The 71,940-nt window shown below is 46.0% G+C and overlaps 1 protein-coding gene across 1 annotated transcript; it reads right to left on the bottom strand.

Annotated features, from left to right (window-relative positions):
- Positions 1 to 1,857: 1,857 nt before the first annotated feature.
- On the bottom strand, positions 1,858 to 45,966 carry ADRA1D (adrenoceptor alpha 1D). Its single transcript, XM_058803644.1, has 2 exons — positions 45,000 to 45,966; positions 1,858 to 6,073 (listed from the first exon to the last, which is right to left on the bottom strand). Exons 1-2 carry the CDS (start codon positions 45,964 to 45,966, stop codon positions 5,505 to 5,507), a joined length of 1,536 nt encoding a protein of 511 aa, XP_058659627.1. The 3' UTR covers positions 1,858 to 5,504.
- Between the last annotated feature and the right edge of the window lie 25,974 nt (positions 45,967 to 71,940).

A 71,940-nucleotide genomic window follows, 5' to 3' on the forward strand; every position in this document is an offset into this window, starting at 1 on the left:
GCCCAATCAATACCAAGCTGTGTCAGGACTCTGGAAAGAGTCAGTTTTCATTATTATCTTTTTAGCCTTCTGTCTGTATCCTTTTTGTATTCTTTAGTATGGTTTAGTGTAGTATTCTTTTATATAATATAGTATCATAAAATAATAAATTAGCCTTCTAAGAACATGGAGTCAGATTCATCATTACTTCCACCGATGGGGGTCCCAGAAAATTGAATAAACCTTTGCCCAGGATGGCTGAAGTTTCTTGGGGAACCTCTGGGGCATCTCCCAGTCCCAGCTATAATCCCTGTCCTGCAAAAAGATTGCAAAACTCTGTTTATTGAGGGACTGGTTTTCAATTACTGAGTGGTAAAAGAAATTTCCCAGCAGGGACTGGCACACAGGGATGGCAAAATCTTTTGATCTTGGTGATGTGATGGGGACTAAACTTTGGGTTTTCCATTTTTTTTGGGACTAAACTTGAGGTTTCCATTTTTTGGGACTAAACTTGAGTTTTCAATATTTTCCCCTCATTTTTGCCTCTGGGCAGGGAAATGCAGGGTGGAATTTTGGCATGGGTGGGCTGCCAGTGTGCAGAGGGAAGGGACACAGAGAGGGCTGGACCTTCCCAGAGCTTGGCTCATTCTGAGTCCCCTCTCTGAATTCTGAAATTCAGAAGGGATAGAGGAAAAAAAAAAAAAGCCAGCAGTGAAATATCCCTTGAAATATCCTCCCAGCTGACAGCAATTGCTGCCTCAGGGATTTCTCAGCTCAGAGATTATATAAAAGGCAGTTTCCAACTGCCCTTGATGGGTTTATCTGTCACCAAGGCACATAATTGCTGCTCTAACCCCTACAGACAGATGCAATATCTCATGGTGATGAGTCCCCCCTTTCAAAAACGAGCCATGAGAAGAATTACCTGGCTCACTGGGTTCATTTTGATAATTGGGTTTGATGTCACTTAGTTCTTGTACCAGGAGAGGCAGTGAACACTCACTCACTGCTTGTCTTCTCCCCAGCACTGCTGGTTTTACAGACCTGGATGATTCTCAGTCATCAGAGTGCCATTTGATTTAAATGTTCCTTGGGTGGAAACTGTCCTGTAGCTTTGGTCCATTCTAAATCCATTCTACCCTTTTTGAACTAAATAATCCCAAAAGCAAACAGGAGTCAAATTAGACATATTCAGAGGTGCAAAGATATTTTCAATGTTATTTTCAATCTCTTCCAGTCTCCATTTCTTCCCCCAAATAATTTTCACCTCTGGCTGCTATCAAATATTGATCCAGTGTTTTCATGCTAGATCTCCTTTTGATTTTACCTTTTGCCTTTCCCTTTCCAATCTAGATATACATCATATAAATAAGAATCCCAGAATGATTTGGGTGAGAAGGGACCTTAAAGCTCATCTCATTCCACCCCTGCCATGGGCAGGGACACCTTCTACTGTCCCACGTTGCTCCAAGCCCCATCCAGTCTGGCCTTGGGCACTTTCAAGGATCCAGGGGCAGCCACAGCTGCTCTGGGCACCCCGTGCCAGGGCCTTACCAGAATAGCTGGGAAGAATTTTTTCCTAATATCTAATCCAAACCTGCTCTCTAGATGTGGCTGGTGCAATCCCTTCATGCCTGTGTGTCAAGAAACTGAGAGTGTCCTCTCCTGACTTGCTTTTATCATTAATTCTTCCAAGTGGGAAAGATTATCCCTGTGAAATTGCAAAAAAAAAATGTCTTAGAGAAATAAGCAAGAGTGGATAATTTTCAGGCTTTTCTTCCTCCCTCCTTTGTCTCCTATAACCCTTGTTTTAAAAATCAGACACAGCAACAATTTACAGCAACGTTTTAGACAGGTTTGTGCATGTATTTGGTACAAACAAACAAAAATATGTGCATTCTGTTTCATACAGCTTACATCAATCTGGCAGAAACCTGAAACACAAAACAGAATTACTCCAGCTAATAAATACATCTGGGGATGAAAAATAAAAATCTATACATAAAAAATTCCAACGTTCTGCTAAAGAAAATGTACACTTATATACACACTGTAAACAATAGTAATGCAACCCAGCTGCAGCCCAGCTCAGGCTGACAGGGACCTTCCTTCCCTCGTGGACCTGGGAGAGTCCAGTGACACAAAATCTCATTTTCCCCCCCAACCCTTGATTCCTTGGAGCAGCAAGGTCTGGGAATGCAACTGTGACACAGAGCCAGTGCAATGAGGTGGGATCTGATGGATAACTGAGGTGCAGGTGCTTTGGGAAATGGCCTGCCTGGAGAACCTGCTGGAACAGGGCCATTCCCTCAGCTGGTCACACCCTTGTGGATCCAGGGAAATCTGTGGGATTGGACTGAATTTACTTCCTGAAAGTCTGAGCCCCTTTTTCCAAACTTGGGAGAGCTTGGAAATCAGGGGATTCGAGGAGGAATGCTCAATTCCAGACATTCAGGTCATATTTCATACAAGATTTTCCTTCCTCCCTGCCAGCAAAGACAGCCCTGTCTCCTCCAAAGGAAGCTCTGCATGAGCAGCCTCAGAGTCCAGTCCTGGCACAGCTTCTGATGCAAGATGCCAAATGAAAGCAGGGTGAAAACCAAGAATTTTGCCTGAATGCAGCACAGCAGAGCTCAAGGCTTTCCTACAGCTCCTTCCAGGGCATGTCTTGGGGCCAGATCAAATACAGTGAGTAACTGAGCCAGATTTTGGGCATTCACGTGTGTGTGTGTGCCATGTGTGTGCTTAAACTGACTTTATTTTCTCCCTTGTAGGTCTGTAAAGACTTGGGATGGACAGGCAGGAAACCTCCAGACTAATCCTTTTTTCCTTCTCAAAAAGCTTTCAAGGAACTGGAGGCTGTAAATATAAATATTTCAATACTGGGAAAAAAAAAAAAAAAAGAAAAAATATATTGAAAAGATCAGGGAGAAGTGTAAGCAGTAATACCAGCTCATTTATGGGAATGCACTGCTTGCCAGCATTTGCTAAATATTCATTTATAGAGGGATGTTTGCCCATTTGTAGGGGAATGCCTGGTATTTTGGGAATGACACATTTATATAAACACAGCGAAGTGTGTCTGTCTGCCTGTCTGTCTGTCTGGTCAAGGGTATCCTCTCCCTGCTCCCTTCTCTGCCACCTCCCCAGTGCTTCCCATCAGGATCCCCAAAACACCCAGGAAAACAGTGGCAGTTGCAGTCCTCACACTAAAAAATGACTTTTTGTGCCACCTCATCATCACTGTAAAGTCTCAATTCCCTTCAAAGCCAAATAAATAGGGGAAAAAATTATTTCCCCAAAGAAGCTCCCATTTTTTCCCATTTTATTTCCCCACAGAGCTGGCAACCCCAGGCTGGTTTTGCAGAGCTGGGGAACATGCAGGTGGTTGTGAGTCTGAGTTCAGTGTAAGTGCTGGGATTTGCTGCTGGGAGGAAAATATCTGGACAAAATCTGCTGGTATTTGTGCAATAATTGGTTCAGTTTCTCCTGCATCAAGTAAAGGGTGTTGAGACAGGGCCAAGTCCTGATATCTTGTCCCAATATGCACTGCACAAAAGAGTTAAAAAACAAAACAAAATTCCAACTTCCCTCCTGTTCTGTTTTCATTTAATGCAAATCAGAACATCAGAAAGAAAGGTGACATTCTCCTTGCTGTGCCTGGCAGCCTTTAATCTTCCCACCCTTGGTGGGATGAGCTGGATGTGCTGCAGGCACTTCCATGAAAGGGTTTGAGGGGCAGTGCTGGTGTGGAGCAGTTTCCACCCAGCACACGTTCAGTGCCATGTTTCCTACCCTCAGAACTTCCCATTCCTGTTTAGTTCCCTGGCCTGAGGCACTTCCCCTCAGATCCCTCCTCTGCCTCCATCACCCACGTGTCTCCTGCTCATGGCTTAACCTGATGGTGGCTCCCTGGGGCTCGTTATCTGGAGTTTGATTAAACTACTCCGAATTTTGGAACCAGTGCCTGCAATCCACGGCCAAGCAGAGTTTGGGTGACCATGTCCTGAGCTTCCTGGTCAAGGTGGGCTTGCCATGGCTTCAGCTCCTGGAGTTTCCTGGAGGAGGCCGTGGTGCCCTCCTGAGGAGTGTTCACACAGGGAAAAACCCACTTTAATTGTCATTACTTAAACACAACCAAGGCAATTGTTGGCAGCTACCAAAAGTTGGATGTATCAAGCATGTGGGAATTCCCTTGGGAGAAGGATCATGAGTGTGACCCTGACTGGGGAGAGGATCCCTCTCCTTTAGGGAGCTCCAGCTGCACCTCAGCTCCACTTCAGCTCGGACTCTATGGGCAGAGGAAATGCAAATTTCCCAACTCAGCCATCCCACCTTTCCTGAGCCACAGCACGGGCTGGCTGAGGACCCTCGTTACAGAATCACAGAATCATTATGGTTGGAAAAGACCTCTTGGAATCCAACCATCAACCCAGCATCATCCATTCACCATCAAACCACCTCCTCCAGGGCCATATTTGCAGTCTTTTGAACGCTTCCAGGGATGGTGACTCCACCACTGCCCTGGGAAGCCTGGTCCAGTGTCTGGCCACCCTTCATAATATCCTGCCTATATCTTCCCTGGCACAACTTGAGGCTGTTTTCTGTTGTCCTGAGTGAAGCCTCTGGGATGCATTTTTTTATCCTGCTTTTTTTGAGAAAAACAACGAGAGCAAAGAAGGGGACAGGGGGAGGTTTGGGGGTGACTGACACCAAAAGGAGCTGGTTTCTCTGTGTGTCACAGATGGATGTCCACTAAAGCAAGGTGGGTTGCAAGTGTGAAATGCAAAATGCTTCACAGGATGGAATTAGAGGAGAGAGACCTGCACACCCCCTGGCAACAGTGCACACATCTGGAATACTCCTCTGGCCTAAAACCAGGTGATGTGGGAGGGCCAAAGCTGTGGCCACTGCAGAGATGATGACTGAGAGCTGGGATCCCTTCACCTTGCTTGGGAATACCCCAGTCTGCTCTCCCTCCAAAGCCAAGGCCTCATGTGGATGTCCCATTCAGGACCTCCAGGATCCCAACCCACCCACATAAAGGATCAGCTGCCAGCTCCTGCTTGGCAGGGCCCTTCCTGGCTGCTGCCTCTGGATGGAGACATGACCACATGTACTAAGGCAGGGTTGGCAACTTTTGGGATTCAACCTTTCCATTAGGTTTCACTGTGGTGTTTTTAAGGCAAAGGAGACATCCTGGTTTCCCTTAATTGCACAGCTTCTTCCAAAGCCAAAGACAGCCATCCACCAGAGGAGACAGCTCTTGCCCTAAGGTCATATCCACACCTTCTCCTCCTGCTGTGGCTTGTTAGAATGGGATATGCCATTGGCTCTAATTTGAGGAAACCACAACCCCACAGAAGGGGCTGAGCTCCATGTGGGGGACGCTTGGACAACCTTTGGGCAACTGCATTTAATACCTGATTGCTGCTTCCAGCCTGCCTGACAGACCCACAGGTGGTATCCCTCCATGTTTCTTCTGGATACCTCTAAAGAAACCATTGACAGCTGCCCCAGAGGCCTCAAATATCTGTTTCTCTCAGCCCACAGCAGTCTGTTAAGTCATGGGTTTGGTAGTCGATGGTTTCTGTGAAATCATGAGGGATCCCAATTGAGACAGACTCCACCTCTGTCTTGTAGGTGGCTGTGGCCACCCCTTTGCTGGATCCCCCCCGGATTTTGTTGGAAAGGCTGTTCATCTTCTCCTTCAGCTGGGTGGACGCCGGCTTCTGGAAAGGCGTCAGCATCTTCCAGCCCTTGAAGCTGAGCGTTCGCCTCTTACTGCCCCTCTCCTGGAAGGAGGAGTTAAATATGAAGGAGCTGTTCAGGGTGTTAATCCTGGGCCGTAGGTCAGTCTCTGAGTCCTGCACTGAGCTGTTGATGGAGGCCCCTCTCCAGTGGTGGTCGTAGACCCTCCAGATGGGCCGGCGCCGCCGGCGGCACTGGCACTTGAGCAGCCGGATGAACGCGCGCTTGAACTCCTTGCTGGAGCACGGGTAGATGATGGGGTTCACGCAGCTGTTGAAGTATCCCAGCCAGAAGATGATCTTGAAGACGATTTCCGAGGGCTTCAGGGACGGGAAGAAAGACCCTTGGGAGAGATTGAAAAGAACATGGTTAGAGAGAGTGGAAGGGTGTGGCGGAGTAACGCGATGAGGTGTCATGGGTTGACAAGGAGGTGAGTTTTCTTGGGAAGTTATAGCCAGGCTTTTCTGGGACCAGTTCTCTGAGCTTCCTGGAGGATGGTTTTCCTCCAGAAGAAAAAGCCTTGGGAGAGATTGAAAGGAACATGGTTAGAGGGAGTGGAAGGTTGCGGTGGAGTAAGGTGATAAAGTGTCGTGGGTTGACAAGGAAGTTACAAGGAATTTTCTTGGGAAGTTATAGCCAGGCTTTGGCTGGAACCTGTCACAGACATCTTTTATGAAAAATCCTTTCCTTAGGATTTTTCCTCCTGAGAAGCTGGGAGGCCTCAGGAACAAAATGTAAACAATGGTTATCTGCTGCTGTGAGATGCAACAGGTGCATCTGTGATTGGCCCATGTGGGATGTTTGTCACAGTCCAGCTGGCTCGGACAGAGAGTCCGAGCCACAAGCCTTTGTTATCATTCTTTCTTTTTCTATTCTTAGCCAGCCTTCTGATGAAATCCTTTCTTCTATTCTTTTACTATAGTTTTAATATAATATATATCATAAAATAATAAATCAGACCTTCTGAAACATGGAGTCAGATCCTCATCTTTTTCCTCATCCTAAGACTCCTGTGAACATGGTCACAGAAACCAGTTCTCTGAGCTTCCTGGAGGATGGTTTTCCTCCAGCAAACAGCCCAGGGAGCCTTTATGTAGTGTCAGTCACAAAGCCGGTGGTTAATCCAGTCTGGAAGAGGGGAGATGTGTAGAAAAGGCTGATGGTGTGGTGGTGGTGAGACCCTGGAACATGTTTTCCAGAGAAATTGTGTCTCCTCACCCTTAGAACAGTCCAAGGCCAGGTTGGATTGGGTTTGGAGCAACCTGGCCTAGTGGAATGTGACTTCCAGGTAATTTACTGCCTCCAGACATGGACTTCAGCATAAAAGTACGGCCACAGGCCTGTCACTGGCACTGAGAGAAATGCAACACCCCTTCACCTCCTCCTCTTGTGTATTTTGGGTCATCAGTGTCACACACCCTCTGTTCAGATTCTGTGGTGATGCTAAGGGAGGCTGTTAAATTGGCTCAGACAATATCCACTGCCCCAAAGCTTGTCCTTGATACCTTAAAACACTTCTGTCCACCCAGTCCCTCCTTATGTTTTTGCAGATTTTCCCGGTGTTTTTCTCGGTGAAAAAGCTGGAGATAAATTTTTTTTGAGCCAGAAGATGTCAGTGTTGCTCCCACATGGCCTCAGAACAGCATTCCCCACTTGGATCTGAAATAACTTTCTGACTCAGCCTTAATTTCTTTTAATTTTAGCTCCAGATGACAAATCATGCCACCATGTGACTGAGCGTTAATTTGTATTTCAGTAAATAACATTAACTCCAGATATCATTATTATTTTCCCCGGCGCTCCTAAGCCTGGTGTCAAAACAGTAAAACAGGTGCCAGGAGCCAGAAATTCATGACTGACACTACATAAAATCTCCCCAGGCTGTTTGCTGGAAGAAAACCATCCTCCAGGAAGCTCAGAGAACTGGTTCCAGCAAAGCTTTTGTACACCCATCCCTAAAAAGTGGAGAAATTTCAGCCAGACTCAACATTAGGTACGTGGGCAGCTCCACCACGGCTATGTGGGAGAACACAGACACATCCCAGCATTTTGGGCAGGCAGAGCAGATTAAATATCTGCTGAAGGCCCACCCAAGGCAGGCAGGAGCTCAGGCTGGCTGTCAGTGTGTGCTGAAGGGGGCATGGAATGAGGACAGTGAGCAGGACTGACATCTCTGTGCTGGGAAGACTCAGGGCCTTCCTGGAAATGGAGGCATTTGCAGCTGAATGAGCACCTGCTGCTGGTGGTGGCTTTGAATGGAGCAATGGGTTGGGTTGGAAGGGATCTGAAAGATCATCTTGTCCCAAACCCCCTGCCATGGGCAGGGACACCTTCCACTATCCCAGGGTGCTCCAAGCCCCATCCAGCCTGGCCTTGGGCACTGCCAGGGATCCAGGGGCAGCCACAGCTGCTCTGGGCACCCTGTGCCAGGGCTCAGCACCCTCACAGGGAACAATTCCTTACCAATATCCCATCCAGCTCTGTTCTCTGGCAGTCTGAAGCCATCCCCCCATAAACAGTCTCTCTCCACCTTCCCTGTCATCTCCCTTAACACAGGGCACAGTTCTGTAGAACTGCTCTGTGGACAATGACCCCACCTTTGTTGCTCCAGATAAAAGGAGTTTATTCTCCTGGGGACAGTGCTGAGATTTCCAGGTGGGCTGTTAGAATCACCAGTTTTCATTTTAACCCCACCAGAAACTCCCTGAGTGGCAGCCAGGAGCTCTGAACCACCCCAGTGCTGCTGGGGCCATCCCCCTTTGCCTTCCACACATCTCCAGTCTTCACCCCACCATGGCTTTGACAATCCCCCTTTTTCACTGTGCCCCCCTCCCACCCCTCTGGACCTACAGGAACCATGGATGTGCCAGGAAATGGGACCTGGGAAGATGAAGGACTTCACTGAACATGCAATCCTGCTTATTCCCTTGTCAGGGAGAGGTTTCCTGCCTCAGTTTCCCCACAGAGAAAGGGTTAATGACCAGGAACTCCCCACAGTGTTGCTGTGAACCCTGTTTGCAATGTGCTCTGGGTTCTCAGAGGAGCTGCAGCTCTGTGGAGCATTTTGTTTTTAGCTTCAAGAGAGAGGAAAAGAAAACAAAAAACTATGGTAACAAAGCAAATAAAAGAAGGGTCTCTTTTTAAATTCAGCTGGCAATTACTGCTTGAGCCAGGCTACTTAAGAGATTGGTGCTTGCCTAAACAGCCTGATGGTTGCTAAAATAATAATTTCTATCTGGTGTTTAGCACTTCAGGGCACAATGCAGTTTCTGTACTATGTGCTTTGTCTTTTGCATCTAGATAGAAAACACAAATTGAAAAGGAAAAGAAGCTATGAATTCTCTGAATTTCAACTCTGGCTGGTTTTCACCCAGCGAGAACCCTGTGTACATATGAAGACAAGGGGCTCATTAGCATCCTCATTACCATGCAAATTAGCGTGCCCCTCAAAGGGACGTGTCCTGAGTGTAGCCACAGTTTCCTCATTTCCTCACCCTGGGATGAACAGAAACAGGCAGGGAATCCCCAGAACAGCTTCTCTGCACATGCTGGAGGATCAGAATCTTCTGATGGGCGCTGGGAGGCTGAACATATGAGGATTTGAGAGTTTTTTTTTAAGGAATGAGTAAAATTCTAATAAATCAGCTCTTGCTTTAATGTACTCAAATATGCAACAACACTTTGAGGGGTTTTGGGCTGGGCTTTGTGGCATTTTCTATATAAATAAGTGAAAGTCAGTACTGAGTGATGGACACTTGAAGAGCTCAGGAAACACAGAGGGATGTGTCCAAGGTCCAAAAATATGAGTAAAAGATGAATAATAGCGACACAGAGTGAAGCACCAGCACTTCAGTCTGTTATCTTGGTGTAAGAGCAATTTTTGGTGATCTGGCCCCAAAAGCATCAAGGCCAGTACAGGGCAGCATCAAAGAACAGGAAATATGATTTCTGTAGGATCTGTGTCACAATCCAATAGGAAACCTGGTCTTGTTTAAAGAGGAACTTTTGCTGAGCACTCAAAATGAGTCCTCTGGGCATCCAGCTCAACACCTCATGGGGTGAGGTAGGAGGGGTTGGTGACATCCACCTTAGGGACAACCATCAGGATTTATCATAAAAAATAATGCTAGGGTCTTAACAGCCCATTTGGGGACTTTATTTCTTCCATCATTTTATAAAAAGATCATCCCACATCTTGCAAGATCTGAATCTGACAGAGCTGGGTCAGGGCAAGGGCAGTATGTCCTGTTGTAACCCTAAATAATTCCTGTTGTAACCCTAAATAATTGTCTTCGGGACCATTCAGAAATTAAGAAGGCTGCAGGTGAGCTCAGAAAAAGCCTGTTTGCAGCTTGCAAAGTGACTGAAGTTACAGACTAAGCATGATCTGAAGATGGAACTTCAGTTTTCTGGTGATGCAGAGGTCGAGCCAATAAACTATGTCTTCATACCAATTTTTAAATATTTTTTATTGTTACTTGTTAATTTTTTTTTATTGTTACTTGTTAATGCTCATATATGGGGAAAACCAGGCAGGTAAAAATCTCTGGAACCATGGGCATAATTCCCAAAACTGTGATGCTCTGTGGTGGGTGGCAGTGGACACAATCTGCCCTCCATGTATCCAAACACATATCCCATTTTTTTTTAGGTTGTTTGAGCTGACACAATCTCATGATCTCTCCTCCCCTGCCCTTCTCCACCCTGCCCTCCCCATGACTCACTGGAAGGTGATATCACTCGGATTGTTCAGGGCTGCTGGTCCCAGTGTTCAGAGCTCAAAAAAATAAAGCAAAACAAGGAAAAAAAAAAACAAAAAGCAAACCAATGCACCAATGCAAATGGAGCCAGTCCAACCTAAATTCTGGCCCTGGCTCCCAGTGTACAGCCAGAATTCATGAGCAGGCTTAGCTGGCAAGGGCATCTTTGCAGCATGTCCTGAATAGTCCACGGAGCAGGAATGCTGCAGACATGGGAGAAGTGGGAAGAACAAAGGGACAAAGTCCCAGTGCTGCCCCAGCTTGGAAATGCAAGGACCAGCAGGACTGCTCAACACTGATAAAGGTGTTGCTGTTGCTTGGTGTGGGCTTTGTATCAGGAATGAGCTTGCACAAAAATGGCTTTTGCAGAGCTGGGCCTTACAGTTGCCATCACAGGAGAGGAGAGGTGAAACCTCCCACAGAAGAGATGGATTTTACAGGTGACATCACAGGAGAGGAGAGGTGAAACCTCCCACAGGAGGTGGCAGGTGAGCAGCTAAGAAGGGGACATGGCTCATCTCACAGCAGGTTGCTCAGCTGTGGATGTCCCTGCAAGCAGGAGGTAAAAATTGATTGGCCAAACTCGTGGAAAATTAAAAAAAAAAAATTACCAATGTGCGAACCACTGTTTCTGAGCTAGGAAGCTCCAGAAATCCATCTGTAGGATCAGGACAGTGGTGGGGACAGGTGTGCCATCACCTCAGCTTCTCCTGGACATGCCTCAAAGGTTCAGGAGGGGATTGAGAATTGCCTTTGGAGGTACCAGAGCAGCAAGAAAAAAAATTGCAGCTGGTAGAGAAAAAGCCCTGACATAGGAGGTACCACAGCTGCTCACTGTGGGTCCTCCTGGCCAAAGGAAGCCAGAGAATCATGGAATGGTTTGGGTTGGGAGGGATCATAAAGCCCATTTCATTCCACATCTTCCACCATCCCAGGTGGCTCCCAGCCCTGTCCAAGCTGGCCTTGGGCACTTCCAGGGATCCAGGGGCAGCCACAGCTTCTCTGGGCACCAGGGCCTGCCCACTCTCATACTCAAAAACCTTTCATTGTATCCAACCTAAATTCACCCTCACTCTCTTCCTTCTTTTTTTTCCTGACTCTCACAAAGTAAATTATAAGAACCATGAGCTGCCTCTTTCTGCTCAATCCCCAGCTTGCATCTCTCCTTTCCAGCTCCTTCCTGGGCCCCCAGGATGGACAACCTCCCTGGAGCAGCTGCCAGGCTGTGGGAGAAGGGTCTGGATTTTGGCAAGGACTTCTCCCAGTGGTGGGACTCAGATTCTGACTGCTCCTTCCTGACCTTCTCCTCTGTTCTCTATCAGCCACCTCCACTGGGTATTCGTAGGCATACCAGGGCCCCTAGAGGGTTAACACCTCCTTGGTGTGCCTTGGAGTGCTCAGGGAGTTCACTGCCCTGCTAGGATGGATCCAAGAGCTGCTTGGCCTGGGGAGGAGGACAGCGTGTTCACAGCCACTCCAGCATTTTCCCTGGGGGACGATGGCATTGGGATATCGGGTGGAATTCCTCAGGCCTGTCAGCCCTCCAGCCAACCCCATAAACAATGTCACAGAGAAGCAGCAGCTTCCCCATGAAAGCCCCAGTGAGCTGCCTGCTTGTCTCCCTGCTGCCTGTGAGTCCAGTTTCTGCATCCTGGTCTGGCCCAAAGAGAAGCAGGGAGAAGTCACCACTCCCCTGACCACTGCTGACCTTCCAGGCAGTGTTTTGTCCCAGGTCATGGTTGGAGAGGAGCTCCAGGGGAGCTTCTGGCCATGCCAAACCTGGTGTGTGGGGAGGGAGGGAAGCTTTAGGTGTGATGGAGATCAGGGAAACCTTTGTCTGGCAGATTGCAAAAGGGAGGAGAAACCAATCAAGGGCTCTGAAAAACACCAACACTCTCAAGCAGGATCTCAAATTTGAGGCCTGAGTGTGGCTTTTTGTCGCCACATTTCTCTTCCCAGAGAAAAGCAAGGCACAATTCTTCCCAAGAATATTTCTGAGATTCACATTCTCTGAACCTCAGAGGAAGGAAAAACAATTCTTATCATTTGCTGTGCCTGTGTTTGTGCAAAATATGAAGATCATTTACCCAAAGTGATGGTGTTTTGTTTCCTTGGCCTACCAGGGCCTATCTCGGCTGACAGTCACCAAAGTCAGAGCAGTCGTGTGCAGAGTTAAGTACTCAGCAAATCCAGTTTTGATATAATGTAACATAATGTAATATAGTATAAAATAATAGAGTATAATAAAGTAATTAATTAACCTTCTAATAAGATGGAGTCAAATGCATCCTTCTCTCCCCTCGTCGGGGATCCCTGCAAATACTATAGTTTGTGTGTCAGCAAGAGGAGGATAAGGAATCAGAGCCTTGCTCTGGTCATTCTCTGTTAAATTCAGGGCTCCCAAACCTGTCTCCCAACATTTAGGAGTATGGTCCTAGTGATGTCCCCAAAACTTTTCTCTAAGGTGCTGCACATCAGTAGGACTTTTACCAAAATTGCTTTTTATTCCCCTCAAATATTGGAGATGATCTCAGAGTAATCCTGGGAATTTGGACCACTGGTGGGAGTAATTGATGTGAGGGTGTTTATGAGGCATCAAATTTCCTGAAAATGGTGGCTTTTGTGTGAATCACCTGCCTGAGTTGAGGCACATGAGCAGGTCCTGGGGCTCCTCTTACAGTCACTGTCTTAGAGGGCAAATTTTGTGATGAGAGTGGGGTGATCTATCTCATCCTCAGTATAAGCCACAGGGCAGATGGATCACAGCAGTTTCAGATGACTGGTCTCAGACTCCTGGCTCATCACAGGCATCCAAGTTTACTCCTGATGGATTCCACCCTCAATGTCATGATCATCTGGTGGTCTGATGCTCTCTGAGAAGGTGTCAAAGCTTCCCATGCACCCGTTTCTCCCCTGTGTGGGACAGGACTTTGATCACAGGGAGAATTTCACCAGTGGAAGGTGAAGTGAAAAGCCACACAGGTTTCTCTACACTGAAGCCACACAGGTTTCTCTACACTGAAGCCACACAGGTTCCTCTACACTGTTCCCTGACAGAAACTTCACAACTAATTTCAAGAATTGTGAATACTGTTAATTTGCTTAGCGTGGTCCAGCCAGACCCCTTCAGATAAATTTGGTCCAGGAAAAAATTTACTCCAGAGCCCATCCTCAAAAAAAATAAAAGGAATTGGCTTTGCAGCCCCCCAACATTGCCCCAGCAGACTGTGCTCCCTTAACCACCTCCAGATGCCCTGGTGCCACATCACAGGGCAGGGAATGAAAAGCTTCTGCTCCACCCTGCAGATCCAGGCTGGTGGGATGCCACACAGACCCCCTGCTTTGCCAGAGATCCTGAACTTCACAAGGCAGGAATTACACTGTAGGACCATGGGGGCACTGCGTGGGGCACAGGACAGGCTTTGGGCAAGATCCTGTGAAGTATTTACTCTGCTCTGCTCTGCTCTGCTCTACAAATCTTTCTCCAGGGCTTGAGATCATAAACTGGCTTTTTTTCCTTTTTCTTTTTCTTTTTCTTTTTCTTTTTCTTTTTCTTTTTCTTTTTCTTTTTCTTTTTCTTTTTCTTTTTCTTTTTCTTTTTCTTTTTCTTTTTCTTTTTCTTTTTCTTTTTCTTTTTCTTTTTCTTTTTCTTTTTCTTTTTTTTTTGACATATAGCTGGTCTTAGTTTGATTCCTGAGCAAGTTAACTTTGTAATTTGCTGAATATTATTGGGAATGCGATTTTTTGATACGAGGTGAGGGGGACTTAGAGTTTTAAAATATCATAATGTTGCGGTGTGCTGTAATGTCCTGTTTTAGACTTCCAGGTCACCTCCCAGGTGTGCCTGTACCTCTTCCCCCTCGCCCCCTTGCTGAGTGAGTCCTGTCAATCAGGCTTAACATTCCCGCAAGGCGTGGTGTGGTTGGTCAAGTTCAAAGGATGCCCCTCAGGCCTGGGGGTCATTGGCCTGTCTGGGTGTCCCTCGTCCCTTGAGACCCTGCCCCTCTCACCTGGTTGGTGGCTCACCTGTCCCTCCCCTCCCCCTGTCCCTGAGCTTAAAAGGTGAATCAAGCCATGCGGTCGGCATTCTGTTGGAGCTGTTACTACGATTCAGGTCTCTGTAACCATGGAATAAACCTCTGGATATTAAACCCTCCAGCAGAATCCATCTCCTTTCTCTTCACCATCGCCTGAAGCCTTCTTCCTGAGGTAAACGGGGTTCCTAACAAGCCTGGACTTGTTCAGTGCCCAGCTGCAAACACCAGCAAGCCAAGGTATCTCTGGGGTGATACACCGCAGTTGCTGCCTTTGGCCCAGCAGCAAGGGTCAGACTGGCCCAGGCACAATCTAACTGGTAATATTGGGATTCCTATTCCAATATCATAATATATATGAAACAAAATAGAGGTTTTAGAGCAGAAACCACTTCTTCTTTACTTTATTCCTTCTTCTTCATAAATTTAAGTAATAATTTAAAGTAATATTTAAAGTAATATTTAAGTAATATTTAAAGTAATATTTTGTAATTAGACAAAAAAGTCCACATTTCAGACTTCAAGTAATTGGTTATTAAGTTAAAAGTAAAAATAATTTATGTGTCATTTCTCAATTAAATAGTTTAACCTTAAATGACTTTATAAGAAAAAATAGTTAACCATTTTGTACCTTGTTAATAAAAGACTAGAGAACTCACTGCTGTGAAAATATAACGTAGATAAGAAATAATAAACACCTAAGTTTAAACACAAACGATCATCTCAAGTACCTTCAATCCCAGCCTTAACAAAAGTAAAAAAAAGAAACGCTGTTTAACATCTCCTAAGTGAGCTGGATGATGGGATCAGTTGTATCCTGGTGAATTTTCCTGATGATACTGATGCCTTGTGAAGGCTGACCTACAACAAGAGACTAGACAGAGCTAAAGAATAAACTAGGGATTTATTAGGAGGCCTCAATGGATTCACCTTGGGCAGTGAAAGAGCCCAGCCAGGGCTGCACCCAAGATGAACCAAAATGGTCACAAAATGGACACCTGGTCATTGGGTCTCTCACTTTTATCTGTTTTGGTCCATTTGCACCTTGCAGTTCATTGTCCAGTTGCAGCTTTAGCCCATTCAGTCCCATCCTTCTTGTTTTTCTCTCTCCAGCCCACGTTGTTTGTGCTCTTGGGCCTGAGATTTGGATCATTTGTCCTTGGTCCCCAGCTGGAGCAGGAATTGTTTTGTCTCCCTGCTCTGTGCACAGAGCTCACCATCCCCTCATATGAAACCCAGACCCACACACTAAAGCAGCACAGAATGTGAAAAATAGAAAAGCCAAAACCTGAGGCATCAATACCAAACAGAATGAGGAAGTTGACACTTCAGGAGTGGGGGCCACCCGGCAGGAAGACCTGCATCAACATGAGCATCACCAGCAGAGATGAAGAAGGAATTGTGCCACTCAGTGTGTTCAGCTTTGGTTCCCACCAGGCAAAAGAAATGTTGACAAGCTGGAGAGGGTCCAGGGAGTGGCCAGGAAGATGATCCAAGCACTGGGAAGCTGCCATGGGAGGAAAAGCTGAGAGAACTGAGCTTGCTAAGTTCTTGAGAAAAGAAGGCTGAGGGGGAGATTTTATCACAAAGAAATTGTGGCTCCCTTTTTACAAGGAGTCACCTGGAAAAGATGAGGGGTCATGGGTACAAATTATTCCTGGGGATATTTCTATTACACACAATTTTTCACCGTGACAATCATTAGCCATCAGAATAATTTACCCAGGGAAGTGGTGGATTCCACTTTTAGGATTCAGCTGGACATGATGCTGGACCATCTTGTGCAGATCGTGCTTTTGCCAAGAAAAGTTGGACCAGATGGTCCTTCAGGTCCCTTCTAATCTGATATTCTGTGATTTCCATGAGTTTTCCCTGCGTCTTGATTTTTAACAGGAGCTCTGTGGACTCTACCCAGGCAGAACTAAGTAGAGGGAAGGGAAAGAATTTCTCACAACAGACCTGGGCTTGCAAACCAAACTCTGTAATAAATATTTTTAATGGTTAAGGCAATGCTTTAATGACAGAATCATAGAATGGTTTGGGTTGGAAGGGACCTTGAGGACCATCTAATTCCAGCCCATACCTCCAAATCATTCTGCTCCATCCTACTCACTTCAACACTGCCCTGGAATTGCCTTTTTGGCTGCTTGTTTCATCCTCCAAGAAGAAGGCCCAAGAAGAGCAGCAGATTCAGGACACAGATAGTGCTGAATAAAGCATGGTCAACAGGAAGATGGACTTTGAAGTTAATCATAAAATTAAAAGGAAGATGAAGATGTAGGTGTTTGACATCTGACTTTTAGTACAGACTCCCTTAAAGGTAATATTTTTGCAGTGTTCCTTATGCTTGGGAAAGATATATGTGTGTCCAACTCCTTGCTTCTTGATTCACAAATAATTGCCTGACTCCAGCCCCAGAGGGGAGCTTAAAACAAATCTTAGAATTATGAGACTCAGCAAAAGGACATAAATAAAATTAATGAAAAAAAAAAAATAAAGACAAGACTGACCAGTCTGGCAAATCCAAAGGGAGATATCAGGAAGGTCCTTATTTACCAGATGCAAATGAAGAAAAAAAAAAAGTCTCCTGAGAGAAGGAAAATGTCAGGGCAACCGAGCTGCATGTCAAGAGCTCTTGTCCTGCTGTCTGGGCAGGAAGGAGAGTGGGATCCATGTGCTGATGTTGGATTGAGCACGGCTGAGATCCGTGCTGGGATGGCTCACCAGAGGAAACACGCTCAGGGCAGCCTTTAAAAAGAAAATTTCCATCTGGCTGGGGATCTGAACGAACACAATGGCCTTGTGGGGTTGCTAAGCTCCCTCCAGGGCAGAGCAGAGCTTGCCCAGAGAGGAGCATTCCTGGGCCTCTCTGTGCTCCAAACTGGAGCATCCTGAGCTCGTGCTGTGCCCGAGCCTGGGAATCTCTTCCCTGAGCACACCGTGGGGAAGCACAGCCAGGATCACCAGCTTGGGGAAAGGAAACATTTACAGGCAAGCTGACTTGCTACCATCTCAGCAGGAATAAGCCAGAGGTAGAATGTCTCATGGGCAAAAATCCAACAACAGGCATTGATTTTACAGGGGCAGTGATAAGATGAGGGGAGATGTTCTTGAACTGAAAGAAGAGGGATTTAGATGAGTTATCAGGAAGAAATTCTTTGCTCAGGAGGTGGGGAGGCTCTGGAACCACTTGCTCAGAAAAGCTGTGGATGCTCCTTCCCTGGAAGTGTCCAAGGCCAGGTTGAACAGGGCTTGGAGCAATCGGGGATAGTGGAAGGTGCCCCTGCCCATGGCCAGGACTAGAATGAGATCTTTAAGGCCCCTTCCAACCCAATCCATTCCATGATTCCATGACAAACTATTAATCCTCAAATTTTCTTGCTGGCTGGCTCCCTTATACTCTAGTTTTCCATGAACCATTTACCAGGCCTTCATGGACTGTCAAGATCTGGAGAGCACAGTTTGGGAATTACAGTTCCAGACTACTCCTTGCATTTATTGATGGTGATGCTTTGTGGTGAGCCCTCCAGTTGCCTTCTGCTGTTCAACTCCTTTGAACACCTTCCTTAAACCTCCCTTTGCAAGGAACTGTTGTTCTTTGGTAGCTTCTGCAAACACAAGTCTGGCTTCCACTCACCTCCAAGATAAAATGTCCCCCTTCTATCAAGCTGCCTCCTCCACTCTGCTCAGAAACACTGTGAATGCATAATTTTTTTTTCCCAAATGAAAAGGTAAGCTTGGGAAATCCTGTGGAAAAGGAATGGAGGGGAATGATTCTCAAGCAAGCCATCCAAGTCTTGGAAAAGTCACTGTGTTTGCTGGGTTGGGCCCAAGACTACTCTTTGTTTTTCCAACTCAGAAGTTCTTTTCTCTGCACTTGGTTTTCTAAGAATGTGAACTCACCCGCCCTGTCCTGTTTACAAGCTCGTAAATATGTAGATCAGATTTGGCTGCAGGGTAGGCCTTGGAAAGGCTGAATCCTGTTGGGAACACATGGCATTTTATGTTCAGCGAGGCCAGATCTGCGCTGCACAGAGGAAAAAGCCAATTTTTCATTGGGACCAACCCAGCTCAGGGGAAAAAAATTGAACCCAGCGCAAAACGCGCAAATCCCAACTTCAATTTGAAGCTTCACTTTGAAGCTCGGGGTGAGCAGAACTCACTGGGGTGGCTGAGTGTGGCCAGCACCCAACAGAGGTGACCCCAATGGTCTGGAAGGACCCTACAGTGAGCCAGTGTGGTGTCTGATGGCTGGGAATGCTGGGGAGAAGGTTGGGATGTCAGTGTTGGGAAACCGCGATATCGAGAGGAAGTGTGGGAGCTTCCTCGGCACATTTCCACCGTGCCAGCCCCCAGGGCTTTTCTGTTTGTACCAGAACCGGGCAGACAGGACGTCACTGGAGCCTGGCACTGCAGCCTGCGTCCCCTCCCAGCACTGCCAGCTCTGATGGATGCTGGACAGCATCCTCCAGAGAGCCGCGCCGTGGCGTCACGGAGGAAAGGGTGGGGGGAAACAAAAATGGATGGGGGAGGTGGGTATTTTCAGCTCTGATGAAAAATTGTGGCTGGTTCCGCAGGCTCAGGAGGGGTTATTCAAGATCAGCCAGCCAGCTTCTTATTTCTTTTCAGGCTTGGAGGGGAAAATCCTCCAACGCCTGCCCTGTTTCCGCACTCGGCTCCAAGGCACAGCCCTTTTGGCTTTACTTTGCATGGAAAAATCCACGGTTTCTCATCGCTCACTTTCTCTTTCTTGGTGTTTTTTCCTGTGATAAGAAGGGAAACTTAAACCCCCAAACCATATTTCCGTCTTTTGCCCCAACCTGGAAATATTCAGGGGAGATAGCAAACAGTTGCTCTGTCTCTCCCCAGCTCTGGAAGACATTTTTCAGCTGATATGAAGCTCTGAACACATTGCACTTCAAAAAGAGACATTTTCCCCCTCTCTCTCAGAAAACAATGGGTCAGTGGAACTGAGCTCCAAAAATATGTCAGGAGTGGTGAGATAACAACATCCTCATCACTCCCAACAGTTCCTGAAGCCCTTGACTTGGAGGGATAAATTCTCCTGTAAAATGATGCACTGATTGCCTGTGAAGGACCCCTCTTACATCTGTCTGATGTGACCACAGAATTGTGGAATGGTTTGGGTTTGAAGGGACCTTAAAGATCATCTCATTCCAACCCCCTGCCATGGGCAGGGATGTCACCATTAGAGCAGGTTGCTCTTCTCTGATTGTTTAGCACTGATGCACTTAAGCCACATATTTTGACACAAGAGGCAAAAACTGGCTGCCTGGTTGTCTTTTCCAAAGAGCTGAGCCTGGGACAAGCAGAGAGACAATGCTGGGAAGGACCAAGAAAGGTGGGAACAGATGAACCCACCTTTGGTTTGTGAACCCACCTCAATGGTTTTGTGCAAGCTTTATAGCCACAGGGGTTTTAAGTAGGTATTTCAGGAGAGGGAATGCAAAAACCATGGTGCATTTGCCTGGTTTAAATGCCTGCACAGGGCAATGGGATCTCTGCTGAGGAGAGAAGAGTGTCTCAAAGTGTCTCATTATGATAATGAGCCTCTCTCTCCACTGACATGCTTCCTGCTCCATCTCAGCCTATTCCCATTTATTTTTTTAATTTCTGAACCTGAAGGGAAAGGATGAAGATTTGCATTCCATTTTTGTGGCACTTTGAGTACTGCCCATGAGATTCTGTCTGCCTCTCTTCCACCTTTTCCTTGGATAAACTGAAGTCTCTTTGCTCCCATGCTCAGAAATATGAGACATGGCACATGGGGTACTCTCCCTGCCTTGATGTCTAATTAGCTCTTGGATATTCAAATTTTCATGTTTACTTCTCATTCTAGGCAAGTGACTCTAGGTAGGCTTTCAAAGTCTCCTTTGAGAAAGTGCTGCTTTTGTGGACAGCCCTTATCAAGAAAGGAATCACCCCAGGAAATTATTATCTTCTCTTTTTTCCATCATCACCAAGTAGTTCCTGACTTGCCACCTCCCTCTTTGACATGTTCTTATTTCAAGGGAACAAAAACCCCATGCCATATATGACTGGCTCTGCTTGTGCACTTCCTCCAGCAGTGCTGTCTAAAATCTGGGGGGACACTGGGGGGGTCCCAGTTGGACCCCAGGGTGTCTTGGTCACAAAATCTTCAAGCAGAGCTGTTGAGCCCCCTCTCTGTGTGATGAATTTAAGGCTGGGTTGGGAGACTCTGCTCTTGCTGTGAGGCAGGACTGAGCTTGCCTCCAATGCAGATCCCTTACAAATTTCCTCCAGATATCCAAAAAGAGCAAATTCCCTGGCAGCTGAAGCCATCTGGCTCAGACAACACCACTGACCTGCTTCTTTGATATTATCAACCTGTTCATAATTAAATATTCTGTACTACTGTGTGAAGCTGAGCCATGTGATGATCCCTGACGTAAAGGTTGTGGCACAGATTTTAGAGGTTGTTACACACTGCACTCTGACTAAAATCATGAGCATTAAACATCAAAATATCTTCTGGACATGAGAGTTCCCAGCATCAACCCCAGTACTGAATCTATTAGCAATAATGTCAGTTCTGGGTCAGTATCTGTGCTCACCCTGAGCAGCAGCACGTGCGAATATTTTGGTTAAATGATTCATTGGAGGAATGTTTTTTCCTTCCAGGAACAAATGGATGACTTGCTCTTACAGTCCCCTCCCTCACAGAATGGCTGTCAGGGCTGCTGGCAAAAAGACAGGTGTGATTCACCTAGGAGCAATATGTCACAGAGAATTTACAAAAATAACTCTTGCTCAGATCATAAAATGCCAAGAACAGGAGCAGGTGAATGAGAACAAGAAAGTGTGAAAGATGGAGGTTACTCATATGGAAAATCACATCCTATTTCTGTGCCCACAGAGCAGAAAGGAGACTGAAAATGCTCTGAGGAGCTCTACAAGGCAACACAAAGGTCTGGAAAACTCAACTGAGATTAAAGAGCTTTGATGTATTTGCATTACCCAGGAGAAACTGAAGTGATTTGCTCACACTTCATGGTGAAATACAGGAGAAGCTGTTCCTGACAGCAAACATATCTTTAATTTAGCCAAGAGTGGTAGAAAAATTTAAAGGCTTGAAGTTCTAGCTAGATAAATTTACTCTGGGAAGAAAGCAGCCATTTGTAATAGCAGGGATATAAAACAATTGGGAAAAACATAATTGGAGGCAGGGATTCTCCATTATTTGCAGTCCTGAGTTAATGCTGAGTGTCTCTTCAGGGAGAAAACTTGTCTTTGAGTTATGGGGGAGCTGAAAAAATTATTGAATGAGGTGCTGAGGGCTGCAGGTTTCTGTGAATCACTGCAGACAGTCAGAGCAATCCCTCCAAACTTTGGAACTCCATCCCAAAACGTGGTGGGTCTTGAATATAAAAGGGCTGTAAAAATTATCCTGACACAGAGAACTTCAGACATGACAAGGGCAAGAACTATTTAAGAAACTGCTTGTCTGCTCCAGAAACTGCTTTAATTAGGAATAGCAGTGACGTTTATTCCCTGTTGTAAGATCTTTCCCTGTGTTCCACACGTATGCTGTGATGTCTGCATTTCTGTGCATTCCATTGCACTGGGAGGCACTGACAGTGAGTCAAACATCTCTGTCAGGGGGTTTAATTTGAGCATAATGAAGGTTTTGCTTGTTGGGGGATCATGTCAGCATTTAATTAATTACAATTAACTACACTGTTGATATTTGAGAGCTGCGCTCTCACGTCCAGGCCTAATATCCTTTGGTGCACCAATAATTACCCAGAGCAAACAAAGCTGGGAAGAAACGAGCACTGCAGAGGCTTTTCTAGGCCCTTCCTCACAAAGCAAGCTGCTGCCACAGGTGTCAAGGTCTGCAAGGACCTTGTGAATGCCATGAGCAGGGCCCTGAGCCAGCTGTGAGCAGTCATTCGGGTCCCAGCAACATTAAAACTCCATTTATTTTTTGGTGCTGCTGAGAAAATTAACGTGTGAGATTCAGAGCACTGGCTATCTGGAAGAAATTCCTCTCTTTTTTGGTGGTGAGGCCCTGGCACAGGGTTGGGAAGGATGAAAGTTTGACAAGAAAGTCTCACAGATGTGTATGGTTAGCAGAAAGATTTTTGAATGTAGAGTCTGATGAAGGAATAGAGATGGAAGCAAGTTTTGATACAGAAGAAAAGAATTGCTGAGCCAGTCTTACTGGATAACCAAGGAGGCAAAGGGTGTGTTAGTTAGAAGGGGTTTTATGGCTTAGAGCAAAGGATAAACCCACCCCAAACAAGAAGATGTTTTTGCCAAGCAGAAAGAGAGCACAGGCAAACAAGTCAGCAAATGTTGCAAGTAGAAAAAAGGTCTCAGAATTTTCCACTGCAAGAAAAACAACTTCTAGCTTAAACTGTAATGTACTGACTTTTAGTGATTGGAGAACAGTGACATGAATATGGTAATTACAGTAGTTATGACAGGCTAGAGATAAAAGTTAAGGTGTAGATTGGTTCTACTGTATGAAGATGCTCAGCAAAGAAAAGTCTATAATGCAATGTAACCAAAAGAAAAGTCTATAATGCACTGTAACCTAAACTCAGGGTCTCCAGGCCTGCCTGCAGCTGGAGCTGACAGCTGTGGGCACAGCTCTGTCACCCACAGGACTGCTGTGACACCTTGGATACAATAAACTGCATTTTGGAGAGCCCCTGGAGTCCCACATCCCTCATTCAGGCTCTTACAGCACAGGTTTCCCAAAGAAGCTGTGGCTGCCCCTGGATCCCTGGAAGTGCCCAAGGCCAGGTTGGACAGGGCTTGGAGCATCCTGGGACAGTGGAAGGTGTCCCTCCATGGCATGGGATGGAACTGGATGATGTTTGAGGTCCATTCCAACCCAAACCATTCTGTGGTGATCCTATGAGATGCTGAAACTGCCCTGCAGCTCTGGGGACAGCTGTGGGGAGCAGCCTGGGCTGTCCCTGTGGTGTTGGGTATCTGACTGCTGATACAGCCCTGTACCTGTGGGACACACAGCCCTCCTGGGAGTGGTTCTAAGGGCCCCCCAAGGAGCTGGAAAAGCAGATATATTAATGGAAAACATCATGAAAAAGAGCTTTTCTATTAGCATGCCTCTCTCCTGATGTGTGAGCTATCCCCTCTCAATCCAGCAGAATATGGATAACCAAGATCAAGAGAAGGAAAAACCCTCAAACAACCAAAAAATCTTATTATAAATACACATCTCCCTTCCCATTCTCACACCTAATGCTTTCTCTGGCAACACTTTTTGAAGATCTCCATCAAAATATTCTCTGTTCCCTGTCAGGGCAAGGAAGCATCACCTGCCAGTGACTCTTTCCTGTGCTTTCCTCCCTGTGGTGACATCTCACTCTCAGGGACAGGTGACAAAGAGCACGAGCTCATCCCTGGCCATGCCCCAAAGAGGAAAATCAACTCCAAGCAGCTGGCAAATCCTGCCAGAGGCACTGGAGCCCTGCAAGCTCCAGCACTGGGGGCTTTTCCATCCCAGTGCTGCCATCACCAGCTCTGCTTCTCCTGCAGGTGGGATGGGGATCACCTTGTTTCTCCATTCCCTCCTCAGGATTCCTCTCCCTGAGCTGTTCCCCCCTCTGACTCAGTTGGGGTGAATGTCTCTTGGACTTGAAAGGTGTAAGGGAAATCCTTGAGGGATGGTTCTTTCCCAGCCTGGCTGCAAGGTGTAAGGGAAATACATGGAGAGATGAAAGACTGATATGTAATTCCTGACCTGGTAAAGAAATGGGAATGTCAGCTCAGAATTTAAAACAGGCTCCAGGGATCCAAGATACATTCTCAGACAGCTGGAAGGGTGAGGATGTTGGGAGGTTGGAAGGTGTGCGTTGTGTGTGTGGGAATCTGGGATAAAAAAAAAATCACTTATGAGATTGGGGCTGTTGGGAAAGAGGAGGCAGCAAAGGCTGAAGTATTAATCAGGAATTGGATTTTGGGTGAATTTATGTCACACACTCTATATTTGCACTGCTCTAGGATGGAAATGCTTTTCCCTCAGTGATAGCTGCCTTGTGGTGATGCAGATCCTGCCTGGATTACACCAAGCAGCAGAAGCAGATTTGCACACTGCAACCAGTTTCGTAACATCAGGACAGCCAGAAATTCCCTTGTAACAGAAATGCTCCACCACATGTTCATTTTATAGATCTGTTTCCTCTGACCTGAGGTCAAGGGAGGGACAAGATCATCTTTTAAGACAGTTCCAACCCCTAATCATTTACAATTCCACAAAGCCAGCGGCCCAAATCCCTGTGATTTTAATGTTATGAGATGGAATTGTTAAGACTTGGTTCTTTTGCAGAATGTGTCAACCCATGCTCAGGAACAGACCTACCTGGAAATCCAGATGTGTGGTTTGAGGGGAATTTCAGTGTTTGGTATTTGTCTTCTTTCACAAAAACCTCAAAAACCCAATCCAGCAACAATAAAAAAATCAATTAAAATTTCTGAGGAACTATGAATTAAAAAAAAGATTAATTCCTAGAACCTGCAGTGCACACTGTTGTCTAGAAGGGATTCCTGGGAACCTGACAACTACCAGCTGACATGGAAACACTTGTAAATCCATGGAGAAAGCCATGGCAACAATCAACAACCATGAGATGGATCTGCACCATGGGACAGCCTGCTCTCTCCTCTCTCCCAAGCTTCCATAGCCACAGTGTGCAGAAAATCAGAAAATCACTGTGCAGAAAATCAGTCTCAAGCTGAGTCAAGGGAAATACAGGTTGGATATCAGGAAAAAGTTTTTCACAGAAAGGTGATAAAGTTTTGGAATGGGTGCCCAGGGAGGTGGTGCAGTCCCCATCCCTGGGTGTGTTTAACAAAGCCTGGATGTGGCACTGGGTGCCAGGGTTTAGTTGAGGTGTTGGGGCTGGGTTGGATTGGATGATCTTGAAGGTCTCTTCCAAATTAGTCATTCTGTGAATTCTGTGAATTCTGTAAAATTGCGAAGTCCTTAGCTAAGTACATTCCCTGGGCTTTCCCTGGACTGAACCACACAGGAGCTCAGGCAATGAATTCCAAGGAATGCAGGCAATCCTGCAATCCTTGGAATTCATGAATCCGGCAATCTGGAGTGTTCTGAACTCCTCCAAACTAACACACTTGCAGCAGGAAAGCCTTGAAGCATGAGAAAACCCTTTCTGGAGCCAGGATGCTCCAGGGGCTTCCAGGTTACTGGCGTTGGATCCAGGAGTCAATCCCGGGTTAGCCCGGAGCTGCCAAGGTTTCACTCTGATGGCTGCATGGCAAGAGAGCCATGGAAACTTGGCATGGAAGGGCTGCCCTGGAGCTACAAGGAGTGATTGAGGAGGAGGCTGTTAAACCTGGGATGTTTCCACTTGGTTTTCCAACTGGCATTTCCCAATAGAATCCTCGTTTGCTGGCCAGCACCCAGAGCAGCTACTTGGGAATCTCGTTAAATTCTGCAGGAAGGTTTCACCCACTTTGGGCCACTGCACCCAGGAGAGTGGCAAGATGTGCAGGAGGGTGAGTCCATGCCCCAGATATTGCAGCAGGAAGATCAAATGTGACTGGTTTGGGTTTATTGCTGGCTCTGGGTTGACCCTGGGGAGCTCTGGACCTTCTGGAATAACTCATCAATGAAGGAGAAAGGGAGAGGCTGCTCAGATGGATCTGTTCTCCATTCCCACTTTAACCTCTCCTTAATTTCCACTTTAACCTCTCCTTAATGGTCTTATTTTCTTTTTTCTAGCTCATTCTTCACAAATATAACGCATCACTTCCCAGCAGTTTAAAGCAGGAGATGCAATCAATCACCTGCAGGCAGCTAAAACGTCAGTTTTGGAGCTGGAATAGCCATTTCCAGGGTTTGAAAAAGCAAATAGAGGCAGGTTTGTGCTTTGCAGCATGGGTGCCACCAGACATTTCAGCCCTGCACTCCTGGCTGCTGGAAAAGCCAACACTTCCCTCCCCAGGATGGATGGGGCACCAAGCTGGCCACTGATGCTGACCACTACCTGTGCCAGGGCCTCACCACCCTCACTGAAAAAAATTTTGCCCTTAAATCCAATCTCAGCCTACTCTCTTTCAGTTTAAAACTGTTACCCCTTGTCCTGTCATTATAGGCTCTGGTAAAGAGCCTCTCTCCATATTTCTTAAAAGCCCCCTATAGGCACTGGATGTAGGAATGTGCCCCTGTTCACAGAGTGACCAAACTATACTTTGTCTCCTTAAAAAGGAAAAAAGCCCAGAAGTTTCTCTCCTCAATTAGGTAAAAAGACACCTCATAGGACCTGGGGGACTTCACCTCAAACTTAAGGATGGCCAACTGGACAGGAGCCAAAAAGTCCCACCAGAGCAATTTACCAGAAAAGAAGAGAACAAAAGAACTAATCGCTTTTGTGAGGTGTTTTACCAGGAGCAAGAACCTCTTGCACCTGGCTTGGTTTTTCTTTATAAAGAGTTTTGTTATTTTGCCTTCTATTAAAACTTTTTTGTTTCCAACACTACCACAGAATCCATCCTGCTGATTTTATGCCATCTGAGGTGGCTGAGCTCTCTTGGGTGTGATATAGATCTCCAAGAGCATATGAGAGCTGGCTCGAGGAGACCCATATATCAACTGGAAGGGGCTCTGAGCTCTCCCTGGAGCTTTCTCCTCTCCAGGTGAGCACCCCCAGCTCTCCCAGCCTGGCCCCAGCTCTGGAGCAGCTCCATGGCCTCCTCTGGACTCTCTCCAGCAGCTCCAGGTCCTTCTGATATTGGCCCCAGGGCTGGAGCAGCTCTGCAGGAGGGGTCTCACCTGCAGAATCTCCCTCCCCTGCTGCCCAGGATGCTGTTGGCTTCCCTGGCCAACAGCCTGGGATCAACCCAGGATGCCCAGGATGGCTTCCCAGGCTGTGGACACACATTGCTGGGTCATGTCCAGCTGTTCCTCTCCCATCATCACCCCAAGGGCTGCTCTCCCTTCATGCCCCAGCCTGCTCTGACACCCTGCCCTGCCCTTGCACTGGGCTACAAAAACAAGATGAAGGAATTGGGTGACAAATCAATCCAGAGTGCACTGAAGGACTCTGCCCTGGGGGAAGGAAGAGCTAGGAGATTCTCCCTGGAGGAGACCCTGGGCTGGAGGTGGTCTCTGCCCTCCTCACACCCTGGAACATCCAGGATCCTTTGTTGTTCTTTTGGACCTCCCTTGGTTCCCTCCTTGTGGAATCAAGAGGCCTGCTATCCATTAGGCCTGTGAGACAGCTGGTTATAATCTCCTCTTTGATGTCCTGGCACTGAGAAATCCCTGGATGTTCCCACTGACAGAGAGGAAACAGCCCAAGCCATGGGCTGGCCCTGCACCCCGGGAATCTCCCAGGTCATGAACCTGCCCTTGTTCCTGCTCTGCTGGGGCACTGCTGGCCCAGCTTGGCCAAACTGAGGAGGTTTGGGTGGTGCCATCCATGCCCAGAGCACCAGAGAGGAATTTGGAGGTCACACTGGGAGGGATTTGTCCCTGTGCCTGATCCTGACTGGTGGCCTCTTTCACTCACATATTGGAGGAGGCAAAAACAAATTTTCACATGGAGAAAAATCATAGAATTATTTTTGCCAAAGCAGATGAGAGAGAAAGAAAGAATTTGGAAAACAAAGGCGAAGTTTCAATATTGAAACTTTTCTGAGCAAAACTTTTCTTTTGGGGTAGGGAGGAACACACATGTTGGAGTACTTTATACTAAAATAAATTTACATTTAAGTTTACAAACCAAACCTAATCAAAACTCAAGAGGAAATAAAAAATTATGGACAATTTCTAAAAAGAGAGTTTAATTTTCTGTTGGCCCAGCTCTACCCTGACTAGATTCCAAATCTGTGGATAAAGGACCATTTTGAGCCTTCTGTACCTCCCCTGGGTGCTTCCACATCCTCATTATCCAAATTTTCACTGAAAACATAGACATTTTAATGCTTGATATTCTTCTGTGCATCTGCTGTGGTGCACTCGTGGTAGCCCCACAAAATAATGGTACCCAGAGGTCAATGATTTGCACAGTTAAACTCACAAAAACAAAGTAGTGAAGTCTTTGGAGTGAGGAATCATCATTTTACAATAGCAAACCCAGCTCCTACCCTCATGTTCCTGGACAAAACTGCAGTCCAAATAGATTTTATTAGTAGGAATAACAAATAACAAATAACTAATTGTTCCCAAATGATCACATTCTTGCATTCTTTGTTGTTTTGCTGTTTGTTTGGGTTCTTTTGTTGGGCTTTTTTTTTCCTGTTTGTAAATGGCAATAAACAGCTCAATTTGCTTTTCATTTGTAGGCTTTTTTTGAGTGGTTTTGTGGACATTCCCAAATGTAATGGAAACATCTGTCTAGTGGGATTGGTTTTACTCCATGCCAGTATTTGGGGGAATGGATGGCTTAGCACTGATGTCAGACTTGGTGGTTTCTGCTGAAATCTGCAGGGCCCAAACTCCAGTTTACCTGTCAAAACCTGCCACAGTGCTTTCTGTTTCCTGCAGGGAATGAAATGGAGCAAAAAGCAATAAGGATAACCAAGGAGAGGATGAAAACAAGGGAAAACCTGCTAGTGCTGAAATTTCTGAGTGACCAGCCTAGCACCAGCAGAACTGGGACAAAAAAGATATTCAGAGTGGGGTGGAGACCAACAACTACTGAAAGAGGAAGGATTTAACCTTGAGAAGGAAGAAAACAATCTCTGGGTACAAAGATCTCTACAGGCACCAGGGTGACAACAGTGGTGACCCCAATGCACACACCTAAATTCAGTGCCTTGCTTTGCAGAGCCCTAAAAAGTGCCCCCAGCATTGCCTGGGTGCCTGCCAGACCCTGAGAAGGGTTTTCTCACCCAGAGCTGGCTCAGTCCCTCTGTCTCTTCACAAGCCAAGTGATTTCTTGTGGACTCTGACACCTTTTCCAAATGTGTGTGGTAGAGCTGCCTCCTTGATGATGCAGTTTGGAATAAAATTAAGGTTCCTTAGTCCCCTGTGAACCTGAAATGCAGTCACTCCTGGGCTGGAGAAGAGTGAGGAAAAAGGTGTTTAGAAGAAATAAATAGGGAGACAGAAAATTGGACTTTCCCAGACCATGTTGCTGAGGTGGTTGACCCAGTCCCCATGGTGACCATCAGGCAGCGCTGGAGCGGGAGGATGAGGATGACTCACATCCTCACATCTGGCAGGGCAGCAGCATTTCTTCATCCCCATTTCAGCACTGCCAGATGGAGACCTCAGGGTTCAAGGTGTGACTCCTCCAGTGACCTGGGGAGATATTTCCAGCTGAGTTTGGAAGAAGGATCCTAAGGGAAATCCTTTATGGAGCAAAACAGCAGTGAAAAAGATGAAATTAACTTATGCTCAGGCTTATGAAATTAACCCTGAACATGAGCTTGGTCATGTCAGGGAGCAACCATTTTTAATTTGGACACTTTCCTGTAGCCATGATATTTTCTGAAAAATCCTTTCCTTAGGATTTTTTCTCCTGAGAAGCTGGGAGGCCTCAGGAACAAAATGTAAAGAATGATTATCTGCTGCTGTGGAATGCAACAGGTGCATCTCTGATTGGTCTCATGTGATTGTTTCTAATTAATGGCCAATCACAGTGAGATGGCTCAGACTCTCTGACACAGAAGCTTTGGTTATCATTTTCTTTCTTTTTCTATTCTTAGCCAGCCTTCTGACGAAATCCTTTCTTCTCTTCTTTTAGTATAGTTTTAATGTAATATATATCATAAAATAATAAATCAACCTTCTGAAACATGGAGTCAGATCCTCGTGTCTTCCCTCATCCTCAGACCCCTGTGAACACCATCACACTTTCCCTTGCAGATCTCTGTGGCATGACCTAGAATTGCCCAAACCCAGTGCCATCTTCACCAAACTGCAAAGCCTGGACAGAGGCAGCCACAGGGACATCCACCACACAACCCTGGTGCTTCTCTTCTCCATCTCTTCTCCAGGTGGGAAGTGTGATCTGTCAGGATCACTGCTAACAGGGACATCAGGGTTATCACCACACAGAGCTGCTTGTCCAGACACTCATCTTTTCTGCTGTATTTTCAGGAGTTTGAGTGTGAAGTACAAGGCTGGAACCCCAAAGCACCCAAACCATCAGTGACCTAAAGGGGAGTAAATCCAGATGGATCAGTGGGGGAATATGGACAGAATCATCAGGTGGGGTGGATTCAACAAAAAGGGGCTACAGGGGGAGAAGACCTCTAATAAGTTGTTTGCCGGAAGGGTGAAATCCAAGGAAAGAGTCCAATTACTTAAAGAAGATGACAGGGACACAGAATTAATGAATTTGCAAGGAGACAAGGATATGTTCCCCCTGCAAATAATAAAATTTCCAGGAACTGGATGCAGTAAGATCCAGAATGGCCTCTCCCAAGGCACAGCAGCAGAGGTTCAGGGACTGGCACACACATGAAGCCCACGTGGTTTTGAATGGCTGATCCATGGGGAACTGCAGAAACAGACAATCTGTTGAAGATTGCAATGCAAGATGTTGTCCATCACCATCTGTATGGCAGATTATCTTTTGTCAAGTGGGCAGTTTTCCTTATCTCTCTCTTTGAGTGACCACAATCACGCCTCTCTCAGGAGGGGACATCTGTTGATAACAGCTATGGAATGTCACTGCATGGCTGATAAGAACTACAGCATCCCATTGGGAGATGTGAGCCCAGAGGGAGGAGCCAAGCATTGCTACCCAGATATAATCCAGAGGTTTTGAGACACCAGCATGGATTCTCCACGGGATTCCCCAGAGGAACAGCAGCTGCCTCTTCTTCCACTGGATTTTCAGAGGAAGAATACATCCTTCTCTACAGGATCCCCTTGCTCCAACAGACCCACCCCTGACACTGCAGGAGAGCTGCAGCCACAATTCCAATGGCACTGCCACCAACACCCTGACCCACAGGGTGTCAGGCTGGGTTCTGACTCTGTCACTGTTGTTCTAGTGTACTGCATTTTTTATTTTATCCTTTATTTTTTTTATTTTCCCTATTAAAGAACTGTAATCTCCTGCTCCCATATTTTCTTTCCTGAGAACCCCATAATTTAAAATTTATAGCAATTCAGAGGGGTGGGGTGGATTTACATTCTCCATCTCAGGGGAGGCTCCTGCCTTCCTTAGCACACTCCTGTCTTTTCAAACCAAGACACAATCCTTTATCCAAATGTCACAACTGCCCTTGGTACTTGCCACAAGAGACACTGAGGGGTACAGACAGGAAGAGAATCAGGAAAAAGGAGAAGGTGAAGAGCTACAAAGGTAGAAGGCACCTGAGGGTTTGCCAATGCACCTGGTGAGATGGCAGACAGATCATATTTCTGCAATATTTCTCTCCAATGGCTGATCTGAATTCTGCTGTGAGTCACCCAGTTCTGCTTGGAGCAGTAAATGCTTGCTTTTGGAGCAAATTATTTTCGTTCCATACATCAGGCTGTTAATTTAATCACCTGTGGTTTCTCTGGGTGCATGCTGAGGGGTGTGCAGAGAGAGTACACAAGGAAGGAACAGACCTTTTCCAGCTGAACGTGTGGAATTCATCCTGACAGGCTGATGGCCCCATTTAATGTAAACACTCCCCACCCAGCCCCCTTCCCTCCCTGCCTCTGACTGGAACAGCCACAGACACTGGGAAAGCTCTGTTTTGAGTGTAAATACTTTCCCTTGCCCTGTCCTTGCAGCAGGAAAACGAAACCACCCACGTTCCCATTCCCCTGACCTCTGGGGGAAGTTCATGGATCCTTCCTGCAGGACAGCAGCAGCCTTTGGGGTTGTTAATGAATCCCAGGAAGAGCCTGAGCACCACATGTGCTAGAAAATCGTGGAATTGCACAGTGGCTTGTCTTGGAGGGATTTAACATCATCCAGCTCCAACCCCTTGCCATGGACAGGGACACCTCCCAGGTTCCTCTGAGCACCATCCAACCTGGCCTTGAGTGTTTGTGGTTCTCACATCTCAGGTGGGCAAAGACCTACAGCTGTGACAGGATGAACTTTGTGTGCACCACCACCCTGTCCAAGACCCTACTGTAACTACCTGGCCTAAATGGAGAGGCCAAACTGGCAGATAAATCCATGTTTTCCATCTGCTGAGAAAGTCAGTGGGGTCCTGCTTTCCTGGAGCACAGGCCAAGTGATGGAGACTGTGAAAAATGCATATATTGTGATTGGATTTTTGCAAATATTAAAATGAATATTATTTGTGTTATGTTAGAAAGTTATGCTGTATTAATTTTCTTAAGTTGTGTGTTAAATATAGTTTTAGGCTATTACATATTGCTAAAATAGAAACTATGCTATGTAGGATACTTTTTAAAGAGAGGAATGAGGTAGTTGCATGGAGATAGCAGCCACAGGACACCTGAATCTTTCAGAGAAAAAGAATTTATTGCTCACTTATTTATTGCTCATTTATTGCCCTGAAGATGCTGTCAGGATTAGGAGAAAAAAGTTGGCACTTTTGTCCCTTCAGACATAATCTTTTATTTGAATGGAATTTATGCATTGTGTATGAGGTGTATGAATATGCAACAGGCTGTTGCTTTTAAGGGTTAATCCTCTGTTAATGTGGGTCCTTTTTTGGGCTTATTTTGCCCAGAAAGAGGTACCTGGACTGTCTGTAACTCTTTGTTTTTATTGTCTTGTATTGTCCTAACCCTAATTGTCCAAATTTTTATTATTTTAATTACATTACTATTTTTATAACCATTGTATTACTATTAAACTTTTAAAATTTTAAAAATGAATGATTGGCGTTTTCCACAAAGACTACAGAAGAAACAGTCAGGTCAGACCAGTAAAATCACATAAATGACTTTTCTTCTCTATCTCTGCCCATCAGCAAAAATTAAGCCCTTCCTTCAGAGACTTTTGCACATATTTCCTACTATTGCTGCACTGAAGCAAAGGTGTGCCCTTCAATGCTTGGCAGCAATGTGAAGGAAGCCAGGCTGGCTCCTCTCAGGCCAGCTGAGCAGGCTGCAGTGACCCCTTTATTTTAATTTTCAGGACACAGCTCCAGAATCCTCCTTGGAAAGGTGCATCTGAGGGAAAGGCATTGGCATGCCAAGGTACCAAGCTGCAGAGCTGATCCTAAACTCCAAATTTTGCGATAGAGAATGAAATGCCAGAGTGGGGAGGTTACTGGATGTATTTTCCATGAGGGTGTCTGGTTTTCTTTTTAATTTTTTGGGAAAGCAATCCAGGGTGCAATCCAATCATCTGAGAGCAGACACTGAGGTTGCTCATGTGTCTTGTGCCACATGGAGATAAATGCCCTGGGAAGTCCCTCCTGGACCCTGGGTGTCCTTCTAGAAGAGCATGGAGCTCCTCTCCATTCTTTGCAGCCAAAACCTCATGTGATTTTCTCATTCTACCTTAGGAATGGCACAGGGGGTATTTCAGGGAAGTAAATTGCAATCCAAGCTTGGTGAGCAATCAAGGCTCTGCAGGCATGGACAGTAATGGGAGATGAGACATCCACCTGCTGATAGACAACTCTCCACAGAAATCTGCACCTGTGAGTCTGGTCCCAATTTCCGTGTCTACCAGGAATGATTGCATTCCTTGTCTACCAGAGCCATGGATGAGAAGGGAGCACTGATTAAGGTTTTCATGGAGGTGGTGCCAAGGGAGGTGATCAGATGCAATGTTCCCTTCTCCTGGGTGGCTTTCCCAGGAGAGCAGAAGCTCCCTGCCAGTATCTGCACCACTCCTTTGCCTAAATGCTGGCAAAACTGCAATCTGCCTGCATGCAGATACTACAGAGTGCTCTCCTGCCTCCCACATCCATCTGGACCCACCAGTGTGAGCTGCTCCAGTCTAGAAATAACACCACTGTTTGAACAGCCCCTGACACAGAAGAGGCTGAAGCTCCTGACTGATGGGCTGGTGCATCATGAAGGATTTCAGATACATCAGTCTGCAAAGAGCCCAGGAGTGCTGCAACTGTGTGCTGTCACTGGAAGTGAAGCCCAGCATGATTTAATCCCAAATAATCTGGGTTTTGCCAGGCAGAAGAGAGGGAGGGATGCAATATTTGGAAAATCCTGCATTTTTCTCCTTCTTTCTCTTTCTCATTGCTGAGAAGGTGCTGAGGCCTTCTGTGGCTGCCCCTGGATCCCTGGAAGTGTCCAAGGCCAGACTGGATGAAGCTTGGAGCAACCTGGGCTAGTGGAAGGTGTCCCTGCCTATGGCAGGAGGAATTGGATGGTATTTGGGATCCAACCCAAACCATTCTGTTTTATTCTGATTATTATTCTATGATAATCTCTGAGTGAAGAACACACAGAAAACAAACCCTGAGATGTAAAGCCACTCTGCTTTGTTTCACCAAATCCCCACAAGTCCGTGGCTGGCTGACAGCTGGACTCCACACTGCATCCTCACAGCTTTCCAGATAATTCCTGTGGAAGGAACCCTGGGAACAGAAAGAACCCATGGCTGAAAACCTTTTATGGTGCAGTTTGGAAAGTGCCTCTGAAAGAACTTGGCTGCAAAGGCTGAGGATCAGAAGCTGGAAGATGCTCTGAACCCAAGTTCTCTGCTCTCAGACCAGGACGAGGGGCAGCTGATGGTGCCACTCCTGCTGTGTTTTCTGTGTGCCCCATGCCCTTCCAAATTGCCTTTCTGGGGAGGGATGCAGGTGTCAGGCCTCCTGCTGGGCCCTCAGGTGAGAGGGCAGGAAACATCACCATTTCCAGCTTCTCCTGCTCAAAACTGAGTCCCTGGATGATTTTGGGGTCAGTGTCCTCCACGATCCCTGTCATTACTCATGAGCTGTTTCTCAGTGATTTGTGGAGCTGCTCTGAGGAAACTCGAGCTGGAAAACAGCCAGGGATGAGATGTGACACAAGCCCACTGTGCTGGTGACATCCTCCCCTCAGCAGTGCCTGGCTCCTGCTGCAGGGGACACTCCTGTCCCTTTCCTGTCCTGCTGCCCCTCTTGCCTCACTGCCACAAAGATTCGCCCATTCCTCACTGACTCTGTGCTACAAACCATCAGTTTTAGGCTTAGGATATGATTGTACCCAGTTCCAAACAAGCTTATTTTTTATCTTTTCCCCACCTCATTGCTTCCACCAAGGTCTTGCCCTGTCTCCTGGACTGGAGCTCTGGCACAGCCCTTCCAACAAAGTCTGGGGCCACATTCTTGTGCACTGGGGGCTGTTCCCTGATCAGTGTTTGCATAATTGAGCCTTTAATTGGAGATCTCTTGCAGGGATGCCTTATGGCAGGTTTTTTCCCCATCATGGACATTTTTTTGGAAGGTTTGCAGCTTTTTTCTTGGGTTTCTCAGCACTTGCAGCCCTGCACTTCAAGAGCCTTGCAGGGGAATACAGCCAGGAGTTCTTTAATTCAGTTTATCAGACAGGGAAGCCCCTGTGATTTGCTCCAGCCTCTGACTCACTGGGGGAAATACAGATCCCATAAACCATGACAGATAAACAAACTGGTGGACATAAGAGGAGCAAGTTTGATTCCAGTTCCTGAAACCAAGTGGCACCAACAATCCCATGTTCCTACAGCTTCAATTGGGCAGATTTGTGTCGGAAAGAGCTGTCTGGGGCCAGTCCTGTTGATCTTCCTTAACTGAATATCATCAATGTGCTCACTGTGAACAACAGGAAAGGCTGCTTGGACTTGTCCAGTGCGGGATTTCTCCCAGCAGGAATCCCTTGTAATTGTTTCTTTTAATTTTTTCCTTTTTCCCTTTTTTTTCCCCCCTTTTTTCCCCCTTCTCCCCCCCTTTTTTTCCCCTTTTCCCTTTCCTTTCCTTTCCTTTCCTTTCCTTTCCTTTCCTTTCCTTTCCTTTCCTTTCCTTTCCTTTCCTTTCCTTTCCTTTCCTTTCCTTTCCTTTCCTTTCCTTTCCTTTCCTTTCCTTTCCTTTCCTTTCCTTTCCTTTCCTTTCCTTTCCTTTCCTTTCCTTTCCTTTCTTTTCCTTTCCTTTTTTCCGTTTTTTTTTTTTTTTTTTTTTTTTTTCCCCCAGGAACTGGAGGGGGTAAGAATAAAAGATGCATTTCAGGGGCCTTAATGACCGAGCTGTGTGAATTGCCTCGGGTTGGAAGCTGCCCAGGAGGAGGAAATGCCCTCTCTTGATCAAGCTGGCAGTTGGTTCTCTGCCACCAGATCTGGTGGTTCTTGGGCTGGGCTCCAAAGGCATCAGCCACGAGCCCTCCTGGAGGAAGGCTATTCATTAGGAGCAGCTAAAAACCATCTCCTGTTCCAGCCACTCCAGTTAATCCATCCCTGGGCTGACCTCACCCATAAATTATGGTGCAGGGAGAAGTGCAGCCTTCTGTTTCCACGTGACAGCTTCACAAAGCACCAAACCAGAGAACACAAGGCAGGCAAAAGTGGAATCAGGGAATCACAGAGACATTCAGGTTGGAAAAGCCCCCCAAAATCACAAAATCCAGCCATTGCAAGTGCCACATGCACATGGATTTTAAATCCCTCCAGGGGTGGGGATTCCACCACTGCCCAGGCAGCCTTTGTTGGTGTTTGACAATCCTTCCCATGAAGGAATTCTTCCTAAATATCAGTGAAAAAATCCTAATCAGTGAACAAATCTGATTCACTACAATCATAGAGTCAATACACCAAGTTATCCCATAAGGAATTATGGAAATAAATCTCCTGCTTTGTACCTGCAAGGATAGAGACCCCAAGAACCAAAATCTGTGTTTTACCTCTCATCTTTCACAAGTTTGTCCATCTCATGTTGTCTCATATTGAGCAGAACAACCTCAGCTTGTTATAGAGACACAGAATGGAAAATTTCACCTGATAGATAATGTTTGACACCAGAAACTGGGACTTTATCCCAGAAGGATCCCATAATATTAAAAGGTGCTATGAGCCCTACCTAGAATACAGCACAGTAATCATAGCAGGTAAAACTCCTATTGATCCATCATAAGATAATTCAGGTTGCTTTCCCAAGGAAATACACTTGTTTTGCCAAATATAATAAAGCCATCAAACCCAGCTTAATATAGATGAGTTTACTGTTATGTGGTTTATTCTGCTATTGGTTCCAAAACTCCTGTTGAGAGATTTTGTAACATTTTGCTCACTGAATCCCAGCAGTTTCAGTCTATTTTTTTCCCTGTTTGTGGTACACTCCTTATAGCAACTGCCTCGAGATGCATCAGGACTCTGCTATATAAAAATGGACATTTGGCTTTAAATAGTTTTATTTGGTGGTGGAGGGGGTGGACTGGAAGCAGAATAATCCCTTACACAAGTCATGGAATATCTGGGTCCTACTCCCAGTCAATGCATTGCTTTGGCCAGGCAGAAGCAGAGCAGATGTTCAAATTTGGATCTCCAAATCATTAACTGAGGTCCAGAATAAGGCATCTGCTATAACAGCAAAAACTGAGCCCCTGGCATCCCACACAGGTAGGAAACACTTGGGCTCCAAATAATTGGTTTTGGCTGATTATTTCCAAGCAAACATGGAATGTTTCCCTGTTTTTCTGCACCTTGGTGTCTTCTGCACTCAGGCACATGGAGGGAATCAGCACTGTCTAATGCTTTGGCTGCATAATTCAGTCATAGGCTCGTTATCCATGTGCCTACTTGGAATTGTCTCCTGTGCCCCTCCTGCAGGATGGAAATGTGTTTTCCCTGGAGGGAAACTCAGCTCCCAGGTTGTTTTTCCACAGAGTTTCTCCGGACAGACACAATCCCTGCAGGTGGCTCCAGTGTTCCCCCAGAGGGCTGCACATCCCCACAGGTCCCTGAGCCTTTCCCACTGCACATCCCTGCTGTCATGCCCCAGGAATGACTCTCTGGCAGGCTGCTACACAGCCCTGATGTTATTGTGTGGGAAAAAGAGAAGCAGAAATCACATCTGAGGGCTGCTGAAGCAAAAGCAAAATTTGTCAGGGAAAACAATGGATTTCCCCTCATTTTAATGGTTTAATAATCTTGAAATGGTTCAGGAATGGTTTGGGGCTGAGAAAGGGAGATGGGCTGGAAGATCCATCCATCCATCCATCCATCATCCATCCATCATCCGTCCATCCATCATCCATCCATCCATCCATCCATCATCTATCCATCCATCCATCATCCATCCATCCATCCATCCATCCATCCATCCATCATCCATCCATCCATCCATCCATCCATCCATCCATCATCCATCCATCCATCATCCATTCATCCATCCATCATCTATCCATCCATCCATCCATCATCCATCCATCCATCCATCCATCCATCCATCCATCATCCATCCATCCATCCATCCATCATCTATCCATCCATCCATCATCCATCCATCCATCCATCCATCCATCATCCATCATCCATCCATCCATCCATCATCTATCCATCCATCCATCATCCATCCATCCATCCATCCATCCATCCATCCATCCATCCATCCATCATCTGTCCATCCATCATCTGTCCATCCATCATCCATCATCCATCATCCATCCATCATCCATCCGTCCATCCATCCATCCATCCATCCATCCATCCATCCATCCATCCATCCATCCATCCCCTATAATTTAATGAATTTATGGTAATTTGGCATTAGCCCATTTGATGGGAACATCCTGTGGTGCCTCTTTCCTGGGTGATGTTCAATAAATCCAGCCAGAGCTTGGTCCCAGCAGCTTTTGACACCAGCAGAGTCTTTGCTGGTGTTTTTAATCAATGTTTGATTCCTGTGAACCAGGACCAATGGGGGACATGTGGCAGATGGCACGGCTCACCCCAACTGCTCTTGTTCCACTTTGATCTGATGCTCTGGGCCATACATAATTATTCCAGAGCAATTTGCATTCCTTTCTCTACATCACTTTTGCCACTTCCACCATAACTCAGAAAATTTCAGGAGATACAAGGAATGGCCCAGACAATCAAAGTAATTAAATGTACTTTTATCCTTCTGCTTTCAAATAATCTTTTTTTTTTATCACGTCCTCCTGTGCACAACAACACTACAGAAGTTTTGGTTTTTTCCTGGGATTGTGTCTTGTGGTAGATTTTTAGTATTTTCTGATGTCTAACCAGGTGCTGAGCTTGCTCTGAACCTTCCTTCTGTGAGGGAGAGTACAGGAGTTTTCAATCCTTCATCCCTCTGTCCATTTTTATAAGAACTTGGGATATTACAGCACTTTTAGCACTTTTTGAAATGTGACTGGGGTTGATGATGAGCTCCATCCAGAGCAGAGTCACCAGGTCAGGAGAGGGGATGGGGCTTGGAGCCACCTGCTTTGGTGGAAGGTGTCCCTGCCCATGGCAGGGGGTGGAATGAGATGAACTTTCAGTCCCTCCCAACACAAACCATTCTGTGACTCTATCACAAAAGAGTTCATCAGGTGGTGAGTTCATCACAGGCACAGAGTGATAACATAAACCCTTTTCTTATTAAAAAACAATGCTAATTTGTTCTACTCATTTATCAGAGTAGAATTAGATTCCAAATTTCTACCAGAACATGGTCTCAAATGAAATGTGCTTTCACAGTGTTTTCCCCATAATTTATTTTACAAGTGGCACTTCCTGAAGTTGACCACTGCTACAGCTCTGCAAAGTGCTTTGTGAAAGGGCTCCTGCCCTGTGTCAAACAGCAACTCAAAATATATTTATATTTTGGCTTGAAGGAGACCTTTCAGAGCCTGGCTGGTGCAGCAGCTGCCTTTCCTTCAGGGTGCAGGTGGAAAAGCCAGTTCACTGTTCTGAATCATACCTGGGAATGAGCAGCAGTTTCCACTGCAAACCCAGCAAGTCACCCACCCAAGGCAAAGGTTGGACTGTCAGTCTGGGGAGTTTTATCCATGCTCAGGGATCTCTTCAGGCTTTCCTTTTCTGGGTAACCTGCTGATTGGGGATGGACATGGCAAAGGAAGCCTTGGGTTGTGGCCTTCACCCTCGTGTGGCCTTCACCCTTGGGTTGTGGCCTTCACCCTTGTGTGGCACCCTTGTGCGGTACTGACTAAGGAGTTTCCTCGTTTCTCACTATGTGTCTTTCTTTCTCACACCAGTCTTGATTTCTGACCAAATCTAAAGAATAACAAACATGGGAGCCCACTATGGGAGCCCAGACCATGCTTACAAACCACAGGCACTGAGGTACCTAAATCACCATCCTGGGCACCAGCTAGGCCATCCTTGATCCCAAGGGATGGCTGTTTCCTCCTAGATCCTTCTGAGATGCTGATGAAGAAGGTCTTGGCCTCCACTGCTGGGATGGTCCTGTCTGAGAACTCACATTGAGATTCAGGTGCTCCCCAGCTGAAGAGTGCTGGGAATCAGGCCTCCATCCCTCCTCCCACTCTTACTTACATCCTCCTGGATCAGTAAGCAGGTACTACCTACCTATAGGGAGTTCTGGTTCCCTGACCACCTGGCATAGGTGTCCTACTGCAAGGACAAACCCAGCACCTAAATTTAACAGGATTTTCCATCAGCAGAAGAGGCAGTGAAGCCTCTACAGAGCCACAGATTTGTTAAAGTTGAAGAAGTCCTCCAGAGATCATTGAGTAAAAAATCCAGACTAGGATATATTCCACTTTTCTGCAAATACCTGCAGTGCAGACACCATCAGCTCATTAGTTGTGCCTGGATGTTTTTGTAGTCATAGAATCACCACCAAAAGTTTTGGGTTGGAAGGGACCAGCAACAACACCCAAATCTCACTATCCCAGGTTGCTCCAACCTGGCTTTGGGCACTTCCAGAGATCCAGGAGCAGCCACAGCTGCTCTGGGCACCCTGTGCCAGGACCTCACCATCCTCACAGGGAGGAATTTCTTCCCAATCTCTCATCCAACCCTGCCCTCTGGCAGTTTAAAACCACTGCCTCCTGTCCTATCACTTTCTGTCCATATAAGAAGTTGTTCTGCCTCCTTTATGAGCCTCCTTTAGGCACTGAGCTGTCCCTGGAGCCTTCTCCTCTCCATGTGAGCATCCCCAGCTCTGCCATCCTGGCTCCAGAGCAGAGCCCCAGCACTTGGAGCATTTCCATGGCTTGACACAACCAAAGGGAGATGAACTCTAGGCTACAAACCAGCCTGAAACTCCTGGCCCCACATCTCTGAGAAATCTCCGGCTGAATTCTCTTGGCAGGTGCTTGCTCAGGGAGCAGGAACCCTGCACCTCCCAGCAGCCCAGGAGAGCTCCACTGCTCTCCACAGACAGGACCCAAACACAAACCACAAACCAGGATTTCATCTTGGCTTGAACAACCCGCTGCTAAAGATCCTCGTTAGCCACAGAAGCTGTTAATTGTATTTAAACTGCTGGTGATAACACCCCGTGCTCAGGGACTGGGATCTCACATCCAAGAGGGAGTTAAATCACTCAGCTGATAAATAGACTTTGGTGGTGTCGGGGAGTTTGAGCTGATTTAAAGAAAAATCATTGTAGATTATTTTAGCATGGAGAAATGGCTGACAGCATTTGGCACACACAATATTTGAAAATTTTGGTTATTTCAGCTTTTCAGCACCAATACAATGAATATTGTTCCTGTGTAACAAATGTGGGAGCTACTCTGCAGAGTGGCAGGGATGTGTGCAGACTCAGAGACACCGAGCACGGAAGTTTCTGAGTGCTGAAGGATTTTAAAGTGGAGCTGAGAGTCCTTTGTCACATGAAAAATTTAATTTTACTAAAAATTTTAATCAGACCTCAGTGAACAGTGTGACTCAATGATGACTTCCTGCAAATTCATGTCAAAGAGAGAAAATAAGAAGAAGTCAAAACATTTGGATATTTTCAGAAGAAAAGAGATCACTTGTTCATTTCACTTTGGTGCGATTTGAAGGCTCAATTTGAAATGTCTCTGAATTTTAATAAATTCCAATTTACTCTGGAGTTGAAACAATACATTGCTCTTCAATTGAAAGTTATTTTGTTTTTCATGGGAGTTTTACTTTCATTTAAAGTGTGCATCAATATAATTTTCTGTTGCTCCCGAATTCTTTCACCTAATTTTTTCTTAAGGAATAAATAAAACCCATTCTACTTTACCACTTATAACCTTCTTTAGCAGAGTTGGCTGCAGCATGCTTCAGCTTGTGGATTTACAGTGAAATTTCCTGATTTCTGCAAGTTCAGACCTGTCTCCTGAGCTGCAAAATCCAAGATCAGAAGTTTCTGTTCCCTTCTTGACAGCATTGGATGATTCTCAGATTTGAATAGGAAATTGCCATTAATAAAGGGGAGGGGCGGGGGGGAAATCAGAGGCAGCATATTTTGTAGTCATAAAATAAATGAACTTTTGCTGTGTTTATATTGTACATATAATATGGCAGGAAGCAAAGATCAAAGCTGTGTTTATAAAGGACTTGGCCAGTTGTGTACTCAGAGGAAGCAAATGGGTTCGTGGGAGGCACCTCAAGAATGAAGTTTGGATTTTTAGCTGGTGGAAATCAGTGTGCCTCCTTTGACTTGTCTGATTTACATCAGCAGAGAAGCTGGCACCAGGGTCTCAAGGCAGAACAGATATGGTAAAACTAAATAAAATTAATTTTTCCTACTGAAAAGTATTTGCCTGAGGTTCCTTCTCTGTTTCAAAGTACTGGGAGTAACTCAGAGGAACAGGGTCCTGATTTCCAGCTTCATTAGCTGGAAGGTTGTCATGTGGTTCGATCTAAACAATCTTTAAAGTCCCCTCCATCCCAAATCATTCAGTGATTTAGTTATTTTTAAGGTGTAAAGGTGCAAATGAGGTTTGGAGCTGGTTCCTGCCCCGGCTGGCCAAGGAAAGGAACATCAGAATGGGGCTGCTCAGAGGGCTCAGCCTTCAAGGACTGGCGTCTCCCTGAGCCCCACAATTCCCAAACTCTTTATTTGCAGGTTACACCACTTCCCCTCCATTCCCCCCAATACCCCTGATCACTGAAAGGGAGACTGAGGCACGGCCAAATGGGATAATTCATCCCTGGTCTTGCAGGGAGAGGAGTTCAGTGCAGCCTTACTGCTCCCTGCCTGAGTTATACCATCAACTGCAACGCTCCCACAGGGTGAAAATTCTCACAGCAATGATTTCATCCCGTGGAGAACTGAGCCAAACCCCCAAACAGCACCCTCACCCACAGGAGACACTGGAGAAGAGGCACCAGACAGCAGCACGGTGAGGGCAGCCAGGCACAGCCCTGCTCCACCACTCCAGGGACCCCTCAGCTCTCCAGGCACCAGGGATCCCAGGGGATTATCCCACTGGAGGGTGTCCCACAGCCCTGGGCTCCAGCTGTGCCTGGGGACACAGCCCAGGGAAACATCCCCAGTGCTGGAGGGAGCTCAGAAACCTCAGCAGGGCAAAATCTGTCCTGCAGTCACAATTGCTGTTCCCACCGACTTGAGAGTCAGCCCCGAGCAAGAGGATCTGAAAAACGCTGAGAATAAAGTGCAGCAGCCCCAGCTGTGCTGAATGCTCCTCTGGCTGCAGGCTGGTGGGACACAAGTCCCCCATGGGCTGTGGGACACGTGGCTCCCAGCTGGCAGATGGAATGACAGACCTCCCTGCTTTGCTGAGCTCCAGCAAAGGCTGCTGCTGATGCTCAGGAATTATTTTGATCTCGTTTTTCCCAGCTCCAGGTTCGGCTGCAGCATTCCAGAGGGTTAATCGGGTGCCCTGATCTGGGAGCTGCTGTCAGGGTGAGGAGCACTGGCTTCCCTGCACATCCTGGGTCCCTGGTGCTGGAAGGGGACGTTCACACACGTCCCTGGTGGGCTCTGTGCCTGCTCAGCCTCCCCTGCACGCAGGGGGGAGCATCCTTCTCACAACCAACTTGCTGAAACTTTAGCGCACAACACGAGAGACGGCCCTAAATGAGCACACAGGCACTACAGCAGGGCCACAGCTCCTGGGGGTGGTGGATCAGACCTGGAAAACCTCATGTGATCCTCATCTATCACCCTTATGGATCATACCCGGTCCTGCTCCAGGTCCCTGCACAACAACAGCAACCCGGGAAAGTCAGGATTTGTGCTTCAGGCTCTGACACACTCCTTGGAGGGAAAAAAACCTCACTCATCTCCAACACAGGTGGAAGCCCTGGACCCACAGGGGCATATCCAGGTGCAGTTCCCAAACTGGGAGAACGAGGAGACAGAAAAACTGTTGTTGGAGATCACTGTGCCATAGAAACAGCCTGTATGAAACAGCTGCTTCCTCCTTAGCCTAAACTTTGTTAGTTAAAATGCTGAACGCAGAATGAATTAATTAAAGCAATTATTATTTATAGCTGCTATTTTATTCATTTGCTATCTACTCTGAATGATTATATGACTTTGCTTAATAAATATTGAATAAGTGTTAATTAATTGAGTTAATTCATTGCTGGTTTATTCACCTATCAGTCACCTCTCCCTCATTTCTATGCAGGAGTTGTGTCCTAAAAAGTTTGTCCCAAGGAGCAGCTCCCCAGGGGCTCAGCCCCAGGCATGGGATGGGGTCACTTACCAAAGGGCAGGATGAAGAAGAAGGGGAACCAGCAGAGGATGAAGACACCCACGACGATGGCGAGAGTCTTGGCTGCTTTTTTCTCCCGGGAGAACTTGAGGAGCCTCACGGAGAGGGAGCTCCTGAAGTTGTGTCCCTTGCTGCGGGTGCTGGAGAGGGGCTCCTCCAGCACGCTGCGGCAGTGGATGCGCAGCACCACCTCCATCGACTTGTTCCTCTCCTTCTTGACCCCTGCCTCCAGGCTCCGGGTGGTCCGCCTGGCCACCACGTAAATCCTGAAGTACATCACCAGGATGACCATGAGGGGCAGGTAGAAGGAGAAGAGGGAGGAGAAGAGGGCATAGCCTGGCTCCTCCGTGATGCTGCAGATGCTATCATCCGGCGGCGGCGGCTCCTTCCAGCCCAGCAGCGGCCCGATGGAGATGACCATGGAGGAGAGCCAGACCACCACGAGGATGACTCCCGCCTTCCTCTCCGTCATGATGGTGGGGTACTTGAGGGAGTACTTGACGCCGATGTACCTGTCCACGGAGATGATGCACAGGCTCATGATGGAGGCAGAGCAGCAGAGCACATCCACCGCTGCCCAGATGTTGCAGAAGATACGCCCAAACACCCAGAAGCCCAGCACCTCCAGGGTGGCCGAGAAGGGCAGCACGGTGGTGCTGAGCAGCAGGTCGGCAATGGCCAGGTTGACGATGAAGTAGTTGGTGACAGTCTGCAGGTGCCGGTTGCAAGCCACCGAGAGGATGACCAGGATGTTCCCCACGATGGCCGAGAGGATGAAGACGGCCAGGAACACCCCGACTCCCACCGCCTGCACGTCCAAGGCGAAAGTCAGCGTGGTGCCGTTGCCCTCGGGGCTCTCCTCCCCTTGCAGCCCCCAGGACCGGTTGGCAGCGCTCTGGCCGCCTTGTCCCGTCCGGTTCTCACTCAAGCTGCCATTGCTCAGCTCGGGGAAAGTCATTGTAGAGAAAGTGCGGGCTCCATTGAGGGCGAGGAGAAAGCGGTGCCGAGGCGCAGCTCCCCCAGCATCATCCCCGGCTGGCAGCCCCCGCCAAGACGCGCTCCGCACCTCGCTCCCCCGGCCGGGGTGGAGGAGACAGGGATGGAGGGATGGAGAGAAAGAGAGAAAAAGGGAGGGAGGGCAGGACGCGCTGCCCCCCGCCCGCTTCACGCCGTCCGCCCGCGCTGCCCCCCGCTGTCCCCGCTGTCCCCGCTGTCCCCGGCGCTCAGCCCCGGGGGGGCAGCGCGGTCAGAGCCCCCCCGCCGCCCTGGCATGCTCCGGGGGCAGCGCTGGGCACGGCCGGCAGCGCCCGGCGGCTCCGCGGCTCCGCGCTCCGACCGACAGCGGCGGGAGGGGCCGGACGGGCCGGGGGCGGGCGGGAGCCCCGCGCGTCAGGTGCCGGCGGGGAGGAGGGGGAGGAGGAGGAGGAGGAGGAGGAGGAGGAGGAGAGGAGGAGGCAGCGCTGCTTTGCAGGACGAGGCGAGCCCCGGGCAGAGTGAAAGCGGCAGCAGAGCAGGAGGGGAGAGGAGATATTACAGCGACTTGAGATGATGGAGGGGGTCCAGGCGAGATGATGGAGGGGGTCCAGGCGAAATGATGATGATGATGGAGGGAGTTCAGACACGCTGTGGGAGGAGGCAGCCCCCGAGAGGGTCTCGCAGCACTGGGGTGCAGCCCCAGGAGGAGCACTCAGAACTGGGGTTTAGTCCCCAGGAGGATCAGTGAGAACTGGGGTTTAGCCCTCAGCAGGAGCACTCAGAACGGAGATTTAGTCCCCAGGAAGAGTCATTCAGAACTGGGGTGCAGCCCCAGGAGGAGCCAGGAGGAGTCACTCAGAACTGAGGTACAGCCCCAGCAGAATCATTCAGAACTGGGGTGCAATCCCAGGGGGATCACTCATAACTGGGGTGCAATCCCAGGGGGATCACTCATACCTGGGGTTTAGCCCCCAGGAGGAGTCACTCAGCACTGGGGTGCAGCCCCCGAAGGATCACTCAGAACCGGGGTACAGCCCTAGGAGGAGCACTAAGCAGTGGGGTTTAGTCCCCATCAGGATCACTCAGAATTGGGGTGCAGCCCCATCAGGATCACTCAGTCCCGGGGGCGCGGCGCTCCCGCCCGTCACCGCCGGAGGGCAGCAGAGCGCAGGGATTGCCCGGCGGGTCCCGGGGCTGCGGGGACAGCGAGGGGACAGCGAGGGGACAGCGCCATCCCACTGGAGACCACCCTTGCGGCACCCTCGGGACCGCACCCCAGCGGGAGGATGCCCTGCCAGTCTGACGTGCCCCTCTCCCAGCATCCCACCACAAGGACGTCCCACATGGTTGGCATGTCCCTGCCAGCCTCAACATCCCACCAGCAGGATGCTGTGCGCAGATGTCCTGTTTCCCCCAGCCCCGGCATCCCACCAGAAGGATGCTTTGCCAGTTTTCCTTTGTGGTCCTGCATCCAGCATCCCTCCCATGCCAAACCCTGACCTCTCAGCCCCTCAAGCATCCTGCTCGTGGTGCAAGCATCCCCTCATGAGCTCCCTCCCAAAGCAGAGGGGACACTCAGGGTCTTGCATTTGGGCACAGCTCCCTGCCAGGACTGAACCCTGCAGTAAACTTTGCCACAGCAGCCTGTGACTATAACATATTTAACATATAGGAACATATTTCTGGCTAATTTAAACAGGACCGGGTTTTTTTTTTCCCACTGATAAAAGCAGATCCTGTTTACACTGGTTTCCTCCCAGTGACCTGCCTCCATACATTGGGATGGGGACTGACCCTGCTGGTGAAGAGGGGCTCTCCCTCAGCTTCTTTCTACTGTACACAGGAAATATTTCCTTGGAGTGTGTTTATCCATGATTTTCAACTTTTTTTTTCTTAAGAAAATAGTTGGTTTAAAGGGCAGGCCAAGTGGACAGTTGGGATGATTTAACTGGTGCTATCAGAGCATGGGAGATCTGGAGATTCACTGGGTATGAGAGTGGATAAAAATATTATAGCTTCTTTATTCCTTTATTTCCCTTGATAATCATTGCAGGAAATGACACATTTTTGATTTTCTTCATTTCTTTCATGCACTTTTTTTTCTTCCTTAAGATTTCACCCAACTTCCTTTTGCTGGGGTTTTGGCCCTGCTGAGAAGAAAACTTGAAAATACAAGAAAATAGGAACAAATATTGCACAAGAAAAATGTTCATAAGGATGGTTTTGCTTAAAATAACCCACCCAACAAACACTTAACAGCTTTTTTAATATGATTTTAAAAAAAAAAAAAAAGCCCAAACACCCAACACTTGAGGTCAAATTAGTTTTCCTTATGTTTTGATGAAAACATGTCAGCCACCAAAATGAAGGATTGTTTCTTACTGGGATGCTAAACTCAGCATGGGAAGATCTCATCAATGGAATTTCGTAGCCCTATCTCTGCAGCAACACAGATTGCTGTGGAGATAAATTTATCTCATCTAATCTATCCAGTGACACCCAGAGATAAAGAAAACATGTGCCTCCCTCCAAAGTTAAGGGTTGACTGAAGCTTCTCATGTACAGCAGGATTTTGAGCACGTAGGGAGAAAAGACGGGATGAGGATTTTGTGCCTGCCCTCATCCTGCCTGTTGGGACCCTGGATGCTGAGAATTTTAGATTTTCTGTGCTGCCACGCTCTGACCCCCAGGAGAACACTGCATTGACCTGAGGCCATGGAGAAGGCTTCCAAAATTGAGTGGTAGAACTGGGATTGTGGGTGTGGAGTTTGAATAGAAGTGTGTGATATCACATGGTGGAAAACTCAAGGTCTTAGAATATAAATATATATATATATAGTAATATATATAGTAATATATATAGTATATACACTATATAGTATATAGTATATATATATATATAGCATATATAATATATAGTATATATTATATATATATATATATCTATATATATATATAGTAATATCTATTAAAAAAATGGAGGTTTTAGGGCGGAGGCTGGCCCTTCTTCTTTACCTTCTTCTTCAGCTTCTTCTCCATGGGTTTGGGTGGCTTTGTGTAATTGGATAAACAAATTCACATTGTGGGCCATGGGTGGTTGTTTATTGGGTTAAAATTAAAAATAATTTAGGTGTTATTTCCTAATTGGACAGTTTATCCCTAAAAGATCGTGTAGAGAGAGAGAGATGGGGCTCCATTTTTAGTTTGTTGGAGCGAAGTGCTGCAGAACTCAGGGTTTGTGAGACTGTGGCATAGATAAAAACTAATAAACATCTGAGTCCGAACAAGAAATACCATCTCACACATTTAATCCTGGCGAAAAAGAAGCAAAAGAATCCTCACCTGCCCTCCCTGGGTGAGCTCTCCTCCTCTCCTGATGTTTCCAAACACAGCTTGTCCCTGTTGCTGAGGGGTTGGAGCTGGCATGGACTGCAGGGTTTGAGTGGGGTGCAAGGATGGGATGGGAGGGAGGAAGGGGCAATTTTTGGTGGGAGTAAGAGCCTGGGGGCTGCCACATCTGCCCCAACCACATAGAAAACCCCTGAGGTTGCTCTGATGCCTTTGCCCTCCCCACCAGGACAGGGAGAGATCACATCCTGTGCTGTCACTGTCAGCTAAAGCACATCAGAAACACATGGTGTGCTTCTCTCCAAATCAGGGCCATTATGGTTAATTTAATCTTTAATTTGTTCCTAACAAGGAACAGGTTTGTGCTGATGCACTTAAACCCAAATAAAAGCGTTGGGCTAGGTCTGCATGGAGGAACTTGAAGTAAACACATGCAGAGGTGTGTGAGCACCTGGGATATTGCCAATCAGAAGGTACAGCTCTTTCCTCTTGTTGTCTTTTATCACTTTCCTCCCTCTTTTTTTACCCTTTTGGGACAGAGGTTATCCTGGGATTGAGGTAGTGGCATTTGGTGATGTGAACAGGGCTCTTTAGATAATAAAAGACACACACACACACCTGCTGAACAGGTGTTTGTCATGCTGTAATTATGTGTTATGCCCAGATCTTGGAAAGAAAAAGCAATTTTTTGGTTCAAAGCACCAGAGCATAAAGGATTTTGATCAACATTTGCAAACACTCTGGGATTTGTACAAAGCAGAGTGGTTCTGTGGGTGGAAGATGTCCCTGCCCATGGCAGGGGGTTGGAAATAAATGATCTTTAAGGTCCTTTCCAACCCAAACCATGATTTTGCCTGCAGTATCTCCTGGATCCAGAGCTGGGAGAAATGGATTGAGCTCACAGCCAATGCAGATTCATAACATTCATAATATTCAAGGCAAATTAATAATATTTAAGTGTTTGTAAAGGTAGGCTTGAGTTGCCTTGGGCAGGGCATCCAAAAACCCTCAGAAAAGCCAGGATCAATCTTCACTGCTGGTCCCTCTGAGGTCCTGTCCAGCTCTGCTGGCTCCTGTGCTGCTCACAGGTCTTCAAATATAATAAAAATGAGCTTAAAGTGATTGCAAGGAATGGTTTAAACCTGTTCTGCTGCACCTTTTGTTTCCAAACATGGGGGCTCTGGAGAAATTGGAGATCTGGACAGTAATTGGGAGATGTAATGAGCAAAACCTGGACTGGGCAATTGTGCAGAGCTTTAGAAATGTGCTGAAATTTGATTTTAATTGTGAATGTGTGTGTAAATTGTCCACCTTTGTTCATGTTGTGATGTTATTCTCTTTGAACCTAAATGATTCTAAGAAGTCATTTTGACTTTGTTAGAGTGAATTATTTTTGTTGATGTAAGTGAAGTCTTTGTGATGAATGCATGTTTTGTTAATATTTTTGTGTTCTTGCAATTTTATTTAAGTCTAGGAAAAACCAGGCTATGCTGTGAATGTTTATGGCTTAATAAATGAGGCGGGGAAGAGAAGAAAATAGCTTTTGTTGACTGCATGATAAAGGTGGGGGAGAAGAAACTCTGAGCATCCTCTAATGAGATCTACTTGAACCTCCTCAGATATGGATTAAAATTCCTTTCCCTTTGCCTTCTTGCCCCCACAACCCATCCCAGCCACTATCACATCTTACTACATTTACTATTTTTTCCTAATTTTCTCCTTTCTGTGGGAATGTGGTTGCTCTGGGTATGGTTTGATTTTTAAATGTTTGCTCCTCTACTCAAGAGTTGTGGTCCCAGAGCACAAATGAGAAGGAAAATGGAGATCTGGTCCAAGTCCCTTTCCTGATGATGGATTTGTCTTTTCCAAAACCTCCCTTCATGGTGGCTTTCTCCTCCCTCAGTGGGTTCCCTGCCCTCCTGGTTGGAAGGTTTCTGGTCTGGTCTGAACTTTCTTTGCTCCTTGCCAGCTGATGCAGAGAGCAATTTATTACCTTCCTCTTACAGGTTTTTAATTTAATTTTGGAGCAACTGCATAGAGAAAAAAAAAAAAAAAAAACCAAAAAACAAAACAAGAAAAAATAATCACAGAATGGTTTGGGTTGGAAGGGACATCAAAGACCATCTCTTTCCAACCCCCTGTGGGCAGGGACACCTTCTACTAGTCCAGGTGGCTCCAAGCCCCATCCAACCTGGCCTTGGACACTTCCAGGGATCCACAGCTTCTCTGGGCACCCTGTGGTGGAACAATTCCTTCTCTTGGGAACAATTCCTTCCCAATATCCCATCCATCCCTGCCCTGTGGCAGTGGGAGCCATTCCCTGTGTCCTGTCCCTCCATCCCTTGTCCCCAGTCCCTCTCCAGCTCTCCTGGAGCCCCTTTAGGCTCTGCAAGGGGCTCTGAGCCTCTCCAGGCTGAACAATCCCAAATCTCTCAGGCTGTTTCCATAGCAGGGGTGGTCCAGCCCTTGGAGAATGTCTGTGTCCTCCTTTTGGATTCCCTGCACCACATCCACATCTTTCCTGTGCCGAGAACCCAGAGCTGGACACATCAGTGCTGGTGGGGTCTCACTGCCCTCCCTGGGGTAAAGAATTACCAAACTCATGAACTCCTTTCTGACCATGCAGGGAAGGTGCTGTGGCAGATCCCTGCTGTGATTTACAGTGAACTGTCTGAGAACCAGAAATTATTTTGGCTTCCTGGACACAAGAGCTGACACAGCAAGTGGAGGAGGGAGGCTGAGGAAAATTAGAGCCCCTCTAACTTAAAAAAAAAAAAAAAAAAAAAAAAAAAAAAAAAAAAAAAAAAGGGGATGAAGTGAGGTGGCAAAGCACCTTTCAGGGCATAAAGTGAGGTGGTAAAGCACCTTCCTGTATCAGGAATAGTGTGGTCAGCAGGAGCAGGGAGGTCGTTCTCCTCCTGTACTTGGCATTGGTGAGGTCGCACCCTGAGTGCTGTGCCCAGTTCTGGCCCCTCAGTTTGGGGAGGACTTTGAGATGTTTGAGCCCATCCAGAGGAGGCAACGAGGCTGGAGAGGGGCTGGGAACACAAACCCTGTGAGGAAGCCCTGAGGGAGCTGGGGGTGCTCAGCCTGGAGAAAAGGAGGCTCAGGGCTGCCCCCATCACTCTACACAGCTGCTGAAAGGTGCCTGTGCTCAGCTGGGGCTGGGCTCTGTCTGCAGCAGCACTGACACACCCAGAGCACACAGCCTCAAGCCGTGTCAAAGGAAATACAGGCTGGATAGCAGGGAAAAGTTTTTCACAGAAAGAGTAATAAAGTTCTGGAATGTTCTGCCTGGGGAGGTGGTGGAGTCACCATCTCTGGCTGTGTTTAAAAACAGACTGGGTGTTGTGGCATTCACATTTGCTAAAAATCCCTTTGCCCTGGATTTTTCTCCTGGAAAGTTGAGAAGCCTCAGAGAAAAAGGAAACCAATTCTTATCTCGTTTGCTTCTCCTGTGTTGTGGTCACACATGGAATGTGTTTGGAGATTGTTCACCCACAGGTGATTGTTCCATTGCATTCTGCTGTGAGTTGTTTTTACTCTTTGGCCAATCAGGGCCAAGCTGCATCAGGACTCTGGAGAGAGTCAGGAGTTTTCATTATTATCTTTTTAGCATTCTGTGAGTATCCTTTCTGTATTCTTTAGTATAGTTTAGTTTAGTATTTTTTAATATAATATAGCATCATAAGATAATAAATTAGCCTTCTGAGAACATGGAGTCAGATTCACCATTCCTTCCTTCATCTGGAGGGAACCAAAATACAAGAGGGTGTGGCACTGGGTGCCAGGGTTTAGTTGAGGTGTCAGCGAATGGCTTGGACTTGATGATCTTGAAGGTCTCTTCCAACCTGGGTGTTCTGTGATTCCAGACCATCACCCATGAGTGCCTATGGACACACAGGGAATGTGGGCATTCAGGAGGCGCTGGCCTCCACCCCACATCTCAGCCCCAGCCTGATCCAGTGGGCAGGAGCCAAGGAGAGATGCTGGAGCTGCTGTGTGGAAGGGGAAGGGCTCTGGGAGCCATGCTGCTGTCTGGGAGGCCACAGCAGGTGGGATGGGTAGATAGAACAAGCAGATAAGTGTGGTTTAGAGAGCTGGTGGGACATGTTTGTTATTTCAGTGGGAATGTTGATGAGTTCAAAATGAAGCATTCCTCAGGGATGTTCTTTTTTTTTTTGCCTTTTGCTCTGTTAAAAGCCATATAATAAAACACTCCAATACCAGGCAGAGCATTTTAGATCCACATTGCAAAACACTTTTATTTTTTCAGGGAAAAGTGAGCAAAACATAAGGCAAATTACTTCCAAATTACTGGAAGAATTAGCAATTAGCAGAAAAATGGCTAATGATGGTGTAAAAAAAGCAGTTGCTGATGTATAGAATGAAATAAATAACAGCATAAGAGATAAATCACAGCAGAACCAAATATATAAATAAAAATGCTACAAAAGGTCACAATTGCAACAAAGAATTGCTCTGTTATCACAGAAAAATATTTCTGTTGGCAGTTTTATTTCTTTGCGAAATTTCACTTCACTGAAATGTCAGCCTTTATTTGCCATTACTGTATGTTTTCCTACCAGTTAGAAATCCAGGCCATCAGCTGCCTCAAATGGCAGGTATGGAATGAGCCGTGAACCAAAGCCCCTCTGATTTGTCACGATCTGCGTCTCATGGTTGATTCTTTGGCTCATAAATAAAAGCCTGAGAAATGTTTTTTGGAAAAGGACACCAAAGTAGGACTTCATAGAATTGTGGGATATTCTGAGCTGGAAGGGACACACAGGGATCATTTAGTTCAACCCCTGTTCCTGCTCAGACACCCCAACAATTCCACCCTATGCATCCCTTATAATGTTGTCCAAACTCTCCTGGAACTCTGGCAGATTTGGGGCTGTGCCCATTCTCTGGGGAGCCTGGACAGTGCCAGCACCCTCTGGGAGAGGAATCTTTCCTAAAATCCATCCTAAACCTTCCCTGGGACAGCTTCAGCTGTTCCCTTGGATCCTGGCACTCATGTAGTGCCTTGGTTTGAAAAGAGAGGTGTCTGCTAAGGAAGGCAGGAGCCTCTCTTGAAATAGAAAATGTAAACCCCCTCCCTCTGAATTATTATAGTTTTTGAAATTAAGAGGCTCTCAGGCAAAGATATAGGAATAGGAATAACAGTTATTTACTAGAAAAATTAAAAATGCAAATGCAATAGAAGAAAAGAAAGGAAAAGAAAAGAAAAAAGAAAACAAACCACAGCCAGAGTGAGAGCAGTCCCTGCCCCCTGTGTGTCAGGGGGTGTCCCAGCCCCATCCATGGGGGCTCAGCCCTCCTGCAGTGCCAGCTGTGGCTCTGCTGCAGCAGGGATCCTGCACAAGGGGGGAGTTTTCCTCTGCAGCTCCAGGGCTGCTGCAGATGGGCCTGGGCTCCCTCTGGCCATGCAGGGCAGCAGAAAGCTGCTCCTCTGGCAATGCAGGGGGCAAAGGCTGCTGGGGTGTCCCAAAGCTCAGATTGGATCCAGGTAGGAATGCTTGGCTCCTCCCCTGGGCGGGGCATCTCCCCATGGGATGGTGGGATTGGATCAGTCATGCAGGGACACTCAGTGGCCATGGACAGAAGATAATTAATAATTAATGGCCCATGAACAGCAGCGATCTCCTGGAGGGAGGATTCATTGTGGGAGAGATAAAGAAAACTGCCCAATGAGCAGAAGATAACTGCCCCACCTCTGACAGATGTGATAGAATACCCCCAAACCATATTTTACAACCCAGGACAAACAGAGAGCAGAGATCAGAGCTGCCCCTGGGGAGGAGCTGCAGACCCCAATGAGTCTCCCCTCATCTCCTGTTTTCCAGGCTAAACCAAGCAAGGGACCTCAGCCACTCCTCATGTGGCCCCTCCAGACCCTTCACCATCTTCACAGCCTATTGGTTTCTTGAGGTTGGGATTGAAGGTACTTGAGACTGTAGTTTATGTTTGGATTTAGGTGTTCATTACTTTTTATTAGTGAAACAGCTTCACAACTATGATTTTGGCAGCTTTTCATTAGCAAGCTACAAAATGTCTAACTATCTCTTGTTACAAGGTCTTTTAAGACTAAACTATTTAATTCAGAAAGGACACTTAGATTATTTTCCCTTTTAACCCAATAACTGATCCTTAGAAGCCCGCAATGCGGAATTTTCTGCCCAATTACAAAACATCACCCAAACTCATGAAGAATAAGGTAAAGAGCAACAACCTTCTATCTTGCTTCATATTTATTTCTATATTCTAAAACTCTAAATCTCTAAACTCTACATTTTCTACCTTGTGATATTACACATTTCTAACCAACTACACACCCGTAATCCCAGTGCTATTAATCAATTTTGGAAGTCTTCTCCACAGCCTCAGGTTAAATGCAGTGTTCTCTTGTGGATCTGCGCCTTTCAGCACAGAAAATTTAAAATTTTCAGTATCTAGGATTCCAACAGTAGCCCTATTTTGGACACTCTCTATTAGCTTTATATCCTCTTTTATGACCCATAAAGAAGTTGTCATGACATCCTTTCATCCTGTTAGTCATAAGATAACCAGAAAACTCAAAAAAGTCATAGATTGACCCAAGTTGGTCAATCTTTTGATGGACAGGGAGTTGGGTAGAAAAGTGCAGATGTTGGGAGGAGGATTTGCAAAGAGGATCCTGAGTGTTTGGCTTGAGGACCTGCCTTTAGCAATCAGGGGCAGGACATCAGGGTGATGATGGGGGTCCAAGGGGCTGCTCTGTTGGCAGAGGTGGGAAAAAAGGTGACCACAAGTTTTGTTCTACACCAGGAGGGTGCCTTAGAAACAAGATCATGGTCTTGATTCTGATAAAGCCCCACAAAGTGAAGCCTTTTTGTAATTCTCTTTTTATGATGCATAAATGTAAAGATAAATAAATATGTACTATTTCTGTAAGTTCAAGTTACATTGTAATTTTTCCCAGGAGCTTGTTTGCTTTCTTAAGGGAACACAGGGAGCTTGCAGGCTTCCACACTTCAATTTAACACAAGTAAGTAATAGCAAATATTAAAACATGGCACAAAAATGAGTGGCACAGGCTCAGACTAAAATTAGACTCCAAATTGGGTGGTGTTCTTAAATTTTGCTTTCAGTTGGAATTAACCAGAGTTACTTTAGGAGCTCATGATGGATTAAAAAGATGTGGGTTCAGTGGGTGTGAGGCTTTGGGTTGTTTTTAACAAGCCACCTAAAGCACTAAAGGATGAGGAATAAATTTCAGACTCATTTATTTCTGTGGCATTAAGGAAATTCACCCCCTGTCTGGGCTCCTCACCTCATGTCCACCTTGGGTTAGGAGTCAATAAAATTTCTGCTTGAAGGTGATGACCTGGGGGTAAGGACACGTGGTGGGGGCACAGCCATGCCATGAGGGTGGCTCCCTGTGAAAACTTCACCTGCAGGACAATTCCTCTGGCACTGATGTCTTCAGTCACCAGCTTTGTGTGCCTCCTGATTCCTGGTGGTGCTTTCTCTGTTTCCTTTTCAAAGCAAAATTCAGACTCAGCTCACATGTCTCTCTGCATCAGAATCTTCATGGCCTCTTTGGCTCTATGGGATGGGCAGTGAGGGGTTGAGAGAGTTGCATCTCTTCTGTGATGCCTGGCTTTTATTTTCTGATCAGATGGAATTAATTGCAAAATGGAATCCTATGGCAGCACTGACAGCGGCAGCAGAACATCTTATCCCTGTTTCAGCACCTTGTAGATCAGCTCAGCCTCCCCTGACATTCCATGGAAGTCAGATGTCACAGACATCTTTTCATGAAAAATCCTTTCCTTAGGATTTTTTCCTCCTGAGAAGCTGAGAGGCCTCAGGAACAAAATGTAAACATTGATTATCTGCTGCTGTGGAGTGCAACAGGTGCATCTGTGATTGGTCCATGTTGGACGTTTGTAATTAATGGCCAATCACAGTCAGCTGGCTCAGACAGAGAGTCTGGGACAGCTGCCTTTGTTATCATTCTTTTTTTTAATATTCTTAGCCAGCCTTCTGATGAAATCCTTTCTTCTATTACTTTAGTATAATTTTAATGTAATATATATCATAAAATAATAAATCAAGCCTTCTGAAACATGGAGTCAAATCCTCATCTCTTCCCTCAACATAAGACCCCTGTGAACACTGTTCACAATCAGAAATGCATTTCTATTTTTTTTTCTACATGAACCCTCATGTTCTGCAAATCTCCCTATTAGTCCAAAAAGAAATGTCCCCTTAAGTGATGCTAATGTTGCTTAGTCTGGGAATATTATTTCCAACAAAGAGATTGCACCTGAGTAAATATCCAGATTTGAGATGTATTTGAATAATGTCTCTAGCTGCTGAATATTGAATCTGCTGCAACCCACAGAGCTAAAAGAATAATGAATTTAGCAACAGGCACAGCAATGGCCATGTGAAGGCATTAGCCAGATGTTTGTTTTTAGTAGGGCACTCATGGGATTGCCTTGCTCTCTTTCCCCTGGCTCTCAAGTGACTGCAGGGCTGCATTTCAGCTTTAGAAGCCAGAAGAGCACAACAGATTTGTCCTCTACAGTAAAAGCAAAACCACATTACTGAGAGCTCTCTGGTCTGGAGGTGAATGGGTCAGAGATTCACAGAATTCCCAGAATGACCAGTTTGAAAGAGACCTTCAATATCATCGAGTCCAACCCAGCCCCAACACCTCCGCCAGACCCTGGCACCCAGTGCCACATCCAGGCTTTGTTGAACACACCCAGGGATGGGGACTGCACCACCTCCCCAGGCAGAAAATTCCAGAACTTTATCACCCTTTCTGTGAAAAACTTTTCCCTGCTATCCAGCCTGTATTTCCCTTGGTGCAGCTCGAGGCTGTGTGCTCTGGGTGTGTCAGTGCTGCTGCAGACAGAGCCCAGCCCCAGCTGAGCACAGGCACCTTTCAGCAGCTGTGTAGAGTGATGGGGGCAGCCCTGAGCCTCCTTTTCTCCAGGCTGAGCACCCCCAGCTCCCTCAGGGCTTCCTCACAGGGTTTGTGTTCCCAGCCCTTACGAGACATTTTCCTGAAGGAATGACCTTATCACAATGGCTCTGGAATTTGGATGGCAGCATCAGTTTCTTGTTAGCTGTTCCCAAGTGATGCTGGGCTGCTCTGTCCTTGCAACCCATGAACTTGGCCTTCCAGGGCTGGGCTCTCTGCTGGCCAGAGAACAGGCAGTGGGGAGAGAAAAACCTGCCTGGGGCTCCAGAGTTTGGAAGGGCAGGTGCTTTGGGAGCCAGGGGCTGTATGGAGATGTATTTTCCAGGTGGATGCCCACTCAAGGATGTAGCAAGGCTTGCAAAGCTTAAATGAGATGCCTTGAGTCAGACTTGCCAGTGTAAAGATGGCTGTTCAGGGGGGAAAGGTTACGGAGCTGCAGCTTCCAAATTTCTTGGCTGGTGGTTTTGCATTTTGGTACAAGTTCTGTTCCTGCAAATTGGGTTTGGGAATCGTCCATGTGGTTTCCAAATCCCATGGAAGTGCAGCAGCCTTGCCAATGGCTGCTGAGAATGGAACATGGTCACCTCCTCCTCTTTTTTGCTGCTCCAAGGGGCCTTGGGCAGCACTGTTGGGTGAACCTTTAAACCCAAAGCTGAAACTTTTCAAGCAACCACACAGTGATTGCAGCACATACCTGATTTTCTGACTTACCAGGTAGATCCAAACCCCAAAAGAGGGATCAGATCTGCCACTGGTGAGGAAGTAACCTCATTTACCAAGTGTGCCTTTCAAATTATACATTCCACGTGGCAGGAAGGGGTTGGAAAGAAATTCAGAAATATTTTGCATATTTTCCCACGGTTAAAGACAAAGAAACAAAGGTATTAACTGAGATCCTTCAGGGAAGGGAGCCAAATTTCCTGTCTCTACATTTAGATTTCCTGGGCTGCCATGGTCCCTGTTGAGCCAGGCTCAGCTGCCCCTCAAGGCTGCAGGTTGTGAAGTCTGAGAGAGCTGAACTTTGGTCTGAGGATATTTTGACAACACCAATGTGCAAAGAGCCACCATTTAACAGAGACTATCTTTGCCTGGGGGTATCCCATGTACCTCCCTCTTTTTCCTTTTCAAGCATTTCCTTGGAAGTCATTGAAGTTTGGGCTGGAAGGGACCTTAAAAATCATCTCAGGGCATTTGGTAGGTCATGATTTCCTCTGGTGATTAATCCATAGGGTTTCTCAAGAGAAATCCAGGCCTGACATGTAGATCAGGAGTGAACTCCCAGAATGACCTATTGAAATGAATCCTGATCTTGGTGATCAGGGATCTTGAGATCTAATGAGTCAATCAGACAAAAGATGTGGCTCCCAAAGACTCATGGAAAATACTTTGGAGAAGACAATGAATTATCTGCTTGTGTCAGCTAATTAGAGCTGAATCAGATCAAAGAATCAGTCATCATTAAAAATATCATCATTATTTTTGGTAGAGACTAGAATAAAAATATATGGAGAGGAAAAGAATTAAAATACATTTCTGGAAAAGTGTGTGCTATCAGTAGCTTGACAGCCAGTGGGAGAAAATGGTACAGATTAGAGGCAGAAGTCTGGGAAGTGAGGCAGAGGGAAATTAGTAAGAATACACTGAAAAACAGTAGGAACTCGACACATTTTTCCCAGCTTCTGGGTTGGAGCAGCAGCTGATTTCCACAATGCAGGAGTGAACAGGGAAGTGCAATAATCTGATGCAGATGTCCCAGCAGTGAGTGAATCCTTGGTTTTGACAGCAGTTCTCTGGAATTCAGGAAATTACTGTGGTTAAATGCTCATGCTTTCCCCTGCTTTGCTTTGCTTCCAGGACGAGGGAAAATAAAACATGAAAAATGAACACAGATGTTATGGAAAGCTGAGGGGCTGGTCATGGAGTTTGTTTTTCCCTCCTGATGTTTGAAGCCATGTTTGCTGGAGAAAGTGTGAGGAGCAAATGTTTGCCTTAAGTTCTATTTGTTTGTGGAGAACACAACAGCCAATTCCTAGAGCCAACACAGAGCAGAACTCAGGTCCTCACCATCCAGGAATGCTTCCTCATTCCAGATAATTCCACGTGTTGGGGTCACATTACCAAAGTGCTGAGGGGTCAAGAGAGAGGGTGAATGTGAGCAAAATTAGCATGAATCATTAGCTTATTGAATCCTAGGAAAATAATTTGTTTAGGAGATCTCTAACACCCAGTTGTGTATTTTCAGCACAACATTATATGAAAATCTCTTTGTAGAACAGTGGCCCACCTCTAATCACTTCTTATTTTATGAAACAGTTGGGTGCAGCACTGTATTAGTGAGAAATTCTGGATTTTCCTGCACAGTGGACACATTTTGACAGTGACGGCTGAGGCACAGTTGCCAAATTATGATTATCTAAGGTTGGATATTCTTTTGGCTGGAGATTAGCTGTTAAAGCAAAATTCTGCCAAAATTGCCAAGAAATGCATTAAAGGAGAGCAAAAGGGCTGGTGAGGATACCAAAGACAGAGATAAATAAGAGGAGAACTTGTGGATGATCCATCCTTGGAAGTGTTTTAGGACAGGTTGGCCTTTGGAGCAACCTGGTCTAGTGGAAGGTTTCCCTGCCCATGGCAGGGGTGTGGAATGAGATGGTCTTCAAGGATCATTCCAAACCAAACTTTTCTATGATTGTGACATTTCCGTGATTCTGTGACATCAACTCTGCCTCCAGCTGCAGGAAGAGAATGCACCTGGATAGTCTGGTGAGAGTTTGGGTGGCAAATACCCAGCAGAGGATACAGGTGTGTGACCACCTGCCTGCTCTGCTCCTAGGTTCTTTCCTGGGCTGTTGCCACTGCCAGAGGAAATTCCCCAGGCTTTTTTGTCATCCCAGCAAGGCCACTCTTCATGTTCATGCTGGGGAAAGAGGGGGAGTGAGGCTGTTGCATGTGATGATTCACTAATCTCATACCCCCAGAATTTCCCGTGAAAAGAGAATAATGAAATTGTTGGACAAAAACCAGAGATACAACAACCCCATACAGGCCAAGCAGCAGGACTCAGATAACACGTAGAGCAGACTTTTGGTCTCCTGAGCTTCCACAATTCTTCAGAGAATCCTAAGGGTTGGAAAAAGTCTCCAAGCTTTGAGCAAACACCACCTTGCCAACCAGCACTGGGTGCCACTGCTCATTTCTCAAACACTTCCATGGATGCTGAAAGCAGCCACCACCTCCCTGGGCAGCCTGTCCTACCCCTTCTGGAAGAAATTCTTTCTGAATTTATCTTTTTTTATGGTATTGATGCAACGAATCTTAAAACATATGGAGCTGACAAAGAAGAGACCTGATGGCAAAATTTAGTGTAAAAAACCCCCTTCATGTTCATAGTTCAGGTAAATGTTTTTGAACAGTTCCATGGGCATTGGCTAATTTTTTAAAAGCAATGAGCTGGATTCATGAAGGAGAAATTTGGATTTTTTTGCAGCAGCAGCTTGAAGAGCTGAAGCTGAATGTGGTGAGAACAGTGTGACACATCCAGCTGGAGCAATGCCTTCAGGTGCGTCAGTTCAGGGATTGGAGGAATTATCTCCTGTCACACAAGATACCTAAAAATGCCACAGACTCTTGGCTTGATAATAGGTAATTCCATAAATACCTTGGGTTTCTATGAACCAGCCCAGAGCTCAGCAGGGTAAAACAACAAGCACCACGAAAGTTAGCAGTGGGAAAGCAAACACAGACCATTGTGGCACCCCATAAATCAGGAAATTCTGAGCCAAAAGCAATGGTGGACTGAGGGAATGGGGTAGAGGATCTGTCATGTTTTCATGCCATGTTCTGGCACTCCCTGACTCTGTACAAGGCAGACAATTTTAAAGTCAGGTCCAGGAACATCACCAATGGAGAGCCCTTCTCAACAAAATGCATGTTTGATGGTGGTGGCACGTGGAAGGAAGGGGTTGGAAAGAAATTCAGAAATATTTTGCATTTTTTCCCACAGTTAAAGACAAAGAAACAAAGGTATTAACTGAGATCCTTCAGGGAAAGGAGCCACATTTCCTGTCTCTACATTTAGATTTCCTGGGCTGCCATGGTCCCTGTTGAGCCAGGCTCAGTCGCCCCTCGAGGCTGCAGGTTGTGAAGCCTGAGAGAGCTGAACTTTGGAGGATATTGTCACCTCAGCAGGGTCCTGTTAGGACTGATGTGTGTCCCCAACTTGTGCTGCCCCTTCCATGCCCTGATCTACCCCAAACCACAGTCTAGGACAAGAGTGATGGGCTCAGTGGGTGCCAGGGCTGGCAGGAAGGGAGGTGGCCCTGCCATGGTCCTGGTCCCACTCCTGACCCCAAGGCAGGCTCAGCTCTATAAGCCAGGCTGAAAATGGGGAGGGGAATCTGGGACAGTCTTCTGGGAAGCGGACTGACAGATCTGTCCCAAGGCTAAGACAAAGGGTCTAAAACTCTTATCTGAAGTCTGCCTTGGTCCTCTTTGCTTCTCTGTCCCTAAAAATTGTATTTTCCCATTATGACTGGTTCAGGATCACCAGACTGGTTAATGACCTGGAATAATTTCATCAGAGATGAACCCGGGCTGGGATTCAGCCAAGACACATAAACGGTTCAATTACCTGATTAGGGCATGAGCTTAAGCCAATTTGCAAGCAAAAACAAGGTCTCTGGGATTTAAGTCAGTTCTTATCGTGGTCATCATCTCAGGACAAGAAATGTAAGAGAGATGAATCTCCCTGTGGTTGGCAAAGATTAGAAAATGTGTTGTTTCCTTCTCATATGACATGCTTAATTCCTAAGTATCTGCTGGACAGCTTGGGAGGATTCTTGCACTGCTGACTTTCCCAAAGTCAGCAAAGCAAGGTTATATCCTTCCAAACAATGTGCTCAAAGCAGCGTGCTCCTATTAGGAGAAACTGCACAGGGCAGGGATTTGCTTAATTGGAGCTTCTCTCCAGAAACTGGGTTGGCTCCTCAGTGGCAGATCCCAGTGATGGTCATGGAATTGAGATGTGCAGCCAAAGCAGGACATGCCAGGGTGCGATACAAACTCAGATTACTGGGACGTTCATCCAAATGCTCTTACACAAGCTGACCAGTGCTGGCTTATTAATTTTGTACATTTGTATTGTACTCTTGCCTCTAAGTCTTGGCAATCACCGTGAATCATTATGGACAGAATATTATTTTAGCTAGGTGCATTGAAATCAAGGAGAAGAAAGGAACATCACCTAAAACACTGAGAAAACTTGGTCAAAATTCACAGGCAGTGACTCTTTGCTTAACAAAAACTGGTGGTAAGGCCACAGGGTGCCCAGAGAAGCTGTGGCTGCCCCTGGATCCCTGGAAGTGTCCAAGGCCAGGTTGGACAGGGCTTGGAGCCACCTGGGATAGTGGAAGATGTCCCTGCCCATGGCCCTGGATGATTTTTAAAGCCTCCTCCAACCCAAACCTTTCTGTGTTTCTATGACATCTTCATCAAGTGCCAAAACCATTTTCCAATTCTCAGTGTGAAATGCAGCTTTGAATCCATTTCTGGAAAATTAGCTGAATTAATCACACTGATACCTGTTGGTAACGAAAGGAATTCTTTGGCATGTCTGGAAAGGAGAGTGCAGCAGTGTGTGTAAAGAACCTGGAAAAGCCTGGATGTTTATAAGCTCTTAATAATTTATTTTAATTATTAAATTAATAATTTTTGTTATTAATTTTTTGATGGGCAGCTAAAAAAATAAACCAACCAACCAAATCCAAGCAAAGGAAAAAGATGTTACAACTTTTAATAGAATAGGTAGACACAGACTGAGAACATGAAGAAAAAGGAAAGTCTGGATGAGGCTAAATCAGCATGGATGAGCCTTAGGAAGAAAAGGACAAGATATTGATGATGGCCTTCAGAAAAATGCATTTGATCAAATGGAAGAAGTTAAGACTCAGAAGGGAACTTTTTAAGCTGAAAAATTGTGGAGAACTGGCAATGCCTTAGGAAATTCCTGTTAAAGGAAGACATACACATTATTGCAGCATGGAAAATGGCTCAAGGAAGTTGTAAGAAGCTTACTTGTCAGAATTAACATTACTGAAAAGAAACATTAAATCAGACTAAAATGGGAGGAAAAAATATTTGTGTCAAGAAGGTGTTTCAAAAATGTGGACTTGGCACCATTCACCTGTGTGTGTTATTGATGGTAACTGGAATAACCCACAGAGTTATGGAAATTACTTTGGGAACATGGGGTGGGGCTGGGGTGGGAAAAGAGTTGCAGGGTGCCAGTCTTTGGGAAGAAGAATACAGTGAAACAGCATCATTCCTGTTTTCAGAATAATCTTGAAATAAATCCTCAGTCTGTAAGTGTGAAGAAGACAACAGAGGGATGAATAACAGCCAAAACTTTTAAATTTCTTAAAGACAACCTATGCTGAGGAATTTGGATTTAATTTATTTTGATGAAACAGTAGGCCTGGAGGATTGGAAGAAAAAACCCCATAGATATTAGATATGACTTAAGGTCTGGACATTCTTTACTAAATACTGTCCTAAGCAATTTTGAGACTTAAAGATTAGATAATTCTGCTATTTATTGTACTGAAATTTGACTGAAAAATAGCAAAGCATTCATAACCATTCTCTGAGAAGTATCAGACCACAGTGATGTATTAAGAACAAAAGCATAAATCTCCAGAAGGCAGGTACCAGTCAGCAATTTTTTATTAATGAGTTAGAAATTCTGCAGAATGATCACATTTGCAATCCCTATGCACAGACAGAAGGACAAGACTGAAATCCAAAATTATCTGGATTGGGAAAATCACTTGGAAAAAAATAAAGTCAAGGTCAATAAGGCCAAATGTAAAATTCCAGCCCCAGAAGGAATAATCAGCTTGGTGATGCAGGAGAATGGATGAATGACAGCAGCACACGAGGAACATTTGTCAGGAATCCTCACTGCTGTGAAAGAGGAAAGTACCCTGCAGAGAAGGGAATGCACCAGGCTGTAAATAAAAATCAATCAACTTCATAACAACTATTTTTCTCTCTTAAACCATTTTAATATGACATTACACACTTAAAATGGGTGTAATCATATTGCTGTGAATCTACTGGGAATTATTTTAATATTTCCACGTTCTATGGCTTTTCAGGGTTTGGTGTATTCTTATTACACCTTCTCAAATTTTTAATTTGGATATAAACAAAAAAAAGGAGCCAAGAGAGAAAATGGGAAGGTTTTCTAATGATATGGTTGGTTTTGGCACAGAACTCCTGGTGACTTTGGTTTACAGAAAATTTCTAGTTTGTGATGAGCTCTTCTGTCAATACAGAAAGGAGATGACAGAGGGCTGTTGATGGTAATGGGTAATGTTATGAACAAAAATTCGGTTAATATTTTTTGTGAGAAAAAGTTACAAAGAGGCAGCCAGATCACTGGCCCTGCCCAAGTTCTGCGTGTTTTGTTATTGTAATCACGGGTCGTTGTGGCTAATTGCTCCTTTTGTATTAGCAGAGCTTTGCCCGAGGCTAAGTTTTACCTTTCTCAGAATAGGGAAGATACCTGAGAAGGTGGGGGGGGTTATGCAAAGTGACTCCCAAGACCAGAATGCTTTGTGGGACCCCCGACTCCAAACTCACGGAGAAACCCCAAAAACAACGAGCCACCTAAGAGTTGAGAGACTGGAGTGATGTCTGGATGTGAGGAGCGGAGTGCTGGGCCTGCAAGAGATGCTGGAAACCTTCATCGTTCCTCACCCTGTCTTCGAGATCCCCCGGGCCAGGTCTGGGAGGGGAGCGAGACTTGCACAGAAGTAACATCTGACGGGGACATCACGCCCTAAAGGCTCCCACGAGGACTGGATTCCCCAGCTCTGTCCCTGGTGGACAGAGCTATGCATATCCTCCTCCTCTGAGTCGCCCTGAGCTGATCACTTTTAATAAAGGCATTAACAAGGAGAAGAAGTCTCCTGGCCCTGTTTATTTCAGGTAACACACAAAGAATTTTTGGCTGGTCAGCTGCTCTCCCAAATTCTGGGTGGTGCCAATTTTCCAGCAAGGGCACCACAAACAACTCCAGGTGAACAAGGATTTGGAATTTAGGCACATTCATTTGACCACATTTCTTGGGTCCCAGTCACTCCCCTGGCAATGAGGATGTCTGGCCAACACACTGGCATTGGCTGGGAGGGTTGAACCACAATTTCATGGAACCGTAACTCCAAGCTTTAGATTGGAAGGAGCCTCCAGAGACCACTCAATCCAGCACCCTGCTCAAAACAGGTTTCACTACACCAGGTTGGTCACAGCCATGCCCAGATGGCCCTGGAACAACTGCATGGAGAGATAATTGCTTTTATCAACTCTGTTTCCCCATTGTTTTTTAGAAGGGGTGAATATCGAGATAATTTCGGTCCTATGATAATCCTCAAAGCCAAAAAAATTCAAATGATACAAGCTAAAGATGCTGAAAAGAATGAATTGCAAGCGCAGAATAATTAAAGAAAATAATAAAAAATGGAAAAGGATGTGAAGCAAGAGGGAAAGAGTTAATTCCCCTTTTGTGCAGATTTCAATATGTACAGACAAAGAGATAACAGGGTGCTAATGTCCCGAGTCCCTGGCTGTTTTGGTTGGCAGGAGCAGCAGAACCCAGCTATAGTTAGATCTTGTTCCTACATGTCCAGACAGCTCCGTAAAAACGCAGGAATTTAAGGAGGGGTGAATCCTGCCAGCCCTTACCCAGACATGTGAAACTGCTGAGTCCAGCTCCACTACCTCACTGAGGAAAAGTTTTCAGGACCCAGTGCCAGGCATGTCCCTTAAACAGATATTTCTGTGATCCTTGCTCAGCAGCCTTTCCAACGAGTATCCGATTCCCAGGCCCTTTGGAAACCTCACCTGGCATTATTTCCATTTGTATTCACAAATGCTGTAAATTATAGGTGTCACACGGACTGGTAGCTGCAAAAAAGGGCTGTTATTTTTCATACTCTATGGTCAGAAATAAAGAGTCTGCTCATGGGCCAGAAAGCATGATTTCCCATTTGGAAGAATTTAAAGAATTAATTGTTTGGCAGAACAAATGTACTTGTAAAATTAAGCGTCAGAACACATTTTGCCCTTTAATTCCCTCTAAAATTCTCAGATAAACCAACTTAACCCAGATACACAAATCACTCACATCAGCTGTCCAGCAGGGAAAAAGGAATGCTATGCCTAAAAGAATAAATATTCTGGATTTTAAAAGAGATGAGGCAACCTGAGTTGTCTGAAATAGTTTTTGATCTACAAACAATTAAAAAATATTTTAAACACTTTTTTTTTCTTGGTTTTTTACAAGTTTCTCCATGGTTATTGAAAATTTTGTGCCTGGAATTCAGGGGGAGTTGGTCAGAATCACATACATACATCCATTTCTAATCTAGGAATCCAGAAAATATAATGAAAACTTGGCAGAACCTGAATTCAGTAGGAATCAGTCCTGCCACCACTGTGCTGAAAATCCCAGCAAAGCATGTAAGGAGGATTTATTTACATATCTATATTTATTTATGTATGCATTGAAAAGAAATAAAATATTGGTTTGGGTTTATTGATTTACAATAGATCGCTTCAAGCATTTTTTTTTTTTTTTAACTCTGAACCAAAAAGGCAGAAGAGGAACTGGAGTTCACAGAGATCAAGAGCTCTGGCAGCCACATCACATTTTGGGAACACTAAATATTCCCAAGACAAAGAGCAGCTTGTTTCTGGGATGTGTCACCCAGTTTACAGCTGCAGCAGACATATCTATACATATATGGAGAGGGACTTTTTACAGGAGCATGGAGTGATAGGACAAGGACAAATGGGTTCAAACTGAAAGAGAGTAGGTTTAGATGGGATATGGGGAAGGAATTGTTCCCTGTGAGGGTGGGCAGGCCCTGGCAGAAGGTGCTCAGAGAAGCTGAGGCTGCCCCTGGATCCCTGGAAGTGTCCAAGGCCAGGTTGGACAGGGCTTGGAGCAACCTGGGCTGGTGGAAGGTGTCCCTATTCAGGAGGGTTGAAATTGGATTATCTTTAAGGTCCTTTCCAACCAAAACCATTCCGTAATTCTTTGATCCTAGGATATCTAGGAGTAGATAAAGTCTCCGAATGTGGCAGTGCTAATAAAAGCTCCCCCAGGCTGTTTATTTGCTGGTGTATCTCTAACCTGGCTCATGCTGCAGGAGGTGACACGCTGCCTTTTGCTTTCACTTATTGAATAATTGCTTGATCCATGTGGCTCCAATATGAAATCACCACAATGATAGCTGTATTTAGACAGAGATCAGAGGGTTTTCTCACAGCTCTCACTAATCAGAGTGGTTAATAAGGTAGTGATGGATGAATCCGGTGCTAAATAGCACCTGCACTGTGATTGCAGTTTGGTAATTTGGGATTTCATTTGCATAATCACCCTGTGCCAGCCCTGCTGCACTGACACTGATAGAACTTGCAGTAGCACCAGGAGAAAGCTGATGGAGTTACTGCAGGACAACATTTGTGCTGGGTGAAATGTCTTCCAGACATGCTGAAAACCTTAGAGCACTGAGTCAGGATACACAAAAAAGTGAAGCACATTGCTTTGAGGGCTTTCTGCTTTACCCCAGAGCTGGTGTCCTGGATTGCCAAGCAAATTGTATTCTATTGCCATCTGTCAGAGGTGGGGCAGTTATCTGCTGTTCATTGGGCAGTTTTCTTTATCTGTTCCACAACCAATCCTCCCTCCAGGAGATCTCTGCTGTTCATGGGCCATTAATTATTAATTATCTTCTGTCCATGGCCAGTGAGTGTCCCTGCATGGCTGATCCAATTCCACCATCCCATGGGGAGATGCTCCGCCCAGGGGAGGAGCCAAGCATTCCTACCTGGATCCAATCTGAGCTTTGGGACACCCCAGCAGCCTTTGCCCCCTGCATTGCCAGAGGAGCAGCTTTCTGCTGCCCTGCATGGCCAGAGGAACAGCTGCCTCTTCCACTGGATCTACACCTCTCTACAGGATCCCTGCTCCAACAGAACCACCCCTGACACTGCAAGAGGGCTGCAGCCATCATTCCAATGGGACTGCTGCCAACACCCTGACCAGCAGGGTGTCAGGTTGGGTTCTGACTCTGTCAGTGTTGTTTTGATTTACTGCATTGTTTATTTTATTTCTTTTATTTTCTTCCCTAGTAAAGAACTGTTATTCCTGCTCCCATATTTTTGCCCGAGAGCCCCTTAATTTCAAATTTATAACAATTCAGAGGGAGGGGGTTTTACATTTTCCATTTCAAGGGAGGCTCCTGCCTTCATTAGCACACACCTGGCTTTCCAAACCAAGACAGGTCATGGGGAGCACTTTTAGGGCTGATGGAGATGCTGAGTTTGTAGCCTGCTGAAAGCAGAGTGGGGGGTGGTGAAGAAAGTGGAGTCAAAGAAAAATAAAAGATGATGGTCTGGCTTTCTGTAGCAGCAATGAGGCTTTTAAGAACATGAGGAGTTAAAATAAGCATCCAGAGATCTCAGCAGCTCTTAGCTCCTAGAGCTGGATAGAGGGAGACAGGAAAAGGCAGAGGGATATGAAAACAAACACAAAACATGATTCTGTGCTTGCATTGGTGCAGATGAAAACATTGGAGGAGGGAGAAGATGAGGCCAACTTCTTGTTTGGCAGGTGAAGAACAAGGTGAAAACAGTCAGAGTGTTTCTTACACATGACCTCCCATTTTTGCACCATTTAGATTGTTTTATATGAGGGGAAGGAAAAAAAAAATCTTTGTACGCCTAAAAGGAGTTATAGTGGAGTTTTTTACAAAGAAGTTACAAGGCTCACTCAGAAAATACAATTGTGGGCAGTTAACAGGCTGGAAAATTCAAAAGAGCTGCAAAACACATGTTTGATTGTGCAGCAAACAAAAGGATGGAGAATAAAGAGTGATAACAAGCTGCTTCTTTTGGTGCAGTCTGCCTTGAATTGTTGGGTCCCTTATAAGCTATAAATAAACTGCCCATCTTTGTGGAGATCATTGTGTGTAACTGAAAACCAAGAGAGATGGTCAAAAATACACATAATGGGAATTACAGCAACAGGAATGGGAGCTGTGATGGTCTGGAGCACTGGGGCTGTGATTTATGAACCTGACCCACAGAAACTCCAAGGCTGTGCATGGCAGAAGGGCCTGTGAAGTGCCAGTATGTTAGATTAGGTCCACGAATTCCTCAAGTTCCTTTCAGTTCCTACACTGGGGTCCATCAGAGTGGAAACTGAGGCACAGGTTGCTTCAAAGGCTTTTTCTCAGAGTCAAATCACAGAATCACAGACTCATAAAATCATTAAAGCTGTAAAAGCCTGAAGATCATCAAAATCAGCCTTCAACCCGGCACCACCACCTTTTTCACCACTTAGCCATATCGTCCAGTGGCATACCCACACCTTTTTCAGCAATTCCAGGGATGGTGACTCCATCAAATCTGTGACTATTTCTTATATTTCCACCACACTTTGTTGCCAATTCCCACGGCAAATAAAACAGAACAGGAACATTATTAATAAAAACTAAATGCTAAAAATTAAAAATTAAATTTATTTAGCTTGAATATTTTTTTTTTTTTTTTAAGAAGAATGACACTACAGAAGACTTCTGGATCTACCAGAGCTGGTGAAGTGTCACCCAGCATCTGGCACCCTAAGAGCACTTGTAGCATCCTACAGCTTCCAGAGAGGGAATAATTCCTGTGCTGCTTGGTGGCTGTGGCATGGACCAACAGGAGAGATTTCAACACCACTTAACTATTAAACCTTACAAAAGTTATCTGAAGGCTGCAGCAGGTAAAAGGAAGTCACCAAGATTTCTTACCTCCCTCCTGCTTGCAAAAAACTTCTGTGGATTTGTTATTACTCCACAGGCACATCATTTAATCTGGCAAACTGTAATCACACCAATATTAATTATACATAACGATTCAGTCAGGCAAAGTGAAACATGGCCACAAGGGAGATATTAGAGGTGATGTACTTATTTTTGATGTGCATATTAATGTGCTAACTTTAAATCTAAGGAACATTGTTTGACTGGAAAAACACTCATTACTAAAATTAGGCTGAAAGTTATAAGGCAGAAGAGATGCTGAATGATCTCATGTGGCAACAGTGATTTACAAACATCCATTATTAAAACCAGAAAGAGGTTGTGTTTCAACAGTTTAATTATTCTGCAGGCAGTATCTGATTCAGTTGTATTAATCTTCTGTTTGCTTGTTTTCTTGACCTGTTGTGAATGGCGCAGGAATTTATTAGCATTTGTCATTTACATCCATTTATCAAGGATGTCAAGGTGATAGAACAATTGAGGTAACAGTGCTGAGAGGGGAAGAGAGAATAATCAGTGTCTACTTGAGCAGAGTGTACTTTAGCAAGTGACAGAACCAAAGCATTCCAAAGTTTTTCAATTGTGGTAAACTTGTCCAAAACTGCAATATTTGTCAGACTTCAAGCCAGTGACTCTCCTAGTACTGAAAAGAGGTTTATGTTAATGAGAAATTAAGCAAAATAAACCATATTTTGCTGACTTCAAGTTACACAAAGCTCCCCCTAAGACAAATAAGATAAGGGTGTAATCCTAA

This window comes from Ammospiza caudacuta, chromosome 4 (assembly GCF_027887145.1).
Source record: "Ammospiza caudacuta isolate bAmmCau1 chromosome 4, bAmmCau1.pri, whole genome shotgun sequence".
Classification (NCBI taxonomy): domain Eukaryota; kingdom Metazoa; phylum Chordata; class Aves; order Passeriformes; family Passerellidae; genus Ammospiza; species Ammospiza caudacuta.

Bases quoted from the DNA above. Each gene is read 5' to 3' on its own strand.
- ADRA1D (XM_058803644.1), bottom strand. From the start codon at position 45,966: ATGACTTTCCCCGAGCTGAGCAATGGCAGCTTGAGTGAGAACCGGACG. The intron at 6,074-44,999 runs GTAAGTGACCCC...ATCTCTCCCAAG, and splicing joins CTTCTTCATCCTGCCCTTTG to GGTCTTTCTTCCCGTCCCTG.